This window comes from Ixodes scapularis, unplaced genomic scaffold (genome assembly GCF_016920785.2).
Source record: "Ixodes scapularis isolate PalLabHiFi unplaced genomic scaffold, ASM1692078v2 PGA_scaffold13__105_contigs__length_92229423, whole genome shotgun sequence".
Classification (NCBI taxonomy): Eukaryota; Metazoa; Arthropoda; class Arachnida; order Ixodida; family Ixodidae; genus Ixodes; species Ixodes scapularis.
This window is the reverse complement of record NW_024609839.1, coordinates 61,367,148-61,438,816: the sequence shown is the minus strand read 5'-3', so window position 1 is coordinate 61,438,816 and position 71,669 is coordinate 61,367,148. Positions and strand designations below refer to the sequence as shown.

The following is a 71,669-nucleotide window of genomic DNA, read 5'->3' as shown; positions in this document are numbered from 1 at the left end:
GCATGTGCTGCCCGGTGGATATGGCACCCAACCGCGCAACAAAAATCTCACCCAACCACGAAACAAGTCGAGCACAACAACAAAAACGAAGCGCGCTGAGGCGTTCACTCACAGGCAGTCGACGAGACAGAAATGCTCGCTTTGTGTTTTGTGACGTCAGAGCTCCAATGTTGCCAACGAAAACCGCGTTTACGCTAGAATGCGATTGGAGCAGTATAAATTTAATTACTCACGCAGGGGGCCATATAAAATTCAGATATTGCAATTACGATGCGTCTCGAGGCAATAACAATGATATCCAATTGTTTTCTCGAATACAAAATTTGACCGGACAATCCCTTTAACTGGTCTCATGGAGCGAACCGACATCAGTTTGAAGCGTGAAATGGCACCTTAAGTTCTTTCTCCAAGTAATACCAGCTCCCAGCTATGAAACCACGCGAAAAGCCTAGACACGGCACCTAGTTTCCCCGATCCCAAAGGAGCGAAGTAAAGCTGATGGATTTCGGCTTCGGTCCCATTGGCTGGCGTGCGCCGACGAGGCTCCCATTGGCCGCTTCACGTCAGTTTCAACGATCGTTCACCCGATGGCGCTGCGTGTCCGCGAGGCAGCGGCTCCACCGCTCCACGCCCAAGGTCGGCGCGCCGAACCCCGCAGACAAAAGGGAGCGAAGAGCGGTGAGCGTGCTTTCACATTCACAACTCATAAAAGTGCTTAGGTGTACCTCGAGCCTTCTCTTTTGATGTTTTTCTTAAAAGTATTGTTTATAAGCAAGAAAAAAAACCAACACAACACACAAAAAATAGCTCTTTAGCCTCTTGGCAAAGTCGGATATAATCAGTTTCACCTTTAGATTGCTTTAGATGTTCCACGACCACGGTGGACGAAACACATTTAGGTGATGACTCTTGCCGCTCTTCCCGCGGGGAGCGAGCGACCAGATCGTGTTCAGAGCTAGCCTCAAACCAGGAGTAGTTAGTTCCGCACTGCCACTGAGGGCGCTGAGGTATGAGGTCCCTTCTTGGCAGCCACGGTGTCGGCGGCGTAGCGTGCTCGCCTTTTTCGCGGTATGACGTGGTGGTGTGCTGCCAGTGGCTGGCCTCATGTTTGGCTTTGGTGCAGTGTCGATCACAGGCGCCACCATCATGCACTAAAGTGAGCCTAAACCCGAAGAACAGAACTCAGATTTACGGACTCTGGCAACTTGGGGGCAGCGTGGCGGCGGTGAGGTACAACAAGAAGCGGTGAGCGAAGGAATGCGGGACCACCGCTGGGAGCAACAACCGGAGTTTGCAAGGGATTCCATACTTGGGCGCCATCCATCCCCATGCAAGTGAAGCGCGCTCGGTGCGCCAAACATAATGTTGCCGTCGCATCGGACAGATAGTCATCACCTAAATATGTTTCTTCCACTGTGGGTCAACAAGCGGTGAGCGAGGGAATGCACGACCACCGCTGGGAGCAACAACCGGGGGAGCGGTCGGTTTGCAAGGGATTCCATACCTGGGCGCCATCTATCCCCATGCAAGTGAAGCGCGCTCGGTGCGCCAAACATAATGTCGTCGTCGCATCGGACAGAGAGTCGTCACCTAAATGTGTTTCTTCCACTCTGGGTCAAAAAGTGGTGAGCGAGGGAATGCAGGACCACCGCTGGGAGCAACAACCGGAGGGAGCGGTCGGTTTGCAAGGGATTCCATATTTGGGCGCCATCTATTCCCATGCAAGTGAAGCGCGCTCGGTGCGCCAAACATAATGTTGCCGTCGCGTCGGACAGAGAGTCATCACCTAAATATGTTTCTTCCACTCTGGGTCAACAAGTGGTGAGCGAAGGAATGCACGACCACCGCTGGGAGCAACAACCGGAGGGAGCGGTCGGTTTGCAAGGGATTCCATATTTGGGCGCCATCTATTCCCATGCAAGTGAAGCGCGCTCGGTGCGCCAAACATAATGTTGCCGTCGCGTCGGACAGAGAGTCATCACCTAAATATGGTTCTTCCACTCTGGGTCAACAAGTGGTGAGCGAGGGAATGCAGGACCACCGCTGGGAGCAACAACCGGAGGGAGCGGTCAGTTTGCAAGGGATTCCATACTTGGGCGCCATCTATCCCCATGCAAGTGAAGCGCGCTCGGTGCGCCAAACATAATGTTGCCGTCGCATCGGACAGAGAGTCATCACCTAAATATGTTTCTTCCACTCTGGGTCAACAAGTGGTGAGCGAGGGAATGCAGGACCACCGCTGGGAGCAACAACCGGAGGGAGCGGTCGGTTTGCAAGGGATTCCATACTTGGGCGCCATCTATCCCCATGCAAGTGAAGCGCGCTCGGTGCGCCAAACATAATGTTGCCGTCGCGTCGGACAGAGAGTCATCACCTAAATATGTTTCTTCCACTCTGGGTCAACAAGTGGTGAGCGAGGGAATGCAGGACCACCGCTGGGAGCAACAACCGGAGGGAGCGGTCAGTTTGCAAGGGATTCCATACTTGGGCGCCATCTATCCCCATGCAAGTGAAGCGCGCTCGGTGCGCCAAACATAATGTTGCCGTCGCATCGGACAGAGAGTCATCACCTAAATATGTTTCTTCCACTCTGGGTCAACAAGTGGTGAGCGAGGGAATGCAGGACCACCGCTGGGAGCAACAACCGGAGGGAGCGGTCGGTTTGCAAGGGATTCCATACTTGGGCGCCATCTATTCCCATGCAAGTGAAGCGCGCTCGGTGCGCCAAACATAATGTTGCCGTCGCGTCGGACAGAGAGTCATCACCTAAATATGTTTTTTCCACTCTGTGTCAACAAGTGGTGAGCGAAGGAATGCAGGACCACCGCTGGGAGCAACAACCGGAGGGAGCGGTCAGTTTGCAAGGGATTCCATACTTGGGCGCCATCTATCCCCATGCAAGTGAAGCGCGCTCGGTGCGCCAAACATAATGTTGCCGTCGCGTCGGACAGAGAGTCATCACCTAAATATGTTTCTTCCACTCTGGGTCAACAAGTGGTGAGCGAGGGAATGCAGGACCACCGCTGGGAGCAACAACCGGAGGGAGCGGTCGGTTTGCAAGGGATTCCATACTTGGGCGCCATCTATCCCCATGCAAGTGAAGCGCGCTCGGTGCGCCAAACATAATGTTGTCGTCGCATCGGACAGAGAGTCATCACCTAAATATGTTTCTTCCACTGTGGGTCAACAAGCGGTGAGCGAGGGAATGCAGGACCACCGCTGGGAGCAACAACCGGGGGAGCGGTCGGTTTGCAAGGGATTCCATACCTGGGCGCCATCTATCCCCATGCAAGTGAAGCGCGCTCGGTGCGCCAAACATAATGTTGTCGTCGCATCGGACAGAGAGTCATCACCTAAATATGTTTCTTCCACTCTGGGTCAACAAGTGGTGAGCGAGGGAATGCAGGACCACCGCTGGGAGCAACAACCGGAGGGAGCGGTCGGTTTGCAAGGGATTCCATATTTGGGTGCCATCTATTCCCATGCAAGTGAAGCGCGCTCGGTGCGCCAAACATAATGTTGCCGTCGCGTCGGACAGAGAGTCATCACCTAAATATGTTTCTTCCACTCTGGGTCAACAAGTGGTGAGCGAGGGAATGCAGGACCACCGCTGGGAGCAACAACCGGGGGAGCGGTCGGTTTGCAAGGGATTCCATACCTGGGCGCCATCTATCCCCATGCAAGTGAAGCGCGCTCGGTGCGCCAAACATAATGTTGCCGTCGCGTCGGACAGAGAGTCATCACCTAAATATGTTTCTTCCACTCTGGGTCAACAAGTGGTGAGCGAGGGAATGCAGGACCACCGCTGGGAGCAACAACCGGAGGGAGCGGTCAGTTTGCAAGGGATTCCATACTTGGGCGCCATCTATCCCCATGCAAGTGAAGCGCGCTCGGTGCGCCAAACATAATGTTGCCGTCGCATCGGACAGAGAGTCATCACCTAAATATGTTTCTTCCACTCTGGGTCAACAAGTGGTGAGCGAGGGAATGCAGGACCACCGCTGGGAGCAACAACCGGAGGGAGCGGTCGGTTTGCAAGGGATTCCATACTTGGGCGCCATCTATCCCCATGCAAGTGAAGCGCGCTCGCTGCGCCAAACATAATGTTGTCGTCGCATCGGACAGAGAGTAGTCACCTAAATGTGTTTCTTCCACTGTGGGTCAACAAGTGGTGAGCGAGGGAATGCAGGACTACCGCTGGGAGCAACAACCGGAGGGAGCGGTCGGTTTGCAAGGGATTCCATATTTGGGCGCCATCTATTCCCATGCAAGTGAAGCGCGCTCGGTGCGCCAAACATAATGTTGCCGTCGCATCGGACAGAGAGTCATCACCTAAATATCTTTCTTCCACTCTGGGTCAACAAGTGGTGAGCGAGGGAATGCAGGACCACCGCTGGGAGCAACAACCGGAGGGAGCGGTCAGTTTGCAAGGGATTCCATACTTGGGCGCCATCTATCCCCATGCAAGTGAAGCGCGCTCGGTGCGCCAAACATAATGTTGCCGTCGCATCGGACAGAGAGTCATCACCTAAATATGTTTCTTCCACTCTGGGTCAACAAGTGGTGAGCGAGGGAATGCAGGACCACCGCTGGGAGCAACAACCGGAGGGAGCGGTCGGTTTGCAAGGGATTCCATACTTGGGCGCCATCTATCCCCATGCAAGTGAAGCGTGCTCGGTGCGCCAAACATAATGTTGCCGTCGCGTCGGACAGAGTCATCACCTAAATATGTTTCTTCCACTCTGGGTCAACAAGTGGTGAGCGAGGGAATGCAGGACCACCGCTGGGAGCAACAACCGGAGGGAGCGGTCAGTTTGCAAGGGATTCCATACTTGGGCGCCATCTATCCCCATGCAAGTGAAGCGCGCTCGGTGCGCCAAACATAATGTTGCCGTCGCATCGGACAGAGAGTCATCACCTAAATATCTTTCTTCCACTCTGGGTCAACAAGTGGTGAGCGAGGGAATGCAGGACCACCGCTGGGAGCAACAACCGGAGGGAGCGGTCAGTTTCCTAGGGATTCCATACTTGGGCGCCATCTATCCCCATGCAAGTGAAGCGCGCTCGGTGCGCCAAACATAATGTTGCCGTCGCATCCGACAGAGAGTCATCACCTAAATATGTTTCTTCCACTCTGGGTCAACAAGTGGTGAGCGAGGGAATGCAGGACCACCGCTGGGAGCAACAACCGGAGGGAGCGGTCGGTTTGCAAGGGATTCCATACTTGAGCGCCATCTATCCCCATGCAAGTGAAGCGCGCTCGGTGCGCCAAACATAATGTTGTCGTCGCATCGGACAGAGAGTCATCACCTAAATATGTTTCTTCCACTCTGGGTCAACAAGTGGTGAGCGAGGGAATGCAGGACCACCGCTGGGAGCAACAACCGGAGGGAGCGGTCGGTTTGCAAGGGATTCCATACTTGGGCGCCATCTATCCCCATGCAAGTGAAGCGCGCTCGGTGCGCCAAACATAATGTTGCCGTCGCATCGGACAGAGAGTCATCACCTAAATATGTTTCTTCCACTCTGGGTCAACAAGTGGTGAGCGAGGGAATGCAGGACCACCGCTGAGAGCAACAACCGGAGGGAGCGGTCGGTTTGCAAGGGATTCCATACTTGGGCGCCATCTATCCCCATGCAAGTGAAGCGCGCTCGGTGCGCCAAACATAATGTTGTCGTCGCATCGGACAGAGAGTCATCACCTAAATATGTTTCTTCCACTGTGGGTCAACAAGTGGTGAGCGAGGGAATGCAGGACCACCGCTGGGAGCAACAACCGGGGGAGCGGTCGGTTTGCAAGGGATTCCATACTTGGGCGCCATCTATCCCCATGCAAGTGAAGCGCGCTCGGTGCGCCAAACATAATGTTGTCGTCGCATCGGACGCAATAACACCAAATGAATATATGCAGCTTTCCACACACTTCAAAAGTTCCTTCTGAGGTACGGAATAGTAGAGGTCTTTACCTCAGAAGGAGGAGGAGGAGAGAGATGCAAGGCAGACGTTTGTCCGGAGCAATAAAAACTCGAACTATTAATGTATCGATCAAAAGCAGTTCAACTGTACATAAGGAAGTAGTAGCGCAAGACTACCATACCGCAGCCTGTTTTTTTTTATTTAAAACGCGTTCCATTTTTCTTTTTGGGGAAGTGCTCGTGTGACCGGGAAGGAGGCGGAGAAGTGGAAAGGGGGAAGGGGGTGGATGTAGAGAGGGAGCCGCGAGCCGCACTTTAGCACGGAAAGAGCTGCATGCGACTCGCGAGCCGCAGCTTGGCCACCCCTGTCCTATATATTCTCTACTACAAGACATTTTGAGGAAAGTACACCGTCTCCACGCTTGCGCGCGAGACGATGTATTTTCCTGCGTTTATTTTCTCGCATAGTGCCAGTGGGAAAGCTATTTTAGCCGACGATGGTGCGGTACTGTCCGGTGCATCAGTGAAGACAGAATTCTGTTATCAGCGTAGGGCCTAAATTTAAATAATCGCTTCTGTGGATGCGTCGTCTGCTCTAAGGAGAGGTTGGTAAGCATGGATCACCACAACGGGTGCCTGTTTCTGGTGAATTAGACTACTTATGTTAAATATTTGTTTATTTGAAAAGAGAACGTATCGGTTCACCCGCGAAAAAAAAATTCAACTAAACAAGAGATTCCAACCCAGATACTTATACAATACTTGTACTCTTGGTTGTAGAATCGCAGGTTCTATGCATTTGTTTTTTTTGTAACTTTTAGTTTTTGCAGTAATATCAATATTTTGCGAAGTTAGTACTGTATTGGGATTTACCGTGCTAATCAATTCTACTGCATCCAATCTTTCCCTTTATTGTGCCATGGTGTGGGTAAGTTTTTCGGAGTCTGAACACTTCAACTTGGCTACGAATCCCCCAACTTTTTCGTTGGCAGAACAACTAAAACAAGTCAAACAATTAACACACACTACAGCGCTCTACTGCAAAAGTACACTCATACCGTACACTCACTTCTTACACACGAAAAGAAAGAAAAAATCAAAGGAACCGGGCTTACTCACAACTCATTTTTAAATACTTTGTTTTCTTCTACGTCTGGAACAACCCAATTTCCCGATTCACGCGGTTCGTTTGATTTTTCTTTCTTTTCGAGAGTAAGAATTGAATGCACGGATTGGGTGTACTTTTGAGGTAGAGCGCAGTACTTCGTGTTAATATGAGCAACCAACTCGCCAAAGCCGCTACTTTAACAAGTAAAACAGACTGTTCTAATATATCTTACACGAGTGCAATAAACGAATGCAACCGTGCAACGCAGCAGCGTGCGTGTAATGAGATGCTCTTCTCGATAGTCGGGGCTCACCCGCTTCAGTTTTCTCAGGGACGGCCGCGGAAGTCAAAAGTTCAATATTATAAATTTCTAGCTAAATAATCTGAAATTCAAACATAGTAAACTCTGCAACTCAAACAAACGAACCGGACCACGACACAGACAGCATCGACCGCAGCGCCACTCTTTTACTGTTGAGGGCTGAAAGGACTCTCTCGAGACTTTCCGATCATCCTCTGCCCTAACCTAACGCATATCGGGACTAGGCAGTTCATCGTTTAATCTTGCGATTATACGAGTGATGTTTTAATTGCGAAATTTTATTTCCCGTTTCATCGGAATCTTGAGGGGAAAAAAGCAAAACAAAAAAATGCCTGCTTTAATATTTTTGACGTCTTTGTACCTTTAGGACACAGGCTTGCACCGTAAACACGTAGGGTGCTTGTGATTTTGTGATTGCCATCGAGGGTGATTATCTGGTTTATACAATAATTTAAAATTAGTTTACTTTAAGATGCTTCCCGTGTTCCTATTTCTGTAGGCGTCACACCGTGAATTTTAAGAAGAGGACTGCAATATGCCATTTACGACATGGTGAAAAGAGTAAGAAAATATGTGTAGTTTTGACTTCTTTCGTGCAATATGACTCGATAAAGATCAACCAACGAATTTACCAATGAATTCGTCTATTAAAGGGTGGTGATCAGTCGTGTTAATGTTTTAATCAACCCACAGCTCTTAACAAGGTTTTATGAAAACTATGAATTGTACGAGCGTAGCCTCCTACATACCGACAAAGCCAGGCAGATCGCCACGACAAGCGGCCGCCGAAATGCAAAAAGGTGCAGCTGCTGACAACGGATGAGAGGAGAGCCACGCGACTGGCGCCACGCTGCGGCGAGACGCCGAAACACAATTCTTCCGAGTGAACAAGTGTTTTTCGGGTCCTCGCCGCTGCAAAAGCTGTGCGTTGACGTCCAGGTTCCCCGAGAAATGGCTCTTTGATGCTCTGTGCTACCAGGGCCGGTTTTCTCGAAGCGATGGTAAAGCCATTTTGGTAAACCACGGTGCCTAGGAAGGAAAAAGTACCTAGGTACAGTAATAAACGGCTGAATATAGAACAACAATAATTATTTTTGAGTGGGCAGTAAGATGCGCCATCTATCGGTGAAACAAGCCAGTCATTTTGTTTATCCTCTTTTTCCGGTGGTTGTTATCGATCTAGTATGGTATTTTAAGTCAATATATAGTAATTTTGTACTTAAAGACAAGTTTATTTGCTTTAGATGGTACGAAGAAATTTTAGCTACTGTGCTAGAGTTTGTCGACGAATATTCGAAAATGTAAGAAACATTTCCTTCAATATGTTTCGCCATAAACAACCCATAACTTTCCCGTGTGCCTTCCAGTCTGGCAACGCCAATGCTGTAGTCTCGTTTTTGTTCCTTGCGACGCACGTTTTTGCGATTCCTGCTGATCTCAACTGTTTGCCCTCTCTTCCGTTTGCCCAACCGATCCACCGGTGACGAGAAGCTAAGCTTCTCGTCACCGTTGAATTGCTGGCCGCCGGGGATATGTAGAAACCTCGATGCTGTCGGCATACTGTCGGCGCACTGCGAACAACAAAAAAAAAAAAAACAACAACAACAAAAAAAAAACAGTACAATGTCCCAGCTCTTCACCCGGAACGAAGACTTTATCGAGAATAACCCCCTTTCTCCGCAAAGTAATCGCTGCTCACGAGTTGGCGTGCATAGTGTAACATATTAAACGTGTTAGTGTAAATATATACCAACCCTCGTTCGCAAAACATTTTTTTACTCACCGTAAAAACACTTGTAACGCTTATGTACCGTCATATGTCTTGGATCCCGGACTGCTGAAGAGTGATGCGTTCAAAGAATGCTGCCGTCGGTTAGTTTAGTAGCCTCTCTAAACTACCCCTTTGCTTGACGTGCTAATAGGTTGATGGTGAGTCATTAATATAACAGCTGGATCGAAATTAATGTTCAGCAGAAGCAAGCAGAACAATTAGCCCTCATTAAGCGACGTCGCGGCCATTTTTCCTGTAGGTACTGCTCCTCTCTCGGCGCCCCTGCTCTCCCAGTCACGTGACCTAGAATTCACCCTTCTAGGGACAATAGTTAACTTTAACCCACGGTTCGCGTTCGAGAAAACGGGCCCAGGTCCTCGCGCTCCAAGTCTGCGACGGGGCACTCTATTACTTCTGGGTCTTAACTCACTCTTCGAGCTATGCAAAGGTGCAAGCGAGCTGGACAAGACGGACCTTTTTGATCGCGCACCAGTCACCTTGCTGTTTTTGGAGATTTATGTTTGTCCTTTGTCCCTCTTGTTCCCCTTCTCCAGCTAAGCATCCTAAAAACCCGAAATTATATTCATGCGCGGATCATTTGCATATAAAAAAAAAGTGATCAAAGATTGCGATATTCATCATTGTTGCTGAACGACAGATGGCGCTACCGAACTTTGCTGAATATGGTCGAACGACGGACGGCGCTTGTCAGCCACTCGCGAGCGATGGGTTTCCTGCGTGAAAGAGCGGCTGATCAGTCCCGCTCTTCCATGCGGAAACCCATCGGTCGCGAGTGGCTGACAAGCGCCGTCGATCGACAGTGTTCAGCAAGGTTCGGTAGCGCCACCTGTCGTTCAGCAACAATGATGAATATCGCAATCCTCGATCATTTCTTTTAATATGCAAATGGGCCGCGCATGAATGTAAATTCGTTTTAGAGCGCAGCTCTTAGGGGCCCGTTCCCGGCTTGAGCGGCGTCGCCGTCGCCGTCGGCGTAACCAAGGTCATCCCAAGGTCACGTGACCCTTCCAGGTCACGTGACCCCTCCCAAGGTCATCTCAAGGTCACGTGACCCCAAGACCCCACGTGACCCTTTGAAGGTCACGTGACCCCAAGACCCCACGTGACCCTTTGAAGGTCACGTGACCCCCAAGTCACGTGACCCCTCTGAGGTCACGTGGTCTCCTCCCCAAGGTCACGTGACCCCTCCCAAGGTCACGTGACCCCCGAGGTCACGTGACTCCCCCTCCCCGAAGTCACGTGACACCCCCCCCCCCCCCCCGAGGTCACGTGACCGCCCCCCGGAGCATATTAAAGAATGAGGGGAGGAGGAGGGGTCTACCCTCCCCTCAGTACCCTTCACTCCTCTTCATCAAGAGCTGCGCTCCAATTCGGCGTTACAGGGATTTGTAAACGGCTTTCACTTTTTTTAGGATGCTTAGAGCTCGTACATTGAGTTATGACCGTAAAACGAAGATTTCAAAGAGCAATCTGATGGCCCTTTAACCGCTCATTCACACTGGAAGTGGATCCGCGTTCGCAAAGCGGTTACGAACGCGGTTGTATGAAGATCCAGTACAATTGCACGCGCACGTGATGTCATCGAGTGCGCGTGCAATTGTATTAGAGACGTTATACAACCGCGTTCGTAACCACTTTCCGAACGCGGATCCGCTTCCAGTGAGAATGAGCGGCAAGAGTGCAATGGTCAGCTTGAAGAGCCAGCGACAGCGGCGCCCTATACCAAATTACCAAATGTACAAGTTCCAGGGTTTGGGTCGCTTCAGTACTCCACCAAACAAAGCGATAGAAAACGAAACACTGAGGTTTATGGTTTATTCTGTCGTCGCAGTGCGCAGGGGGAACGAGCGGTAGGTGAAATGTCCTGTTCACTCACTATCGTACACATTGTATACATTCTCTACAACTATTACATTGATGGTCAAAACAAACTGTTTTAAACCAAGTAAGTTGCAGTGCTTCATATATATGGCGACATACAGCAGGGAAAAAACTGTCCTCCTATTGTCTCTGGGAAACGGCCTTTCATGCATGTAAATGGACAGCTATCGGTTAGTGTTAATAAGCAATCTAATTAGCACCGCAATTGCCGTCATCTTGATTCGATGAACTGGCGTCGGAATCGCTGAGGGAATCCTCCGAGAACCTGAGGCTTGTCGCATCCGGGAGCAGAGAACTGTTGGAGCTGCTTTCCTCGAATGAGAAAAAAGCAGACAGTTCACCTTCGTCAACCGTCATAACGTCCATTTTCCGATGTCCGAGAGACGACATCGAGGTCTTTGAGCTGTTTTGCAGACATAGTTCTGATTTAGTCTGCAGGCCCAACTGTGCCACCTGGGCACTGTCCAGAGTGGACTCCGGTGTGGATGACGTGTCTTCGCGGTCTTGCGTCGGCCTTGGATATAGTGCTTTATTCACCAGAACGGCCGGGCTGGCTTCCCGTCGCCTTTCTGCGTCTTCCCTGGGTGCGATAGCTTCATTCGTCTACGAGCGAAGCCCACTCCTCAGAGTAAGCTTTGAACTTGACACCGAAGTGGCACCATCCGGAAGAGCTTCGGTTCTGCAAGTCGTCACTAACTTCATCTGAGTCTGAGCCGTCACTATGGCCGCCGTCTTCCTTTCATCCCAGCCGACTGTTTTGTGAGAAGAGGCGACCAGAGAGTGATATACCTCGAGTACCCCTCGGAGGATTTACGACACCGCCGGCGCCTATGTCGGTAGCGGGATCAGTAGAAATTTGAGGCTGCAGGATTGAATTATATATCGATTCAAAGGAAGGGCCTTCGGGGATCCTTGTCGACAGTCGTCTGCCACTGCTTCTAACAGTACCGACTTTCGCGCTGCCTGTCTGCACACTGTCCTTCCAACTGGGTTCGATGGCAATGCTGCTGCAATCCGCAGCGACGGGGGAACTGCCAGCTACGCTGACTGCAGTCGAACTGTCCGATATGAGAATAAGGCCTTCCGTAGGAGGCCAGCTTATCTCCTCTAAAATGTCTGACGTTTCCTTCGGTGCATATTTACGCAAAGACGACGATATCAAATCAAGCCCCGTGGCAGCTATATTCATTAGGGATGGTGTGGCGTCCCCCGAATGCCAATCTTTAGGCCTCGTAGCCTCCAAAGGACTAACGAAACCAACATTATCTAGGGGCGCCATTTTGGCTGCCGCTAGAAGATCACCGAGATTCTTATCGTCTACGGCGGACGCTATTCCAGTTGTGTCGGCGGAAAGGTGTAGGGAAAGTGTTGACGTGTCCAGATAAATCTCTCGGAGCGTTTTCACAACTGCATCCACGTGCGATGGTGGTGGAGTATTTCGACTGGAGTTTTCAGACGTAGCAAACTGAGACTCTCGCTGCGATCCCTGCACGCCTGCATCTGTATACTGTTCTGACTGTACCGTTAGCCAGCGAAACTGGGGGTACCGCAGGACGACCAGGTCCCTAAGTCGAAGCGGCTGAAGGAAGAGATCGTTCCTGGATGAGTTGTTAGAATCTTGGAAGCACGGCGAGCTCCTGTACAACCCGGTTGTGCTCCTTGTCAGGAACACTTCGGATTTCACCGTGGAGGGTCTCATGGCCCTTGAAGGATCTTCAAGAGTTGCGTCTGCAGACGATGAGGCCAAAGAAGACTTCTTCTGCTGAAAGCCGTATTCCGTTTGGTTCGGGGCTGTCGCTGAATCCAGAGTTGGGGCTCTAGGAAAGGCATATCTTTCACGGAAGTAGTGTTGGGTGCCGATCGCGGCGGCCCAGGAGGGTCCTCTGGGCGACATCGGACAAGCGCTTGTCGCGCTCCAGTCCTGGGCCAAACCGAAGATCCCCTTCGTCTATCACCAACTGATGACTGCTGGGTTCGACCAAAGGCTTGCTGCGAAGTCCTGGTTGCCGCCTCCTCAGTGTGCGTGCCTGCCGACAGCGCCCTTGAAAGTTGGCCAGTTCGCGACCTCCCGTCCCCGGTCTCGTACTTTGGCCTGCGGCAAGGCAGCAGTCCCCGAAGAAGCGCCAGGTCGGTCAATGGATGCATCACGTTGTGGCCCGACTCGGAGGACACGAATGACAGAGACGTGCACGGCGATGGGGCTAGGGGTCCTTCGTCAGAGCCGCAAAATGGTTGGTGATGCACAAGGGAGAGCTTGTATCCTCGGTTGACTGGTTGAGACGTCGTCAAGGAGGGACTGTGGTCTGACTGGCCGCTTCTGGTGACGGCTACCATCTGAGTTTTGAAGACATTCGTTTCCGCTTGGTACACGACAAAGGCATCATCAGGGTGTCGTTCGGTTCCCTCGAGATTCGTTTGCTTGGGGCTCGATTCGAGAATTTTCAAAACGGCGCTGCCCGACGTCGAGAGTTTCTCGTTACCTGCAAGAATTTAAAACACTGCGAGTGAGCCGGTCATGTTCAAAGAGCCCATATAGCTGCTGGACTTGTGAAACAGCTATAGTGAACATGATTCAACCGTTAACTCTTAAGAAGTTTTCGGTGATTAGCTGTCAAGGAACGTCTCCACTCGGTAGAGAGCGGATGATGTTTTTCATTGGCAAAGAAAGGAACATTTTCAATGGCGAAGACACCTAAAAGTAGAGCTCATACCGAATTTCATGTATGGATTGTCGTACAAAACCATAAATGCCGAAAAAGACGCTTTTTCAAAGGCACAGGGAATAAGCAGAAAGCACGATTACTAGAATACATTAATACTAGATTTCCGGGTTACTATCTAAACATTTATTTCAGTCGAGAGAAACGGGCGTCGCAGACTCAAACGGCGATATAACAATCTTATACTCCGTTTCATATGGAGCCCGAGCGCAGCCGATGCTGCGACTCGATGGATCCGATCGAGCCACGCCCAGGGGGCATCGTCGCAACAGTCGTCGTCTTTGTCTGTTATATATATATATATATATATAGCAGTGATTATTTTTATAAAAAAAAAACAATCACGAAAAAGAAAGCGCACGACGACGGCGCGTTTACTTAGCGTGATTTGTTTCAGCCGCTGATAATAGACGCACAAAGACCTGGGACTTGCGCCACTTGTCCTAAGTCTAAAAGAACAAACATTTATGGTTCCTCCCGCCCTTCTAAGCCAACTTTCTTATCCTATATTCTTTGAAAAGCGAGATGGCTATGATTCGAGTGCAAAGCTGCCCACGAAGTGTAACGAGAAACGCCCACCCTATATATAAACCGCTCTTTAGTTTGCACTCCTATATACGCTTTACAGCAGTTGTGCATGGGCGCCGCCATAACTGACCTTCAGTTTTTGTTTCCGCTTATTCCATTTTCTTCACTTCGTCATTACCATAGCAGTCCAGGTTTTTGCCATCTTTGATACCATTGTGTCTTTGTCAGCAGTGGCCTTTCTGGAGGCCCGTCAACACCCGTTCCAGTGCCTCTCCATAAGACAAGAGAAGGTCAGCAATGGCGGCTCTATTCTGGCGAGTGTGTAAAGCCTCTATATACATTATGTTTCGCCAGACTCTGAGCTCGTCCAACCCCATTCTCCTCATTAGGCTCGTTACATTAATCGAAGGCATAGACTCTATAACCGGAATTATGGTTAAGTGTGTGGGTGCGAGCCCCTTCCATGTTTTGTTGAAAAACGGTGAGCGTTTTCCGTGTAAAAGTCTCTGTTCAGCAACAGCTTAGACAACTCATTTCTTTCTTCATTTTAACGACCATTTCGGATACGCTCCGTAATTTTGCGCGCAGATACATGCATACGAACCACGTAGAACGGTTCTACTTGGTTCGTATGCATACTGCGCACAAAAGCACGGAGTGCATCTGAAGTGCATGGTGGCTGAAATGAAGCGAGATATTTTTGTGTAAATGCTCCCAAACTCACACACACGGACATGCGTGCTTCCTAAAGAAGTGATTTAAACACCCAATGCACAATATTCCGTTTTCTTTTTTAGTAGAGTTTTTGAGCAACCCTCCCTTTATATGCAGCTCAACCACAATGAAGTAGCGCACGAAACACAAACTGGCGTAGTAGATAAAATTGCTTACTTTTACTCGCCGAGCTTCCTTTCCTTTCATCCGAAGAGTCCTCCTCCTCTTTAATGATATGCAGCACTTCTGCAAACGGCTTCTCCAGAAAGCTGACGCGACGCTGTCCTTCTGTCGGCGTGTCAGAAGTCGACTTCGCCTTTCGAAAGATACCTCGAGACATGACGCTCGAAGACGTGGGTTCTGGCGTCTGGAACTGATGTTCAAGTTCATCGAGGACGGAGTCAGACACATCCTCGTCAAATACTTGTTCGGCCTCAACCGATTTCTGACCATTTTTTGCTGTAGTTCTGACGTCAAGTATTAAGTGTACGAAAGCATCAGTCGTATCGTGGCATGAACTGGCTGTCGAAGTCGGCTTCACATCTCGGACTATGGCGACTTCTATGTCCTTGCCTGCGGCACTCTTGCGCGATATTTCTTCGCCGTCCGATGTTGCATTACAACTGGAAGAAAGCTCAGTCATTTCGTTCAAACTAGGGCATTGCATCTGGAGATAGAAATCGTCAAAGTTTTGCCCCGAAGCTCCTAGTGATATCTTGGAATGGTTCGTGAAAAGTCCCGCTGTTGTACTGGTCGGTACAACTGCTGGGTGATCGCTGGAGGGTGGCTCTTGACTTGAGGAAAACTTCGACGACCCCGCAGATTTTGTGGACGTGTTCAGCAGCAACGAAGGTTCGGAAATTGTGTCGTGACAAATGGTCGCTACAGCTAAATCACGATCCTTGTGACGCTGTGCCTCTCTGAGGACCAGCTCAGAATTTTCCGTGTTTGTGCCACTCCGTGATGAGGTGCGACTTGACCTTTGAGCCTCTCCGTCCAAAAGCATTGGGACGAAATTTTCAACCATTCGTTTTCTTTTGGGTGTAGCAGTGGTTTCAGTACACTGCCCCATAGTTACCTCGGCGTCCAGTTTCGAAAGATGAACGGATGCGGTATCGAACCAGCCACCTGCGACAAAACAATCGGCGGTAATTTGGGCGTTTATCGTTCTCCATCTTCAACGATGAGAGCGTAATAACCCTGAAGGGTGTAGTAGACTATGTGTTAAACAAAGGATATGCGGGGAAAATATTTTTGCGAGAAAACATGCATGTAAATTTTTTTGTTTTTTAATCTTGAATGACGAAATTTGTTTTGTTTTCAGAAAATGTTATAACAAGATGCATGAGGGCGGTGAAAAAGCAATTAAACCACGAAGAATTGACGTTTGACTTTCTCAAACTCTGTTCCAAGCTGAAATAAAGAGCTGGGTTTGGTTAGGCATCGTTCCAGATTATCTTACACCGTGGCCCGTGTTTATGTATGCCTACTGCCCACAAAGTGCAGCCTAATTAATTTCTTAACATTTGATTGTCTGTGCTCAGTAAGATTAAGATACATTATACAATAAACTCCGTGAAACTATATAAATATATATATATATATATAAATCTGCACACCATTCATGTTAGCTACGTATGTGACACATTCGTAATAAGAGTGCCAGTCAATTTATATGTATTTCTTTCTGTCCGCAATATTGTGTCTGTTTTCGACATTGTGGCCAGGATTCTATATTTGACTCCCGGCGGATAGATGGTAAATATTATCAATATTTTATTTTATTTTAAGTGCAGGTTTATCTCGAAATGGCCACTGCTGGAGCCTTCATGCAAAGACTCCCACAATACGAAGACCCATTCGGCGGTTCAAGTTCTCGCAGTGGCTCAATTTGGCTGGAGGTTCTAATTGTTTCGAAAGGTAGAATAGAAGAAACGTTTATTTATTTCCTTACACAAATACAGTGAACATGCCCAAAGCGAATATAGCACAGCCTCCTCACACTGTCTTGTCGAATGGGTTTTTCATATTGTCGGAGGCTATACTAGACCAAACGTGGTTACCTCGAAAACACAAATAGATGCCACCCTGTTAATATCATCGAATATCTTGCTGGGTCTTGCAGAACGCAAGATCATGTACTGCAAATGCCTCATATGTGGCACTTGCAGTACATGAATGGCCACTGTGCATTGCCGCTAACATTGTTCATTATGGCGCCTACATTACCAACTTTGGGCACCCATTTTAGGGCACCTAAGACAAATCTTCAAGTGCTACACAGACGTGACCAGAAGAGTGACAAAACGGATGTGCCCAAGTTTGGTAAGACGGAGGTGCCTCACCAGTCACGGGAGCCTCAGACACCTGCTGCGAGTCGTCCACCATGGCGGGCTTTTCTAGCTGCACCGCTGCATCCGTGGTGATGATCATTTCCGTCGACGTCGTGCGCTGTCGCCGTAAGCTACGGCGGGGAAACTTTCCCTTTCCCCGGTCGAAGAACCCCTGGAACGGCATCACGCCACTGATCATCTTTAGCCAGAATGACTTGAGAGGTTCGGTGTCCTCTTGGACCCTCGGTGGCTGTCTGGGTTTCTGGCGACTGCTTCGCAGCCTGAAGAGGGAGACAGCAAGAGCATTAGTGTGACGAAATTGCAGTGATATAGTATATGGGGTGTTTCACAAAAGATTGGCCATTAATTATGTGTAAAGACAACGCATTGCACAAAAACGAAAATCTGTACCCTATTAGTGACTGTCCAGGGACCTACTTATTTAAGTGAATACACTTTAGGATAATCGGGTTTCTTATTTGTTTCCATAAGGATATTTTAGTTATAAAAATAAACATATTACTTCAATTAGAAACTTCCTAGGCACATTCAAAAGTCACTGAGTCCCTCAGTTTTGGGAATTTTTAAATCCGTACTTCGTTCTTCTGCATTCCCAACTGTACCTACAATAAACGCGCCCACTCTTTTTTTTTATAACTCACATTTTTATTTTACCAGTTTTGTGCCTGTATCACAATGCCAACTTTCGAACACCGCCACAGATCTCACGCGCTCAAAGTCTTTCAAAATGTTAACCGGTTCAATGTTTCTTGACGACGCTCAATACGTTTTACACTGGAAGGACATATTTTTGTAGTAATTAAACAATTTATTGGAAAACATTAATTATTTGCGGCACTATGTACCTACCCACTAAACTGATCCCTCGGCAGTGAATAATACGGCATCAATTGAGTTCTTTTCTTTTTCCTTTCCATGCGTAGTCATCGCAAGAAATGTTTGGGCGATGTTCGGTAAAACATTCGGTACACGTGAAGTAAAACGGTCTATAAAATTCTGACACAACGCTACACACTCCTTAGATAACGAGTCGGTCCTACGCCGACACAATATCGTCATAGACAATGCGACGCTCTGCTTGAAACACAGCATCCAGAGCAAGCGTTCGGAAGTGTATTGCCGTTTTAGGGTAGTTGAGGGAGACTGTACGGGCCTTGCGTGGAGCTGCACATTGGCCTACAATTTCCGGGCTTTGCTCACCCGGCTGGCGATGGCGCAGAAGACAGTCTCTGTGCCTTCCGGCCGTCGTGGTTAGGCTTATGGGCCTCGATGTAGATTTCGACCTGATCTGACGAGGGTCGAGGGGGTGATTCAGTCTTCTGCTGTGGCAATTGAGTTTGAACAGTCGCGGTTTGTGCCTATTCATCGGGCTTGGCGTGATGCGGCCGTCCGTCTGGAAGAAATAAACGAGCAAAGCCAACAGTCACTGATGAAGTCTTCCTACCTAGGCAGTGCTAAATAAAAGGGGGGAGGCGTGCTAAGGAGGCTGCAGCTTAGGGCCACATCCCTGGCTGTCGGAAAAGTTTTCTGGCTGGGGAAGAGGAAGCAGACGGAAGCTGAAGAGAGAAGCCGGTTTTCCCCTCTCCAGCATTCCGTCTGCTGCCTCTTCCCCTGTCCCCCTTTCCCTCGAAAACTTTCTTAACCTGTATGTCAATAAAAAAAAAGAAAAGCTCTGCTATTGAAACGTAAAGCGACGCGTACGCGCTGCGAGGCCTCGACTTTGGATGCCGCCTATAATTTATATAGTTAACGCAACAGCGTTAAGAAGCTCGGGTCGCAGAAAAGCCGGCGTCGGCGGCGTTGTGACGGGAAAGTCCTCATCGGTCGAAAAGGTCATGGCGTCACAGCCTCATGACCTCGTCCGGGAATTTCAAAGAACCCACAGCGCTCACGTGACATCACGCATGGAATGAAAGGGATTAAAAAGATGAAAGACGTTTACCAATCTCTGGATCAAGAAATTAGAGTGCATTTCTCGAAGAGGAGGAGGGGAGGGGGAGACGGGAGGGTATGCCCCTCCTCCTCTTTTGTACCCTCCCGTCCTCCTCCCTCCTTTCCTCCTAATCCTCCTCTCCTTTTTTCTTTTTTTCATTGCGGCATGCAATTTACTGGAGACTCGACACGATCTTCGAGAAACATAAGCAGATGTGGGTGTTTGCGTTCGTAGTTGTCACCCGCCTAGCATTGTTACTGCACAGACCTTTATGTGCGGTGCCGGCTCTTTACTTGGATGAACAAAATTCTTTACTGTGACCAGGGTGTCGCTCTGAAATTTTTGTCGGTTCGGTTCGGGTTCCGGTTCACGGCTCTCGGTTCAGCTCCGGGGAGCGAAAGAAACGGTTTGAAACGCTAAATTAAGAATATATTTTCCGCGTTGTTTTTGCAATATGCACTATTTCCGCCGTAAGACCAGTAACTAAAGTTTTTTTTTTTTTTTTTTTTATCACTCGTACAATTCATTTTTATTTTCAGGTAACAAAAATATGAAATTGCATTATTTAAGTTTGACGCAACAGTACAAGAAAATATAAAATAGCATACGAAACGTCGTGTTTATATGACTCAACATTCATTTGTTTACCTCACTCGCATGTATTTTACCTGAATCGAAAGGTTGTCAAGAAGTGGTATAGCTAGCCTAAAATACCAGTGATCGGTACAACTTTGCGTCGCAGTATTAAAAGTCAAATCTTAGTTGTGCCCTTGAAGGAATTAATTACAGTGCCTAAAATGATTTTAGGCATTGTAACTCCTTCAAAGGCACAACTCAAAAAAAAAGAAACGATATATGGCGACAAGGTGTCCATTCCATGATTTTAGTGAAATCATGGAATCAACACCTTGTCGCCATATACCGTTTTTTTTTTTAAACTTAACAGATTTGTTTAAGAGAAGCTGTGAAAGTTAAACTTATGCGGTTCGTGCAGGTGAGTTATACGGCCAGGGGGACAGAGTATAGGGGGCTAATCGTAACAATCAGTTGGGTAATTATTTAAAATTTTAGTCAATTAGAAGCTTGCTGAGCGTCATGGAAAACCACTATATCCATAATTTTCAGAAAGACTGAGCGCATGAGAAGCGTAAAGTGCACTAAAGTTATCACTCGTGGAACAGGTACAAGGCTAGCGGTTTCGGTAAGGCACCCGCGCGACTTTTCCGTCTCTTATCTAGCCCCAGGCTTCTACCTGCTCCACGAGCGGAAACTTTAGTACAGTACTACGCTTCTCACGCGCTCATATTCTTTCCAAAAAATACTGATTTAGTGGTTTTTAATGACACTGAGCTAGTTTCTAATTAGAATCATATATCTATTTTCATTAATTAAAAAGTTAATTAACGAATTTTACTTAATTATCCGACTGACCGTTACGATTAGGCCCCTATACTATGTCCCCCTGGCCTTATAACTCACCTGCGCACACCGCATAAGTGTAACTTTCACAGATTTCTTTAAACAAATCTGTTACGTTAAAAAAATCTTATATAATGTGGTATATACTTTACAAAATACGTTGCGCAATATATATGATGACGACGCAACTCAGCTAAATGCAATAATATTTTCAAAATGGCACGGAAGTTTTAAGACAAGCCCTTTTAGTCTACCTTCGATAGAAACACTGCGCGGCAAGCACAACGCTTGTGCTTCTAAACAACAGTTTTTACACTTAGCACCGTGATGTAGGCGAAGAATCACGCAAAAAAGAGTGTTCAAAATTGTTCGCTCTAATCTATACGCACCTTCATACTCCGATCGAATCTTGCTTAAAAATAGCCCGTACCCAAGTGAACATTTTCTCATGCAGGATAAACTGGCATAGCCTGGGTGTTGAGAATTGCTCTTGACAAGATGCCAGTAAATTTAATTTACAAATAGGCATCACCCTTGCTAATTAATGATTTTTTGTTAAAAATAACAAAGAAGTATTTCATGCTCTACTCGACACAGCAGCTACTTAATTCGGCACTTTCTGACGGCCTGTGTGCGCAATCGTCATAGTTCCACCACGCGCCCCTGTGATACTTTGTTTTTGTCCCGCCCGCGGACACATAAACTTGCTCTTCATCACATAAAAGAGGAGGCAATAACAGACTTCAACATGTTTGAGAAGATATATATGTGTCAGGAACACAAAGTTATATAAATCAGCTCTAAGGCTTTCCCAAATCACCTACACACGTGCCTATCGAGGATAAAAACACCGGATGAAATTTGCAGAGCATTTTTTCAGATAATTTAGGAGTGCATTTACTTATGATGTATATTAAGACTATCGGCCCTTTATTTATGTTGCCAAATCTTCAGTCAGTAATTAAATATATTTTAGAGCGCAGCTCTTAGGCGCCCGTTTCCGGCTCGAGCGGCGTCGGCGTAACCGCGCGGTGCATTATGGCTAAATTTACCCTCTAAATTTAGCGGAAAAGTTTCCCTGCTAAATCTAGCGGAAAACATTTCCCCGCTAAATCTAGCGGAAATATTTCTCAGCTAAATCTAGCGGAAAAATTTCCCCGCCAAATCTAGGGGTAAAATTTTCCCGTTAAATTTAGCGGAAAATTTTCCCCTAAAAGGGAGGCGAGCAGGAGTGGAGGAGGGGCATAGCCTCCTCTCCGTACCTTCCCCTCCTCCTCCTCAAAAGCTGCGCTCTGATTCGGCGTTACAGGGAGATGTAAACGATTTTAATTTTTTTTATTATCCTTAATAAATTTTACTCTAAGTTCACATGACCGCTTTAGACCGGCTCGAGAATACGCCCTGTTGAGCCCATATGCGGAAACGTGATTTTTTGTTCGCTGTTTGGCAGTGTGCAACAACGGGTCGCAGGGTATGCCAAAAAGAACTTTGTGCTCGCATGACATATCGGAAGGCAAGTGCACGAAATGCGGAGAAAGATAATATATTAAATGGAGTTCTTCAGAAGAATCTGGTACACGATGCAATACTGCAAGAGGAAACACATAGAGATGCAATCATATTCCTAATTACAAATAAATAGCGCGAGGGACGGACGAATACTTTTTTAATCCTAACATAAATAAATCAGGTTTGGACATCGGCTTGCATGAAGTACTGTCCCGGGAGGCAGTGTTTGGATTTACGTGCACTTGCCTTGGGCTCTCACTTCAAAGCTCTGCTTTATCAGTCATGCGCTCTAACATTGTGTTGTTTGTTGTTGTTTTGTTCTGTTTTGTAACATTGTTTTTTCGAGAGGAAGCATACTAAAGTTGCTAGATCTATAGGGACTTTAGCTAGACCTCTATAGACTTTACAAGAATCGCCTTCTGCGCGCTGACATCTTTGCCTGCTGGGCTGTGGAACGCCTTCTGAGAATGCGCTGTAGCTCTGTTGTGCTGTATATCAGACGCTGCGCATGTGTCCCCAACTCAGTGACTCATCGTTTTCGCCCGGGTGGTAAGCGAAGGGGTTTATAGTAATTGGTGAGAACGGCAGGGGAGAACTTGAGTTCTCCCGTCTCCAGCGCCAGCTTCCTATACTTGGGCAACGCTTCGGCATCTGGTGCACGCACCTCGAATGCGTTCACGCTGCCAAAGCACTGCGGAAGGCATGAAGCGCGTGCTGTAGGCCGAGCGTTTGCGCCTCCTGCCGCTCCCATTCCGATCGGAGGAGGGTACAATGTGATTACTTTGGAATGTTCAACACGCTTCTGGAACGCGAGTTCTGACGTCATCGAGTAAGCGAGGTTTTGAGACGCCACGAAACATTTACTCCGGAGTCGGACCGAGTTTGGAACAAAGCCATTGTTAGTGACTAGTGGAAAAGCGGCAGACGCGCATATATCTCGACGTCGCCAAGCGGGCCGGTATATACTGCAATCCTTGTGACAAGCTACGAACCCGTCGGGGACGCAAACTCTGCATTGCCCTCATTGGCTAAAGCCCCTTGATAAAGTTCAAGCTTGGAACGTGCGAACGTGCAAGACACGTACCACGAACAGGTGCTGCGACGCGCTTCCGAGGGCCGCTCATTTCAGTGCGCCACTTAGGGGGTATTCACTGGGCGCCATATTTAAAGGCCATGTTTAGGGCGCACTCTCAGAACGAGCTTACATTAATAACCTGCTATGGTCGGCAATCTTGATGGCGTGGAATGCACGTGTCTAAAAAACTGTGGAAGCTCGCCGTCAGCACGCGCTCAGCAACCACGCACACAGATATGGCCGCCAGTGAATACTCCCTATTTGCTTCCAAGGGCTGCGCGAGGAGCGGGCATCATGCTTTGGCGCATTTGACGCTATACTTGGAAGGCAAGGACAAACACATCGAGGGGTTTTACTATTGGCGATGTCGGAGAAGTGCTGAGACGGAAGGTGGTATTAGGTGAAAGGAGCAAGTTAATGGTAGATTCGTGGAAGAAAAGCAGAGTAACCGCACGGACGATGCATTGTTTCAGCAGACGACCGCCATTTCTGAATGTATAGACCGACACGCTGCTTACAAACAAGCCCGCGTTTGCCCACACCAGCTGTGGGCACTGCGCGTGCGCACAAACCGAATTCGGGAGTAGTGAAGCGTCTGCGCACGCGCAGTGCCGTCGACAGCGCCACCGCAGCTGCGTGACGTCGGGGCCGCGTGTTGGTCTATTGGGAGTTGAAGAATGTCATCTTGGTTTTAAAAGCGCACAAAAGACGTTGAAGAATGTCCCGATATTTAGGTCTCTGAGAGCCCAATATACACAGGAAGAAACCAATCACCTCAACTTACCTTCGTGCCCCATCTTGCAGTTGTTATTAACGAATGATAAAACGTTTTCAAGTTTTCTTTCGTGTCTCTTAAAGAAGGTTCGGAGAAAGAGAAGATGACTCAACTGGATCCTTTGCCAGAGCCGGCGGCTTCGGCGTCGCGGACGACTTTGACGGGAGCGTCCTCAGCGTCGGGTTGCGGTCCCCTGATCAAACGTTGGCGGGGAGGCGGCACTGGAGAGACCGCTTTGGCCTTCACGTCCGGCACAATGTGCTTTGACGTAGAACTGTCCGAAGTCTGGGGCAAACAGAATTAGTACATGCATATTTATCTGAGGCATTTTCCAAATTCTCGCCGACTCTGACAGGAAGAAACCCGTAAAAACACCGAAGCAGCATGGTTGGCCTGATTCGCACTGTTACAGAGTCCCATAAGTAATTTATACAAATTCAAAACCACACGCACTTCACAGGAGATAAACGCTGAGCTGAGATTAATATAAAATGCATCTCTCCTTGCCTCTTTAGAGGGTTAGAGGCAAGGCGTAACGACACGCTTTCGTCAGTTCTTGCTGCTTCGAGCGGTGTTGCGGAACGAACGCCCCCCATTCTATTCCAACTCCATTCCAGGGAATTCGTTTTCCCGTTTTCCGATAATTCCATCTCCTAGCACTGGAAACACTGGGCTCATTCCCACCCCTGAATGGCTGTACCTTTCCATTCCTCTAAGTCCCCACCGCGAATAAATGGCTATTAACAACTACATTTAAGCGGTACTTAAGAGGATTCTGCGACCGTCTACCTTCTTGGTCATAATTTATTCTACGGACTCTAAGCATCCTAAAATTTTAAAAATTCCAGTCACACGACACCGATTTTCTCATTAGAAACGTGAGGAAAGCCGCGACACACCACTTTCTGAGCCGATTTTTCCGCTCAGGAAATCGCAAGCCGCCTCTGCGAAAAATTCCGCTCAAAACTGATGTGTCCCGACCCTTCATTACGTTTCTAATAAAGAAATCGACGTCGCGTGATTGTAATTTCTGGATTTTTAGGATGCTTAGGGCCCGTAGAATCAGTTGTGACCATGCCTGAACAGACGATCGCAGAATCCTCTTTCGTGCCCCTTTAAGCGGCCGGTAACTAACGTCAGTATAAAGCACAAGTTATCAAACGCAGAGACAACTGCAAAACTATGCAAAACACGTCACGAAACGATTTATTCTACTGGGCCGAGTGGTGGTCACAAATAGCGCTAGTGGCGATTGGTATGGTGGCACTGCAGATATCGATCGCGTGAACAAGCGTAACAAGGCTCGTAAAAGGTGGCAAACTTCAAGCCAAGCATTTTATTCACGAAAGGACCGTGTATATCTTTCCCTTCTAGGGGATACATGGTAAGTGCACGCATCCAAGAAACGCAAGCGGTGGGACATTGTCCTTGCCAGGCGGCCTACGACTGGTGCTGAATCACACATGGCCAAAACAGCCACATTGTCGCGTCTCGCGGCGCCAGGAGCAAGACCTTGCCCGCCTACAACTCTTCCGTTTTAGTTGCTTCACTGGGGCGCCACTTGCATCCCCGAATAACACGAGCCGGTCACATAACCAAGCCGTCAGTACATAAAGTACAATGTCGCTGTTTTAAAAACACCTTTGACCACATCGACACAGTTTACATAAAACAGGGCACATTCCACTGTCTTTTAGGCAAAATGCCACCCAACTCCATACCCCGTACCATTCCTCCCAGTGCTAATGCTATTCCATTCCCATTCCATTGAGGGAGTCGTGGAAGGGCGGAATGATTCTGGGGTCACTCCCAACTCCGGAGAGGCAACTCCCCAACAATGGCTTCTTGATTTGTTTTCGCCCCGGTATATCCGTACTGAAATCACGTGCTGACTACAGGTCATCGTTACAGAAAAAACAAATTGTTTACAACATCTACTTGATCACTGCGTTGTCACAGTCGCTTTATTGTTTTTGTAGAATTAATCTTCAAAATATCAAGAAGACGACGATGCAAAAAAAAATCCTTTAATTTTGTCTCGCTTTTTGACCAAACATACCGGTCTAAATATGTTCTTGAGAAGTACATCCGCAACATCGCAATAATTCGCACAATCATTAAGTGGCCCCACAAAATTATGTTTTTACCTTCCTTCAATACTGCTCAAGATAACTTATTAACGCTTAAAACCTCCCAGTGCATTGGTGTTTCTCTCTTCCCATTATCTGCAGTAGTAGAAAACATTGAAGAAGAACAAGCAGCGGTTGGCAATGCACAATGGCACATGCGGTGGTCAGAACAACGTAAGAGTTGGGCCCTTGTCGATGCTGCAGCGTTTGGACGCAAGAAACACGAACAGCCGCCAGTGCATTAATTGTAGTTGTAACAGAGACAATGCTCATGTCGGCATTACCCTAGGCCCTAGGGTAATTCCATGGACTATGTCATAAATGTTTGTAAAGGAGAGATTAGAAGAAATAGTCCGCTTCTACCCTAGAAATAACACCCTGACAAAAATGTTGAGGATGTCCGTGGCGTTGCGTGTGGGGGTATATTTGCGCCACACTAAACACCAACTCATGTTTACAAACAAACCGGAGCGCCCCGAGCGGACGCCACCGGCGCCGCGCATGCGCGATGGGGGTGTGGGCATAAAGCTCACCGTCGCCCATACACAAACCATTGGAACGCGATGTTGTCGGCGTCGGTGTGAGTCCCCCTGCCCTTTTTCACGTTCGAATTGTTGATTCTACGTCTTCCTGGCGATGTCTGACTACTTGAGTGGCGTCAGCAAAATTGCCGAGGCTCGTTACACCGCAAAACTTCGCGTGAATAATGTGACAGGTGGCGATTTATTCCGCGTGGACGCCGCAGTGTACGTACGCTAAAGCCTGATTTGCATGATGCGATTTCGCTCGCAATTTTCAGTCGCGACGCCGCTCGGGCTGCAAAAACGTGAGCCGTAGCTGAGATAGTCGACATTGATACTGAACATCGCAAGCAGGATCGGACCAAGTGAATTAGGCCTAACAAGTCGGTGATGGTTGCTGGTAACAATGATCAACATCTCCTTGTATCTACTGTTTTATCGAGCCTGCTTACCAACCTTCAAATTTAAGTCTTTCGAGGCCTGCACTCACTTCTTATCGCAAGCACCCCGGCGTCGTCTAAGAGAGCAGACGACAAGCAGAAACGTTTGAAAGAGCAGACGACAGTTCGAACGATAAGGCGGCCGTTTGAACTTGAAGGCGCACTAGAGGTAGTCCGCAGGTGGTCCGCACAACTTGGCGGTTTTCTTGCGTTCATGTTGGAACAAAACAAATAAATCTGGTGACCATAAGTATGCGTGAATTCAACCCAAAGTGCTTCCCGCCCAAGCAATCGTTGTCCGACGTCGTCTGCTTTTCCCTTTTCACGGCACTTATCCAGATTCTCGAACAAACCGAGCACGTAAAAACTGACCTTCAAACCTTTCTCGACACTTTTGGTACGGCCCCAGTCGCGGCGTTTTGACGAGAAGGCAGGTTTTTGTCTGGTTCCTTTCGAAACAACGCAGGAATACACGTCTGGTATGGGGACTTCTGCCCACAGTCCCCGACCGGAAGTGCGACCGATGCGCCACCACCGCGCCGTGACGTAACAGAGATGAGTTCGTGTATATACCTCTTGCGCAAATGCATAACATTCCAATTTCCAATTCAAGATCGCTTCGTGGTCCCTTATACAAGCAGCAATTACAAAATGCTTTCAATTTTCTTCACTATGCCTGTAACCTCGAAGCACACTGTCTTACCTGGAAGGTCGAGTCAAGCAGCTTCGGCCTGATGTAGCGCGGCGGACGTCTGGGACTCAGACCGCGACCCACGCGGGGGTCGTCCTCGAGTCGGCGACAGCGGCTCCTCGCCTCGGCCTTCTTGCTGATTCGGATGTCCGACGACGTCCGACGCGTCGTGGACGAGGACGCCGAGTCTTGGCGGTCCCCTTCGCTGGAACGTCGTCCGCCGCGACTGAACCCTTCGCGGTCTCGGAACGCCCTGGACGCGAAGAGGGAAGACAGTGGGTTTATGGGTCACAGTTGAAAACAGACATGTACAACAAGTCTGTTGTCAAAAATGAAAACAGCTGACAACAGACATAACAAATGTAATGCCAGAGTACTCAAACTATCCAGAGATATTCGTTATTCTTTGCTTACTTATTAACGCTGGGGCTGAACGGAGGAGAGCTTCTTGGTACACGTAGGCGCACGCGCACGCGTGCACATACACACGCACAAACAACTGGATTACGCAAGTGTCAGATTCAGAAACATAATACATTGTTTGCAGTGTTATATGTGAACAAATTTATACGCGTAGCATATAAAAATATTGACTTTCAAATACCTGAAGACTAGGCCAGGTGCTAAGAATATGTTGAACTATATGTCATTATGAAGAGTGTTCCGAAGGGTAAGATTTATTCAGTCTAATTGATAACGACAATAAAACGGATGCGACTCTTTTAGATGAGGCTCCCTAATAACAAGCAGTTAGGTTTGTGTGCTTAGGGTGCAAGGTTTTTAAGGCTTGGTGCATGTTAACTGAGAAATCTTGTATATGTGTTTTTAGTGTGTCCACACACAAAAAGACAATATTTAAGTATAGTAAAACTTGTGTTATGCGTGGTTATTTAAAAAACAAAAAAGAAAGAGCGAGAACACGGATATAGAAAAACCCGCAGGAAGTCATTTCCACGCGGTTGTTTGAGGAACTGTGCCTTGGTGGGGAAGTCGCAGGAATCGACTTGAAAGACTTACATTTAATGGAACATACTCCCCGTTAGCTGTACCACACGATGCCCGGAGAATGTTTTGAGGTACAATTTGATTGCTGAGATAAGGATATTTAAATAGGACATTGAAAAAATCTCCGGTAGACCGAGGTTCCCGCGCGTTTTTTAAGCAACTACGCCTTCCCGGAGAGGTCGTAACAAACGAATTAGAAGACGTACGTTTAATGGAGTATATACACATTTAGCTGCACTATACGGTTTCCGGAAGACGTTTTAAGGTGCAATCTGACTTCCGAGATCAAGATCATTAAATTTGGACAGTTTGACCAAATTTCTATCAGCTATACTCTGTTTCCTACTTAGCGTGCAACGCTGTCAAAGCAACTCGCGCGAGCGCGTGGCTTCATATCTGGTTTTGTTTGCGCAAGAACGCGTGCAAGTGATCAACGATATCAAGCCCCATGCTCGCGCCAGTAGCTTTGACAGCGTTGCACACTTCTGGTATATTCGCCTGGTCGTTTTTCGGCCTCTTGGAGCGCTCTGAAAAGCCGGTGTGCATTCAATGGTCGACGCCAGGCGCTCCAAATATATTCGCCTGGTTCTTTCGGAACGCTCTCGAAGCTCCGACTCTCGCCGGCCTCCGAATCGGAGCGGTTTGAGGCGCTCTGACTGGGAAGTGGGAGCGCGCGAGATCGGGCTGCCGACCGGTCACGTGACTCCAGCCATTCCGCCCTTTTTCTTTTGTGTCGGAAGCCAACGGCGAGAACGCAGCTACTCCGCAAAAAGAGGGATGCGAAAAACAGCCGTCAGTCTCGACGCCGTCACCGTTGTGTTGCGCTCCCCGAATTGAGGTGAAATGTCGTTCAAACGAAGACGTTTAATGTTAGTAGTGGCACCGCCAGTGCTGCTGGCGAAGCTAGCAGACAACGACAACACCAGCAGCTCGAACTACGACGACGAGGACCGTGTTTGCGAAGCGAAGTTTGCCGAGTTGTTTGACGTACCTTGTACCGGGTTTACTACGGTTGATAGAATGCCATTTCGCCGAAGCACGTTTTAGAGAACGGGCACGTTTTATCGAAGCACAGTTTAGAGAAAGCAGAGCCTCAGTTTAGAGAAATGCCGTTTATCGAAAAGGGGACGCTATTGGAAAAAGGGTTTTCTACTTCGCGCGTGTATCACTGGTGCGCGTGTTAACCCAAGCCCCCCGCTGCGCTCCCGCCGCTTCGCGGCGGCAGTCTGCGGCGGCTCATTACAAAAATGTTAACTCACCAGACTTATCCGCACACGCCGCTTCGCGGCGACCGAATTCGCTAAAAGGAGGCTCATCGCCATTTTCTCTAAACTTGGTTTCTCTATAAAGGCATTCGATAAACTGGGGTCGGTAAAACGACGTTCGCTAAAACGAGCTTCTCTAAACCGCATGACTCCGCCTTGTACCTAACGTTGCCTTGTACCAACGTTGCCTTGTACGGTGCCCAAGGTCAAGGCCTATGTTTTTATAGTGCGAACCTACTCGGACAAAGCGGTAAGTACAAAAAGTACGAGATTTTCAACTTGTAATGTTGTCTTTTTTTTATAGTTTCGCAAGAACTTCCGCTTGGCACGGCTGGCTTGCGATGACCTTATCAGCGTCCGCGTTGACGGTTGCCATTTTCAAGGATTTACGGATGGATGGATCACTGAATACTGCTCAACCCTTTGAATCCAAAGAGCAAACGTTCCGCTAGAGGGCGGCTCGCGCCGTCCTCTAGTGGCGCACGCCACCCTCTATCCGCTCAACTTGCCGCTCTGAAAAGTTGAAGAGCGCTCGGCTGGGCGCGCCGATTCTCTCGCTCCGATGCGGAGGCGCGCCGGGATCTGGTAGCTACGACTCGGATGATTGGAGTGCTCGAAAGTGACTAACCGAATATACCATAAGTATGAAACAGAGTATAGAATTATTTTAGCACCTGCGCCTTCGCGGGGAAGTCGTAGAAAGCGACTTAGAAGACTTAAATTAGGGAGTTTTAGTAGACCGCGTTTCCCCCTTCGCTAAAGGTCCATACGCACGTTCGCGTTTGAACGCGTTTGAGTGCGTGGCGGAGTCTTTGCGGCCAGGCGCGGTCACTTGCGGAGCGACGCGCGCCTTCCCGCAACGCTTGGTAGCGCGACGCAAGCGGGTAGAGACTCGCTCAACTTTCCGAAGCGTTGCGGTGCGTTTGGGTGCGTTCGACCAGTCAGAAGCCGAAAGAGGAGGGGGGGTGACGTGTTCGCTCGCCCCACCCGGCCGACTCGGCGAGACATATCCGGTTCGCCTGTCGCAGTGCTTGCTTTTTCGTTTTGGGAAGCGGTGGGGACTGTATTTTCCAAGGCTGCGATGGTTCAAGCTTGACGAAACGTCGGGGAAGCCGGCGAGATTGTCCCAAGATCGAACACTTCGACGCTGTCGCTGTGCGCCGCCATGTTGCCTTGGATTTCGCTTACTATTGGTGAGCCACTAGCGACGATAGTGCGTTCTTATTGGCTCTTGACTGCGGTTGACTGCGTGTCAACACAACTGCGTACAAGTTTGGCGCAAGCGGTCTTCGCAACGCAACGCGTCCGCTTGCCGCTACGGAACGCACCGCGATCAAAAATGTGCGTATGGGCCTTAACCCTCCGCCACAAAGAACGCGCCACTACGCCTGCGCGCCGATGGCCTTGGCTGGAGAGTTCCGAGTAGCAGAGGGGCTTAGCGGAGGGGGAAACACGGTCTCCTAAACTCGCTACTGAATGAAGCATATACCCAATTAGCTGTACTATACGATTTCCGGGGAACTTTTCAAGATGCAACCTGACTGCTGAGACAAGGGTCATTAAAGTAGGACACTGACAAAATTCCTTGCAGACCAAGGTATGTGCGCGTTTTTTTTTTTTTAGCAAATGGGCTTTTGCTGGGAAGCCAAAGCTAGCCACACAGTAGGCTATTACTGAACGTAGTATATACCCAACTAACTGTACTATATGATTACCGGGGAAGTTTGTGTGATAATTACTGAATGTTTCAATCCATAGTCCTTGCCTTCAGTGATGTGGTTGCTGCTTTAAAGGGAAACTACAACGAAGTTTCGGCACTAATTTTTTGGTCTATATGTGTTCAAAAGAGCAGTATCACAGGGAACATACCAATGTCTTGTTAAAAAAGTCTCGTAAAGGAACTTTAAAACAAATTAAACGATTAGCAAAGAGCACCTGGTGGATGTCGCTAGCGCCTCGTTTGTAATGCTCGTCTAGGAACCTTGACAGCTAGTGACGGAGGTTGTCTTGTCTCCGGCCACGACGAGAGAAGGGGGGAAGGAGGAACTCCCCTCTTCCCGAGAATCCCTTTTGTGTGTCGCAGAAGTCGCTGTTGTCCCCCTAGAAGATTTTAGAAGATTAATAACCCGTCACTCAAAATTCATACAAAAGCAGCTGCTTCGGTGGCTGGAACGACTAGGCCATCCTCTCGACGTCAGCCTCGCCGTAGCTTTGCTCGTCTTGAAACGACCTACGCCACGATTGCGTTGGATGTCACGTGCTCTAAGCTGGGCCTTCTCTGAGCGCTTACCAGAGTGGGCCGTTTATAACGAAAAATACAGCCACCAGGATCAAAATACAAACGTGCGATTGTCATTTACAGATATTGTGGATCATATTCAACCTATTTTTGAACACAACGGTAATATTTCAAATTTCGTTGAAGTATCCCTTTAAAGAGCCTTTTACCCTTGTACATTTTGCTAAAATGGGAGGAACTTGTGCCAACATTGTGCCAACGCTTATATTCACTTTATTAATACCGATAATATAATAAATGACGCACCACTACACGGCCAAATCCTTACGGTAGACTTGTGCGAATCTCCGAGACTTTCTATTATCACCTAAAATGACATGATATTCCATTTGATCTCTGTATCAAACATTGACAGTTTTGGAAGTTTGGCAATATTTCTCACGCCTGTCTGTTTTGGCTAGATAGCTAGCATTATTGAGTGCTCTTGTCATTGCGCAGTTGTGAACTGCAGTAAAGCGACAGCTGTTTAGTAGGCGTCGCAAGTATGTATACCATGCTTCGCCGCGGCGCACCCGTGTGCTGAGGGAAAAGCACTCCTCCAGAGTGGGACGTTATACACGGTGTCTCAGTAAAACTGCACATAGTATAGACATGTGATAGACTGCAATATTCTGATAATATATTTTCACATTGGAGGTTCATCGAGGATGCTCGAATCTTGCGAGAAGTTTTATTTTTCATGTCAACTCTAGTTTAGTGATTACCTTTATATAGGTTCCATCCTTTCGACGGCACAATGAATGCAGTAAATTTTAACTAAATTGGCTGAAGCAGCAAATGCAAGCCTGGAAAGACCCTGAACGAGTTTGGTGGGTTTTTTTTTTTTTTTTAATTGTATCGTTTACATGTTAATTTTTGTTATCATGAGAGTTTGCTTATGAAATGTAATAAACCCTTATCAAAAGTCCATCAAGCAATACTGATGGTCGTCATTTCTTCGGCACGAAGCGTGTGATTGAATCTGAGTCCTCGCTGAACGCTGATGCGGCACTCGTTTTCAGTACAAACTAAGACAAGTTTATGCTGAATGCTGACGCAGCCCTCGTGTCCACCAGATGCTGAGAGTATCTGATTAAGCAATGGCAGACCGGAAATGGCACTGACTTTTGAAAAGGGTCTTTTGATGTTCATCAGTGGCGTAGGAACAGGGGGGTGGGGCAAAGAGGAGCCTTTTAACCCCCCCCCCCCCCCTCTCATCTCCCGAATAGTTTCGTCACATCTGATGTGCATAATCAAGTGGCAAAAGCTTTATTTTCTTTCTAAACTGCGTTTATTTTTTATTACAACATTTAGAGTTTAAAGAAGACATCAATTTGGGTACTCAAAATGATTATATTCTGACATTAATTCAGTGAAATATACTATTTGGTTTACATTTGATTTCATACTTAAAATAACCATGCATAGAAGTTTGTACTGCTCTTTGTCAATCAGCATCTTGTTATTGTGCCTTACGCTTCTATGCGCAATTAACCTGCTAGCTACGGGATCAAACATGCCACATTCTTAATGCCATTAAAAAGGTTGCACAGAAGCAGGAAGGCAAAGTAGACATAAACACATAAATCTCAATTTGATATTCGAACTGGTATGAATAAAAATTAAATGTGTGCTATGCTCCAAAAGTACTCTTTGCTGCCCCAAAAGGGACTTTTGGCTGCTCCGAGAGATGCTCCAAAATGACTCGGACCAATCACATCACTGCACCCTTGTTAAAACTGAAGGCACCAGCTACTGCCCGTTAAATAGGGTACATCCATCCATCTATGGCAAGCACAGCTTCCCCGCTTGGGTAATAGAACTTGTTATCAGCTGATTACAAGAAGTTTGGTGGTGTAAAATAAGTGCTACAGAAACTCACACATGCTGAGCAGCACGACAAATGTGCAGCACCCTCCGTTTTCTAGACTGCCCGTTGTTGCGTCACACCCCCGGAAAGTGCAAAGAAATTGGATTCTTAGTTTTGGCATCACCTCCATTTGCCATTTTTGCAATAGCTACTCTAAATTTATAGTTTTTAAATAGCATGTTGGAAAGAGTGGAGCCTGGGTACCCGGGAAATGTAGTTAGTTTGGATAGCTGAAAGAAAAATGAGTGTACCCCTCCAACTGTTTAGAAGAGACCATGCTACGAGACATGGCACATTCCTATCGAGAATTTCCCGAAGTGGCAACAGATGGCGTTGCAGGATCCGGCGTGTCACGTTGTCGGATGTCACGATGTAGTGGTTGGCCGTAGAAGTCCGGGCAAAAAGTAGGAGCGAATGCAAGTGTCGCTGTCGTCACGACGCTCCAGCTCTTGGCTGCTCAAGATTCCGTGGACCGCCAAGCCAGAGAGTGACTTGCAGTAGAACAGGCGTCTGCTGCATCCGCATTTGCTGCTGTGCCACTGTTAGGATCTCTGCAGGCAACAGCGGGACACTCTTAACGGTGTCATTTTGAGGAAATGGGGAGACTGCATTTGGGTACATGGTAAAGTCAGAGAAACGTTTTAGGCACCAAGGCATTACCAAGCTTCCCGCCAGCTTGAAAGCGAATTTTCGGTATAAACGTCTAGATGGCGGGTGCCTTGAGAGGGCTTCTAACCTCTGCCGTTCCCCTCTCCGAGTTAGTGAGGTTGAAAAGTCGTCTGTAACCAAGGTGGCCACAGCTCGGATATTTAAGACAGAATGGACCGCTCTTGCTGCCTTTTTGGCGTGGTTTCCACCCTGAGAAGCCTTTCTGAGGAAACGTGGGCTTAAGTGGCTCATATCTGTAACAGTTGGCTTAGACATCGTACATCATGTTCCAAGGGTACAGTCTGGCTCCCCTTTTATTTCTGTGTCGCACCTGTCTTGTGTGTTTGCTCGTTGGTGCATCTGTGTGCGGGCGATCTGTCCTAGAAACGTTGGTTAGTTGTCTCAGTCGAGCGTCCGTCGACACTTCACGAAGCAGCAGACGAGGCTGCCAGACAAGCAATGCTAGGGCAGTATACGCAAGAACGTCTCTCTCGCATTGCTGGGGCCAGTTTCATGGCCTCTTATCTCATCTAGGAGGGCACCTAGGCTCTCAGGAGCACTGTGCCAGGTTTTGCTTTCCATTTGCACGCACTGGTACCTCGCAGGCAGTGCCCCATAGGACTAACGTGGCCTTTGTTGCTCCCTTCCCTCCCTCCCCCGACTCCCTGGAGCTAGATTTCCCCAGCTATAGTTCCAGTCGCAGCAGACACGGTGAGTTTCTGCCAGCTTGCACAGTCCTCCTTCCCGTGGTGTCGCTTTCCGAGGTCTCATACCTTTGGTGACGGGTCGTGTGCATGCTGCTTGCATCCTGTGTCGGCTGACCAGATTGGCAGGCGGAGTTTAGTTGGTGTCATCAGCCTCGTCTCAACACTTGCGTGACTATGTGGACAGCGCGTGAACCATGCACAGTCTCGGCGGCGGGACGCGGGGGTGTTTGCAGGGCTTTTTGGAAACACCGTTGGGGAAATCATGCCGTTCACACTTGTTTGGCCAAAACCTTGCATGGGTCTTCGGTGGTCTGCAGCTTTTGCTTGTCACAGGAGAGTTGGACGAGGTACTAACAGAACACATAAGCCCCGGATACTCCCATTAAAGGAATTGTCTGGAAACAAAATCTGCCCAACTTTTATTTAATAGGTTTTTTTTTGTGGGGGGGGGGGGGTGGGTACAGTACATAGTTTGTTGGAACTGTTAGCCATCTCGGGCTGCACGGCTCAAAAATGGTGGCACGTCTGTGGTGTTGCGGTTTCCTTAAAAGAGGTGTGCAACGATTTTAACGTTGAAAGAATTGGCACCTTCTACTTTTGACATTGTTTATCTTGTCACAAAGGACAGAAAGCTCACTTCCTCCTTTCAAAAATGTTGCGATTCCGCCGCGTAATCGCGAGGCAAAAATTGGAATATTCCCCGACCTGCAGCCGCGAGCGGCGGCCATGAGAAGCACGTGGTATGACGTCAATGGGGGTCTTCTAGAAAGATAGCAAGTTGTGCAAATACCTGCTCGATAAAAGGTAAGTTTTCTATAAATCTTGTCGTTCCAATATAAATATAAATGCGTCAGAAACCGGGTTTCATCGACAAAACTTTAATTATACGGAGTTTTAGTGGCGCTATCTACCTAGGTCCACAAAACCGTCAGCTCTATCTGCTACCACGAACAGCCGCCAGAAGCCGGAGGGGGCCGGGGGACAGAGCTGGACGGGAGTGGCCGGACCCGGATGAGACTTTCCTCCTTTCACCATATTGTTCGCGCTGCGCCAGCACGCGGTCGTGATTGGATGAGTTCTCGTTGCTCACTGATGGTTCTAGAGAGAAAGCTTCACCGGAACCCCGCGCGACCCCCATTGACGTCACAGCACACGTGACTTGTAAGATGGTGAAGGAGTTGAGAGGCGCCGAAAACCTCAATCTTTGTCCATTTTGAAAATAAAAACTAGGACATGCAGGCAAAAGCGGTTTTTTGTTCTTTATTTCACCAACTCCCAAATTATTTAAGCAAAGCACTGAAATTGTTGCACAGCTCCTTTAAGCGTCGGATTGATGGTGTGAAAGAAAAGGGGACACATGCAAAAGAACCTAGTGTGCGCTCGAGCTGCTTATCTCCCACCATGGACACTCTTTGTTGCTAAAATTACTCTCGAGCCTGAGACGTGCCACCATCCTTGAGGACTGTTGCCTCAGATTTTCGACGGATGGTGCCAAAATGACTGAGGTTTATTACTGCCGAGCTCACCATTTGGTAAGTATTTCGGCAAAAGATGCGTCAGTATTTTGCTACCGTGAACTATATTCGAGCGTGGAACAAGCGCATTTTGTGGCTAAGGTGTTTCCCCTCCAGCCTTTGGGAGACGGTGGGTGTCCACTCACTATGCCTCACCTTCTCTTGCATGCTGTCGGCATCGCCTGGACACCCGTGTTGCCTGGACACGCCCACAGTCGTGAGTGTTGTTTTTTCCCTCTTCGCTGTCCGCTTCCTTGGCTTATTCTTTTGACACATTGGTATGCGGAGAGCAAGTTGTCTGCTTCTTGCGCGAGAGTTGTGGTGACATCAGAAAGACGCTGAGCTTTGATTGGCTCTGATTGAAGGATAGTGGGTAGACCTCAAAGCAAGCTGCCTTGAGGTCTACCCACTATCTTTCATTCAGAACCAATTGGAGCTCGGCGTTCTGACGTCACCACAACCCCTGCAAACGAAGCAGACAAACTTGCACTCCGCAAAATGCAGTGAGCATGGTCACCCGATACGTTCAATGCTCTGGATGGGATGGCTGGTAACATCCTCTATCGTTCATTGTAAGGCAATACGGAGTTTAGATTAAATCCTTATGTTGCCAAAAAAAAAAGTTAAATTCAAATTATGATCTAAAAACAAGGAGAAAATTAGCCATCTGCGTTTAACCCCTATTTGAAGCTCTTTTTATTTACGTTCCACCCATTGAAAAGCACAGTGAAATAGCCCATGCATTTGCCTGAACTCACCACACCACCGTTTCTCTACACGATAAAATCCGTCTGCTATGGTCCCCACCGAGAGCCGGAAGCGGTTGCCTGATGGACCAATGGCCGTTCCGACGAGGCTTGCTGCAAGCTGGAAACCGAAATTCGATTCTACTTTTTTTAAAGTGGAGCAGATCAAAGCGAGCGGTGACTACATACAACGCAGCCTGTTTGGAATCCTAGCGTATTGTCTAAGGACTGTCCCCAACAAGACAGCAAATGCCGTGCACAACAGAAAAAAGCGAGTGCGCTTCTCAAAAAGCTTTGTGGTGTGCACGTATGTTTTCAGTGAGGACATTAACCATGCAAACAGCAAGGCTTTCCTCTTCACCTCCTTGCTGTCGTCTTTTCGCCTTGTCTTTGGGCGGTTGGGGTCTGACAGCAACAGCTGAGGCCTTGACGACAGCCAATAGAACGTGCGGGTGACCGTCCGGACCCACGTGATAAGCATGCTCCAATCCTCTGTCTGAGGACGGAAGCAGAGGGTAGCTTTCATCCAGGTAAAAAGAATGTCTCAAAACAGACTGGAACCGGAGGGAAACCTACATTTTCGGTACAGCAAATGCTGTGAACTGCAGAAAATGTGTCCTGCTGGGACAGCTGTTCGCCGAGTCTGGAGGAACCAGGAGCAGATTTATGGGGGAGGGGGGGGGAGGGTATGCAAGGGAGCTACCCCCCCAGTCAACTTTTTTTAGTGAAAAAATTGACATATACCATCTTTTTTAGGAAGATAGGTTTAGTTTTGATGACATAGGAAATATTAGGTCAACAAAATAGATCTGGGCAATGTTTCACCCATGACACATTATCTGCCCCTCTTTCATCCATTTGGCAGATGCTTCATTGCCGCAGCAAGTGTGTGGCAAAGCACTGACCCAAGCTCTTCCCACACTTCCCAACGAGGGCCGCGCGTGTCGTCTCCTCTCTCGCAGCCGCTCTCTTCCAAGCGGGAGATGTTCTTCTGCGAGGGTCCCCCGGTGCCCGGCACGGTTCCGGCAGCTGCGCCTCCGCCGGGCTCGGCACCGAGAGAGGGTGGCACCTCGCCGTACGCCAGCAACGGGCGCCACGAGGCAGAGGGCTACGTCGGCTTCGCCAGCCTGCCAAACCAGGTGTACCGGAAGGCCGTTAAGAAAGGCTTCGAGTTCACTCTCATGGTGGTCGGTAAGGCTCAAACGTTCTCGAGGACGACTCTGTTAGGAAACCCGCTTTCGAAACGAGGAACCCTCGCGTCCGTGGGAGCCAAACCGTGGCGAGCCAGATTCGATGACAGTGGTGCCCTACGATGGTCAGTCCAAACTCGTGAGATGTCACACTTGATATGAGCTCGAACGGTCCGTCACGCGTTAACAAAACTTAAGAGACAGTAGAGGCTGTGAGAACTGAAAAAAAAAAAAAAGGAAGGATCGACTGTTTCAGGTCATATTGATTGTGATGGTACATAATCAGTTTTGAGTTCAGGGTTATAGCTTACACCACGATGTCAGCTTAGGAGTTATAGCTCAGCGCCGAAATCGGGAATCGGATCCAGTTCTCCGGTGCAGGCTCCGCAGCAGTTTCCCAACAGAGTCGGCGCGGTAACCTCGATAAGGCTGGTTTGGCGTCCCTCGTGTTGAGACGCGCGTTCCCCGGGGCCGCAGGGGAGTCCGGCAAGTCGACGCTGCTCAACTCGATGTTCCTGACGGACGTGTACTCGAACGAGTACCCGGGGCCCTCCTAGCGGGTCAAGAAGACGGTGCAGGTGGAGACGACGCGGGTGGTGCTGCGCGAGGGCAGCGTGCACCTCTGCCTGACGGTGGTGGACACGCCGGGTTTCGGGGACGCCGTGGACAACAGCCAGTGCTGGCAGCCCGTGGCGGACTACGTCGAGGCCCAGTTTGCCCGCTACCTGGACGCCGAGTCCCGGGTGCACCGCTCGGCGCTCTCCGACGGACGGGTGCACTGCTGCCTCTACTTCATCGCCCCCTCGGGTCACGGGTGAGCCCCGGGCCCTGGAACTACGACTCTTTTCACCGTGACTTTGTGAAGAGCGAATGCTTCGGCCCCCTCGAACCAGTCGTAGCGATGGAGGCGAAGCATGTGGCAAACCTTACCAAAGCGTAAACTGAAACACTGGATCTGAACTCTTGCTGCGCCCACAGTTTCCACTTTTCGTTCCCTCGTGTGTTTTCGCTGAAGCTTCTTTAAAAAAATGTGTCGCAAATTTCCCTGCAGTTATGTGACTACGTGAAACATTCTTGGGATAGTGCTAGTGGTGCTAAACCACTAGTGCTAAACCAAGTTTTTAGTGGTGAGTTAGTATCAGTTAGAGTTTTCTAGTGTTAGAGTAAGTTTGTGCTAGTCAGTAAGTGGTGTAAACACCACTTTTCGCATGCCAATTTTCCCGTGAAATCTAGCGGGAAAACTGAATTGGCGTATAGGTCACGTGGCATCAATTTTTCCACTAAATTTAGGGGGGAACCTGAATTTCTGTAAAGGACACGTGACACAAAGTCATGTGGCATAATTTTTCCTGTTAAGTTTAGCAGGGAAACTGAATTTGTGTTTAAGTCATGTGACATCAATTTTCCCACTAAATGGGGAAACTGAATTTACGTATAGGTCTTGGGACTTGAAGCCATGTGACATTATTTTCCCCGCTAAATTTAGCGGAGAAATTTGCAGTTACGCTCCTTGTCACTTCATTTCATCTGTAAACCTAGCCTATAAATGTTTCATGCAAGAAACAGCCTAGAGGGTTGTTTCAACTCGTATTGCTCGCGGTAGTATGGGAGCGAGAGCGTAACCCAAGCAGTTGGGAAAGAGGTGAAGGAGGAACTTTCCACTTGCCCAGGCCCTCTTTTATGTGTCCCAGACAATTGTTTCGTCCTCCTCAGAGATTAGCCCGTCGCTCAAAATTCGTACAAAAGCAGCTTTCCTCTCTCTTATGCGTACAACTAGTGAGATAGACTATAGTCACATGTCTGCCCCTGGCACGCTGATTGGCCAAGTGGAATCTTAGCATTCGCCGTTTGCCAAGTTACGGTGAGACGGAGTATAGGGAAATTGCAAACCTCCAAACGTTTGCTAAAATTTTACGAAATTCGTTTTGAACTGTGTTTGCCCGACTTCTGCACAAAAAGTTTTTAATACAAATTACTTTATAAGATTGCTGTCGCAAACCTCCAAACTTTTGGCAAAATTAGACAAAATTCATCTTTACCTCTGTTACTTGACCTCTACACAAATATCTCAAGTTTCGAGAACAGTCTTTTATATCGCATAGTGTTCTACATTTGAAAGAATAATTACCCATGTCTTTCCAATAAAAAACAAATATATCAACTTCTGTAATAGAGTTAGTTTCTCAAAAGCTGCACCCCTCTTGCACTCACAATGTCAGCTCTTTTTCAGTTTATGCATTGTCTGTTTGTGTTTACCACATCCTCGTTCGTGTTCCCTCAATTTCTGCTCAACAATGTTGCACGTGCGTCGATCCGTTATGTGCTACACTCCCGACGGTGGCACAGCAACAGACACGGCACTCCCATGTCTGCTGCTGCTGCAAAACGGTTGTTGCAGACGCCCGTTTTGCCGTGTGTCACACTCCAGCGCAACAGTTCACGAAGGTTCGATCAACCAGGAGTTTGGACGCCGGGAACGACTGCGCCATTTGCACTCGTCCGTCTTTTTCGCCGGCGCTACGACCAACTGCCCGGATTGTAGCATCCGACAGCCCCACACATTGACTCCCGTGGCGTAAATTGGCGGCACCTTGGGGAAAACAAAAAGATTTGACATTCGTGTTTAGACGGCGTAAGGTCGGTCTGCCTTTGAGGTATGGCGACGCTGGTCCCCGCTAGATGTGAGGAATTCAGTTAGTGCATTACTACTGCTAGCTTGGGGTCTCTAACATGACCCCAAGCTGTTACACGACAGCATGCCGTTGGAGTGTCCATCAAGATCAAAATGGGCAAGAATGTGGACCGAACCCCGGGCTCTATGGCAGGAGGTTTCGCTCAAAGTGCTCCGAGTCGCAGTGCGCTAGAAAGCTTGGCCGCCGATCCCTCTACTTTGGGCCTTCCGACGCGCAGGCGGCATAGGATACCAAACACGTCAGTCGAGGACGCGTTCGAGGGACAGCGTCCCCGGAGTCTGGGATCGGGTTCTGAGCCCCGTGGTGCTCTTTGCGCAGGCTCAAGCCCCTGGACGTGGAGTTCATGAAGCGCCTGCACGACAAGGTGAACATCATTCCCGTGGTGGCCAAGGCCGACACCATGACACCCGAGGAGTGCAGCCTCTTCAAGAGGACCGTGAGTGTCGGGCCGAAAACTTGCGCTTCGTGTCGCGTCGACAGCGAGCGAAGCACGAGCTGCGACAGCGGGTACCGCGCTTTGGTCGAGCGTACTGGGCGTGTACGCTCGCGCAGTGAATGGGTCATTCGGGGCAAGACAGTCACACCTGCGGTTTTGACTTTGCCTGCACGTACGATGCCAAAGGATGGCCTGAAAGTTAAATCAATAGCGGTATGCCAGAAGCTTTATTTGCGACTTTAGCAACACAAATTCCAAATTTGAACATAGTCAAATTTATCGTCATATTTTCAACCTAATGTGAACTTTTTTAACCTTTCAAATCTCCCGGTTTGATCGTCCAACCTCGGGTTTGAAAAGTCGGCGGCATCTACGTCCTGCGCCTCTGCTTTCGACGTGCCTGTACGCGAGACCTGGTGACCATTTTTAACGCCGAGTTTGTTTTAACAGATGAATTCTATGAGAAATCTATCATGAAGGACGGTGACATTATCACGTTATGATACACCGTGATGTCACATGACACCATGTGCAACCATGGTGTCATGTGATGCCATGACATTGTGTGACGTGACACACATACACTTGGGTTGCACGGACGTCACTTTTGACCACCATGTAAGGGTAGGAAAGGGAAGTTGTTTTTGTAAGAATTTTGAGTGAGGGGTTAGTCTTCTATAATCTTCTGGGAGGAGAATAGCGACGTCTGCGCAAATCCGGAAGTTACAAAAGAGGATCCTGATGAGAGGGGAGCTCCCTCTTCCCCTCTTCTCTGGTGGTCATCACAACGCTCTTTGAATGACGTCACGTGCAACCCATGTATAGCATGCGCCCAGCTCATTCTCGACACATTCTTTGTCAAGATGACCAAGCTTGTAAAATAAACAAGTGATTACAAGTTATTCCGGCTAATACATGGTGGCAGTTTTGGTTTTGAAGGGGTACTCCGGCGATTTTTTGAGCTTCCTCAACTAACTGTATTTTCTGACTCCCCGGCCTTTACCTTTTCCGGTATGCTATTTAGTATTGCGAAATTCATAATAGTTATTGCGAAATCGGCAAATGAAAATTATGCAAAAACCAACATTCAAATATACCCGCACTTTTCAATGCCGTGACGTCAGTGGCAGTCAGGCTTGCCAGTCGAGCGAGCAGTCTAAAAAATATAATATGGCAGTCATTTGTTTCGTGCTGGAGCGCGGGGACTGGAGCGAGCTTCCAAAGCATTCATTTGACACCATGAAACTGCTTCGAATCAGTTGGGAACAAATTCTACAGTCCAAAAAGTGAACTTCCACTGACGTCACTTTTTCGTTGTTGCCAGTAGAGACATTCAGTTTGAAAAGCACAGTGAGGACCAAAATTGCAAATTCAATAACTTGGGAAAAAAAATTATTTTGACCTAATATTTGGGATACTATTTTGGCGATGTTGTTTGGCGAGTTTAGCAAAATTTCAAGCAAATCGGGGACCATGAAGAAATCGCCGGAGTACCCCTCTAGGTGTTCCCGGCTGTGCCTGGTGTTTTAATAAGGCATTTTTTCATCTACTTTTTTATATTCAAGCTTCATTTAATGAAAACTTCTTTAGCACCCTCTCAAAACTTAATTTGGCGAGCTTTTACCATTTTTATAGGTTGAATTCCTCGAAAACTTGAATACTCTGAAAGGAAAAGTCGAACAGAATGTTTCGGTCGACTGATATTCGATTGAAATTCGAAACCGAAAACATTTGCAGATGCCTGTCAAGAACTGCTTGTCGCGCCGCTCATTGCAGATTCTTAACGAGATGACCCAGCACAAAATCCGACTCTACGAGTTTCCCGACTGCGATGACGAGGAGGAGAACAAGCGCCAGAAGCCCCTCAGGGTGAGTGTTGGCACAGACAAATCTCGGCATGCACCGTGGGCCAGTATGTGTTTGATTACTCTTCCATTCCATGTTTGGAAAGGTGTAAGGTACGGGGCGATTTGTTTTATTTTCTCAGTAAAGCAGAACCCATTTTGACAGAAGCGAAGTAAAGGTTCTTGTTCCTCGCCTCTTGGCGTCGTGCAACCTGATGCCACGTTACAGAACGTGGCATCGCAAGGAATTGCGACTCGACACCGTGATGTCACGTAACAACGTGACACGTTGCGTGGCCCAGATGTGCATAGATATTGCTAATGCATTCTACAGATGAGAAGTTTGGGTGCCAGGTCAAAGGAGTGCCCTAAACCCTGTTGTTTTATTTTTCTTGTTTGACTGTAGCTTTGTTTGTTCTACTATGGTGCGTGGAATGTATCTCTGACCGGTGTTCCCCCGCGTCCCAAAAAGTGGTCCCTCGATTTCCTCCCGACGACGTCGTAAAAGTGTCGTGTTGTTGCCAGCCGCGATCCCGGCGACGTCACAGCGGCGACGGTGGTTGTGGCCGACCCCCGTTCTGCTGCCAATCACTTTCCAGCTTGACAGCTCGCGGAAGCTTTGGCAATGAGTAGTTGGGACGCTGCGACGGTGACGACACTCTTATATGCTCTTACTTTTTTGGCGGACGGCGATGTCCGAGGCCATGACACTCCGGGCTTTTGCGATGTTGTCTGTTGCCACTTCGGGACCGCTTTCGACGCGTAGTGTGGGACGGGACGCCATAAGTGCCGGTCGGAGAGGCGTTGCAGGCACCGTGGTCGTACGGCAGTTTTGTGGTGGCCTGAGAGAGTCGGGGCACGTGGCCCTTGTGGGGCCTGTTCCCAGGAGCGGGTGCCCTTTGCGGTGGTGGGCAGCAACACGGTGGTGGAGGTGAACGGCAAGCGGGTGCGCGGCCGCAAGTACCCCTGGGGGGTTGCAGAGGGTGGGTGACCGCCGCCCGTCCCCGCTCGCCCCCGGCGCTCACCCCACCGTTTCCCTTGCAGTGGAGAACATGGAGCACTGTGACTACCTCGCCCTGCGCAACATGCTGCTCAGGTGCGTGAGGCACCCTAATAAAAGCTTCTCAAATATTTTTTTTTTATAGCAATAGTTGTTATGGGTTATTTCCCCCACTGGAAATGACGTCCCTTGTTGATGCTGTAGTATAGTAGTTGGTGATCCTCGAAAAAGATTGCTAGCCGCCTACGGGAATCACCTTGGACCCGCTGCATGTGAAGCGGAGGCGTTACCATTGAGCTACACCACAGCATTAAGAACCTGCTCCATACCTAGGGTTTTTGTAGTATCCAACGCCTAGTTTGTGTGTGGTCCGGAAAAAAAGAGATAGCCGATAACAAAATGCTCTTGTAGCAGGCACGTAGCAAGGATTTTGCTTTGGGGGGTGCCCACCCATGACAAAATGCTGTATGAGGGGGAGGGGGGAGAGGAGGCCCCAGCAAAATTACATATTTCGGGGGGGGGGGGGGGGGGGGGCCGGGCCTCCTCCTCCCGCCCCCCTGGCTACGCGTCTATCTTGTAGCACCGTCAATGCCAAGAGCTTGCGCCGGGAGACGCGCTTTCACGGGCTCTGGAACAAAGAAGAAACAAAAGTGCTCTGAACAAAATGGTCAGATGTCTATTTTGTTTTGAGCGCTCTCGTTCACGCACCTTGGGGTCCGTTGATGGCGACGCCGATGTCCGACTACTTCGCAGTGACTTGTCACAGCTATCGCTTAAACTGTACTGTGGACTAACATGGGACTAAGAAGCCTGACAAGGCACTGGTCCCGTACAGTTTACATAAATACCCGAATAAATGGACAGAAAAAATGCATTCGGCTAAACTTAACCAAACTGGAACATAGCCATCTACATCTTCTCAATCGCGTAGAAATATAGAAATAACAAGAAAAGAAACAGTACGAAGTACACAAGATGCACAAACGATTCAATATATGAATGTAAACAGATGATGCAAGACCCCTCACAACATGAAGAAGGGAAACCTCGTAAGCACAAAATCTTCATACATACCTGCCTCGAACGGCAGTTGGGAAGCCCCTCCCAGCCTAGGCATTGACGAAATAAAACGGCGCAGAAGCCCGCAGACCTTACAAACGGTAATAAACATACCAAGGAGTGTTTGGCTTATAGTTATGCACCAATGGGCAACTAATGTTACGCGCTAATGGGTGACCCTACAGTAGTCGTCCAGTGGCGCGCCTCTCTCATCAGGAAGGGAGGCCGTGTAACAGAGGTTTTGCTTGTCCTCCCCCAGGACCCACATGCAAGACCTAAAGGACATCACCAACAGCGTGCACTACGAGAACTACCGGTGCCGCAAGCTGGCCGGGGGCGCGGCAGACCCCGGCCGGTCCAACAAGTGAGTTTCCTCGGCGCCCCCTTCTCTCCCGGCTGCGCGGTGCCCTTTCCCTCGTCCGCCGCCCCCTCTTCTCAGTCGTAGGGCCGCCGCAGCCATTTAGTTTCTGCTGCCGAGAGCACCTTGCCGTCCGCTTTCAGTTGCGTAGCAATGCCCGGAGCGAGCCTCTGACCGGTGTGTTTGCCACATCCTCAAATGCCTCTTTCAATTTCCGCCCAACAAAGTCGTAAAAGTTTTGTGCCCGTCGCGTCACATGCGTGCGGCAGATGCCTCTTCTGCTGCGAGTCGCTCCGCAGCCAGACGGTCGACGGAAGCCAGAGCAGAATGAGGCGGGACGCCACTTCGGCGGCGATCCTTGCATCCTTTTTACTGGCATTCCAACAACTACCCACCGGGATCGCGACAGCCAATGGCTTGACATGCCAACTCGTGGAACGTAACTTTACTGTAGAACGTTTTTGGCTAGGTGTTTGGCATTTCGTGAAGCCCAAAAGCGAAGTCTGGATAAAAGCGTGGCCACAGGGCTCGACGTCGACCGGTTAATGGGGAGGTCGCGTGACCGGGCGGGAAGTGAGGAGGGGACGTAAGCGAGGTGGGAGAGGAGGAGTGGGTTAGAAGGTTCTGGAAGATCACCGGGTTTATCATATCAAGTGTATGCATGCCACGCGTTAAACTATCCGACGACGAGGGCTGTGAATGTAGGCGTCCTGTCGAATAGGCTAGACGTGCTGCCATGCTACAACTTACGCAGTGCTGGAACGATTCACAAACGCGATGCGATTGCCTAGAAATTTTCCGCATATTTTTTTCCCCTTGGGACCTTTTTGGGAGCACGAGCGAGACGGGACGGCAGAGGCGCCGGTCGGAGGAGGCGCGTTGCGGGCATTGTAGTTGCGGAAGGGACTGTTGTTAATTGGTGCACACTGCTTGTTTGCTAGTGGTTGCCCACAAAGGATACTGAACACTCATATGGTGTTCTGGTAAGTTTCACCTTTTGAGCTTGGAGTCTTCCCCTCTTGTGTCCCTGAGGCGTCCTTCTTCTCTGTTGTCTTCGTCTTGTCGTCTGGCGTTCTGGTTTGTTTTGCTGGGCTTGCCTGCGCCCGCATCCCAGTTGCGTTGCCTGTGACGCGTCTCTAACTGGCGTGCATACCGCGTCCTCGTTTGTGGTCCCGCTGGTGCCCGCCTCGATCCTAGCAGCGGTACGGCGGCGGAAGGGTTCGCGACGGGCGTCCGTTTTGCATGCTCAGAAAACGTTTAGCACGTGCTTCTCGTCACCGAGGTAGCGCAGAGTCTGTGGTGCGTCGCTGCCACTGTCGGCACCGAGTCGATGCACTGTTAGCGCCGCATTGTGTGTGTATGTCAAAAAAGGCAGGTTGTCGTGCGGCGAAATGCCGATACGGCGCCGATATAGTGCAATGTTGGCACTGAGTCTGTAACGCCGAGCTCAGGGAGTAAAGACTGGAGCAGAGTGCAGCAAATCCTGAGCTCCAACATCGATGGTTTTGAGAGAAAGAGCAAAAGAGCGACAAAAGAGCGGACAAAAAAAGCAGACAGAAAGTTACGCGCATTCGTTTTGCCGCGACGAGCTGGAATCGCTCGAGCGCTCGTCAACTTTATTTAGTTTCATACAATGCACGATTCCGGTGTTTTCCCGCAAAGTAAGGTAGAAAACGGGCCCATCAGGACCGCCGATATCCGCGTCTATGCGCCGCCGTTTCCAAGCGACCCCAATGCATATGACCCCTCCCTCTAGGTTATTATATTAACTCTGTGGCTGAGTTAGCTTAGTTGTCCATGTTTGACCGAGCCTGTGACACGCCAGTTGAAGACGCGTTCTCGGCACCGTAGCGGCTTGTCAATCGCAGCTTGTGCCGTGCTCTGCGGAGACTAGCATGGTGTGCATGACTGCCTGGGGGGTATGGGCGGCCGGCGGAAGTGCAGGCTTTGGCATGCTGGCGTCTTTCCCGAATTGTTTTTGCAGTCGGATGGCACCGGGGGTGCCTAGGGCCATTGAATAAGCTACACTTCAGACTCACCCAACTTTGGCCGTCTTCGGGCTCAAAATTGGTGTTTTCAATTGTCCGAAAGTTGGTCCAAAATGGCAGGAGAAGCGCCTTTTCGATTTCTAGGAATATCCGAAATGCCGTCTCGGCATTTCGGCAGTCCGAGACTGATTAAGATGATATCTCCTGAGCTTCGTGACTAATCATAGCTCGTTTAGTGGCTCTAGGGACTCCCAGTAGTAGCCTCTGATTCCTTGGTCGTGAAAACTCCGCACCTTGATAAAAACTGGTTTAGGCGATACAATAGTACCTCATTGAACTCCCATAGGTATTTGTGTATCGTTTTCCCGTTCGTTGCGTGTATCGATTCCCCATTCGTTGCATTTGCCTTGCTGGTTGTTACTTTCGAAAACCACCATCCAACGCAACGTTCGTGGCTGCACTTCTTTTTTTTCCCCTTTGCCCTTTTTTGTTTTTGCTTCCGCGGCGGGCTTTTTGTGACTTTCTTGCCCGGGCAGGTATGACCTTGAACAAGGTTGGCTCGGAAGGAATTGAGGCTTTTGCAATGGCCCGTTAGTCTTTCGGTCTCCTTCTCTGGCTCGGGCCGTGCCTGGTAACTTGGCTTCCTCGGTTTTCTGCTGGGTTCAATTTGTGGGGAGTGTGGAGTTCGTAATTGTGCACCGTGGGTTCGTCGTCGTTTGTGTCGGCGCGCTCATTGAGATCGGCGTACTAGAGTTGCCTACAAGGCTAGAACGGTAGGGAGATTCCTTGGTTACCCCGCGTCTACGCCAAGCTTCCTACCTTGATGACGCTTTGGCTTCCCGTGAACTTCGAGCGTGCGCTCACAGCCAAAGCGGGGCTGTAGGCAACAAGCACACGCCGGAGCCAGTGCATTCGGAAGAGGCGCCCTAGCCGTTCTCGTCTTGGCAGTCACTAGGAGGATCATCTGGGTTAGCTCGACGGACTCGGAAGTGTCGCTCACTCTTGTAGATCAACCTTCTTCCGTTATGATTGTAGATCGACACCCAATTTTAAATAGCAGCTCTGTAAAAAAGAAGAAACGATTTGTCAAAAGATTAACCTAGTCTGAAATTAGTCAAATGAAAGAATTTTTGAAGATGCTGTACGTTTCCCCACGCACAAACTCCAGAGATGTTTGGAACTCACCCCAGCAATACTTCCGTATTGTTTGGCAATGCTTGCAGTGCTAAAAATTTATGAGATGTCACATGTTTTAAAATGCGAGCGGTGTATTTGGCTGCAATATGACGTAAGTGGAATTGGCGCAATCGAAACCGAAGCTTAGTGACCAACCGATATCCAAGATGCATTGTGCGATACCTCGCTGCTAGGGCTGCTTCGATTCTGGAAGAAGTCTATTATTTTGTGTTTCGGTTGGCTTTGTATTTGTATTTTATTTGTTTTTTAGGCGCTTGATCTCTGTTATATGAACGTCATTTAGGTGCTCTTGACCCATTTACCTCGGGTATTCCCTCGGATCCTCAGGAAAGGAATGCGATTCTAATTTTATGCAGTGTTAAAGATCGGGGACTAGGGCAGGAAAATGGAATTCTAAAGTGGTAGGAAGTAGCAAAGGGTGGGTAGAGAACATCTCAAACTCCGCCACCATATTTATTCAGTCGCTTTTCTTATATACCCGCAAACAGCTGCCTGTGTATGCCAGTGTTGCGCATGCTGCAATGTCCAGGCGCAGGGGAAAGTTGTCGCATTTGAAGCGGGCCTTAGACGGCTCGTGGCGTCCTTCCTGGCTCATCGTCGGATGAGGCGGGCCTTAGCCTCCTTGGCGTGTTAGGGGAGGGATGTGGGTGAGCCAGCCTGCTGCAAGGCCCCCCCGTGCGTGCTTGCGGGTGTGTCCCGGCAGGAACCCCCTGGCCCAGATGGAGGAGGAGAAGAAGGAGCACGAGGCCAAGATGCAGCGCATGGAGAAGGAGATGGAGCAGGTCTTCGAGATGAAGGTGCGCGAGAAGATGCACAAGCTCAAGGAGTCCGAGGCCGACGTGAGTTGCCCCTGCCGGCTCGTTTCTTTATCTATTGATTTGCGTTCCCTTAAAGGGATGCTGAACCGATATCTCAAATCTCATTATTATTGCCTGAGCGGGCTTCACGGGATGGTACTGTACCTAAAAACGATATTCAATCAGACGGATGGGGCCCGAATTATTATATTTCTTTGAATTAAGAGCGAATCCTCGGCCGGAAGCTGCCGGCGAGAGCGAGTCCTTCTGAGAGCAGGCGGAACTGACGTGTGCATTCTCGGAGCCCCCAGCGCCCCTGGTGCCTCTGCGCATTCTCCTCGTTCGTTGGGGCTTGCCTTAATTCTTCGCTCGGCGGCTGTTCTCAAAGTGGCTGGTACTAACTACAGTACTAACAATAACAAACGCCACCCGGCTTAACGCCTGGCTTGGCTCCGTCTGTCTTTTGAGGCGAATGAGAATGCGCATGTCACGGAGCGAGCTTTCCACGACGCTCACCAGGGGTCGCGTAAAATTGTATTTTTCGTGTTTATTCAATTTTATACGCATTCTCGCTCAAAACAACGTCATTTAGAAGTAAAGGACATGCTATGTATGCCATTGCGACCAAGAATTTCCACCCAAAATTTCGGTTCAGCATCCCTTTAAAGGGGCACGAAACCACTTTCTGCGATAGTTCATTTATGGTCATAACTCAATCTACAGGCTCTAAGCATCCTAAAAAACAAAACTTTACGTTCATGCAGGGCCGATTTCTCTACTAAAATTGTTATCAAATATCCATTACCTCAGAACTATAGCTGACACCAGATGGCGCCACCGGACGAGGAGAAGGGCTTCTCCTCTGGTTCTCGTGGTGTCGGCAATAGTTCCGAGGTAATCAATCCTTGATACCGATTTTGATAGAGAAATCGGCCACGGACGAATGTAATGTTGTTTTTTTTTCTTTTTAGAATGAGTAATGACCACAAATAGGCTACATGTTGTACGCTCCGTCTCACTCTTCAATTTGACTGCAGCTAACAGTACCATTCGGTGGAGCCATTCAAGCAGCGCCAAAGGTGCATTGTCACGGCACTTGTGGTCCGCGACTGTGGTACAGTGTAGACCGCATATAACGTATGTCGCGGGAGTCGCGAAAATCCGCACTATAAGTGGTACTGCGCTATAACCAAAACATCAATTTTTCAGGCCAAAATACACACCATGAGACAACTTACCTTCGTAAAACAATTTATTTTATGTTACATGAAAAATAAAGCTTAGTTTGAGGAAAGTCTTTATTTCACCAGACTAGTACACTTCTCTCTCAAGTGTGTCACATTTTGAAAAAAATAGGCGACTTTTGCCTGGCACAGCCTTTTCACGGCGTCACGGGTTGCGGACGGACGTTGCGAGCGTTCAGGATTGCTAACCCTAATCACTTTTCTCCGGCGATGAAAACGCGCGAAAATTCGTATCCTTTATATGGTACACGCCAGTGATACCTTCAACTTTAGCACAGGCATGAAATGCTCCAAACAAGAAATCCGGGCGATGTTCGAAAACACAAATGCTTAGAAAGCACCACCGTAGTCAAAGTAAACAAACACGACGACACGGGCGTTTCTGCCGTCTTGAGAGTGCCGCCACGACATCGCCGCATGAGTAGGTGGATCTTCCCTTCTAGTACGTGCTGGGTTATCATAGCGACACACAACGAAAATTCACAGTCAAGGATAGCGCTTTTACGCGGAACGATGAGCTTCCACCATGCCGTCTACGTCGACGATCAGAAACAACGCCATGTTTGCGGATAGAAGAAGCCGGCCTGCGACCGGCATGCAACGCGTGCGAACACTTTTCCTCGACCTGCGATTGGTCTGTCGTTGGGTTGTTTCCAGCTATAGAGTTGGTCGTGGTTTCCAGCACGTTTCGAGCGCAGCGGGAACGACATGTGCATGTGTCCCTCCGCCGTTATGGCAACTGAAGCCTCTCTCTTCGCTTCTCCCCGCTTCTTCGAGCAACCTCCTTGCCCCGCGAGGGCCGCTTGCGGCTAGCGCCGTTACCTAGTCGGCGCGCTCGGCGGGCTGTTCCAGAAACTGCACTATAACCGGTATTTCCCTTTGCGCGCCTGCATTTTAAGCGGTATGTAATTACATGGAGTTCTATGGGAGGCGAACCGGTGGTTTAAAAAAGCCGCGTTATACCCGGTCCTGCACTATAAGCGGCTACGTCGTAAGTGGTCTATACTGTCTTGCTGGCCAAACCAAATGCGCACAAAAAAACCGCAAGATCGCGGCACATCCATCGTGCATCTGGGCTTGATCGCTGATAGCAAATGCATTTTTGGCGCTACTTGATTCTCGCCGTCAAATTGTTGTTTCAGCTGTGGGGTATAGTTGTGGTTTGCCACTAATGGGTAAAATTTTATGTGATGCCATTGAAGGCATTTGAAAAGAAAACTCTCATTAGTGATATTTCACCTAGGAATCTAAGGATTGTGGTCAACGACTTTTAAATTGCACCTCTCGCAGATTATCATGAGTCCGGCCAGAACTAGCGGCACTGAATAAGCTGCGCTGTGAATCAACCGCTCTTCAGCCTCCTTGGGGCTGTTTGGTCATAACACTGGTACTGCACTGGCTAAATTTCTCATCTACAGTGGGGTAAACCCGACGCCCACTGGGCACAACGCAATTTTTACGTTATATGGGAGATGTTACTCCTAGCGTTCGCCCTGCTAAAGCTTGTCCGGCAATTCCTAACTCGCAACGGACGAGACTGCCGTTGACCGGCCCGCGTTCTCATTCTTTGGGGCGGTGCGGTTGCAGCTGCAACGGAGGCACGAGCAGATGAAGAAGAGCCTGGAGCAGCAGAAGCTGGAGCTGGAGGAGAAGCGGAGGAACTTCGAGAAGGAGAAGGCAGCCTTCGACCTGGCCCACCGCGACATGGACGACGTCTTCCGCAAGATGGCCGTCGACAGCAACTCAAAAGAGTGAGTGTGCCGAGGGGGGGATGGCGCCTGGAACGCGTCTCCAACAGGCGCGTTTACCGCGTCCTCGGAGGTGGTCTCTCAATTTCAGCCGCTATCTTGGTGGTGACACGGCAGTGCAGGTCGATGCGGCAGGCACCTGTTCTGGTGCAAGAGTCTCTGCAGCTTAACAGTGCCATATTTTCCAGACTATGCGAACCGCAAGTTCGTCTGCTTCTTGCATAGGAGTTGCAAGAATGTCGGAATGCCAAGCTCTTGTTGTCTGATTGAAAACAAATTAAAGACGTTTGCAAATCTCTGTAATCCGAAACTAGAGTGCAGCTCTTGAGTAGGAGGAGGGGAGGGTATGCACCTCCTCCTCCATACCCTTCCCTTCTCTCCTCCTCGTCCTCCTCCCCTCCTGCTCCTTCTGTCGCTGAATTTGTAATGGGTGACGCGACATGCAGTCGTGACGTCATTTTCCCCGCTAAATGTAGCGGGGAAACCGAATTAGTGTTGAGGTCACGTGACATCAATTTCCCCACTAAATTTAGCGGGGAAAGTTAACCCGCTAAGTTTAGCAGAAGAATTATACGGGGAAACGTCCCATGATGCAACGCACGTGGTTACGCTGACGCCGCTCAACCCGGAAATGGGCACTTAAGAGCTGCGCTCTAAAAAGTAGTGGGTTGACCTCGAGGCATCTGGCATTGAGACCTACCCACTATCCTTTCAGTCAAAGCCAGTCATAGCTTGGCGTCGTTCTGACGTCAATGCAACTCTTGCGCAAGAGTTAAACAACTTGATGCATGGTCTGCAAAAGCAAATATCAGATGGAAAAGGAAAAGAAAAAGTTTTTTCTTCGTTAGGTTACACAAAAAATTTTCATGCAACACATCTTGACATATGTCTTCTTTATTAGCTCACAAAGGGGCCTGTTTCAACATAAATAATTAATAAGATACTTTCTCATTCACAAAATTCATTGTGTCTCGACATAGGAGCGATCTACAAAATGGCAAATCCTAGTGATCGCTCTTTCTCATGTGGGTTGAAACATGGTGGCACCAGTGTGCGAAGAGCCCCCAACGACTTCCGGTTCTGGACTAGACGGCGGGGTTCACAGTATTTGCGCAGTCAAATATACACGCTATCTTCTGGGGATGGCCACTTATAGCACTGTCAGACTTAATTCACTCTCGTGATAAAAGAATGATGAGTAAAAAAATGGGAACCGGAAGTGTGCCGAGGCTACCCAATAGACCTTGCCACATAGTTTGTTGCCAAACAAAAAAGGGCGAACAGTCTGCTGCGGAAAATTTTAACTTTTAAATATGTGTAGGCTATTTCACTTGGGTGAAAGGAGAGGGAAAGGGAACCACGACGTTTGGGCTGTTCCCGCGGTACAGCCCCCTGTAATCGCCCAAACGTTGAGAACGGCCCAATCTTTTCATCTGCCATGAGGGTTGGATGCATACCCTTTCCCTCTTTGCAGAATCCATTGAAATGCCCATGTGTGTGTGGATGGCATTTCAGTCAAACAAAATGGCCCCATCCAGAGCCCATAGTGGAATGGTCTATATTACGACAAATATGCTAGACACATGCTTAAAGAGAGAGGAGTTGGGATGCCACGACGGGGGCTCCTTGCGGGGCCTTTGGCAAGTGACCGCCAGGATCGCAACATCCAACAGTGTGACAAGCCAGCTCCTGCGACGTCATTTGTTGCCACTTCAGGACCACTTTCGATGCACGGGCAGTACGAGATGCTAAACACACCAGTTGGAGACGCATCCCAGGCACTAAAGACAGCAGGCCGCTTGGGGGGGGGACGCAGCATCCGCGGGGGGACGGCGGACGTTTGCATTTTGCACCCTCGGTCGTGCCTGTGCCCTGGGGGGAGGGGAGACAGCGTCAGACAGCGTCAGCTACAGCGGGGCTCTTCTTGTTTCAGATTGCGAAGGTCTGTGTCCGAAGACCACTTGGGTAGACGCAAATGCACGCAGTACGCCGAGCCGCTCAAAAAAAACTGCAAGCAGATGTAGGGGCTCATGGACAACGCCCTTCGCCGTCCGTCAAGTCCAAAGGCTGCGTCGGAGCGTCCCCTCTCGGCGTGTTCTGGCCCGCTCTTCCGTTTCTTTTTGGTTTTTGTTTTGCCTTCGTTTGCTGCTTCTCGTTTTTTTTCCCCCTTCTTCGAGCACCTTTCTGTTATCTTCCTTTTTTTTTTTGAGGAAGCTTTTGTTATAGGTTCGGCATGTTGCTTGGCCGCCTTCTTACTTGTTGTTGTTTATATAAATATCTCGGTATTCATTTAACATCTGACCTTTCATGGACGTCTCACATCAGCAATATAGTAGCTAGCGCAAACCGTACCCTCGGTTTTTTGCGCCGAAACCTGAAACCCGCAACAGCAGAGATAAAACAATTAGCATACTCAACTTTGGTTCGGTCTAAGCTTGAATTCGCTTCTTCTGTGTGGTGCCCTTGGCAATCTTACCTATCTAACAAACTTGAATCCATCCAAAACAGGGCTCTTCGTTTTATTTTTTCTGATTACTCACCATTCACGAGCATATCTGGATTGCGCGAAGCAGCTAACCTTCACACGCTTTCATTGAGGCGCCGAGTGTCCCGTCTCTCTCTCCTTCACCGAATCTTTCACTATAACATGCCTCTTCGTGAATCTCTGCTTTTACCCCCGTGGCAGATTTTCCCCCGCTTTGACCACTCCTGCAAGTTGCGGCCCATTTTTTCGTCAACTACTTCATACAGTAATTCAACTTTACCTTTGGCAATAAACGATTGGAACATACTACCAAATGACATTGTTACCATAACTGACACACATAAATTTGCCACCTCTGTAACCACTTTCATCTCTTCATTATCCGACTAGTTCTCTCTTCTATTGTGTTAAAATTGCGTGCGGAAGTGTTCGATTAAGAAAAATAATAACAAATGTACCACTCCCTTGTGTAATGCCCGTAAGGGCCTTCAAGGATAATAAATGACGATGATGATGATGACCTTTTGGTATGCAGAAAATGCATGTACATACAAGCCTTCTCAAAGTTATTTTGTTTTAACTGCACAGCTGAAGCTGAAGTGTTGAAATCTGCTCTAGTCACCTCTCTTTGTTGCCCCTTATATTCCAAAGCTTTTTTATGTATCGAACAAAAAAGCCAAACCCAGCAAAATATATATATATATTTTGTTTTACAAACCTGGTGTGCACAGACAGTCATGTGCTACCTTGCAAAGGGCATTCTACGTCGGAAGCCTGGGGATTCAACGGGCAAGTGCTTGGATGGGGGCTGAATGTGTTCAAACAGGTTTAATGGTGGCGCTTGCTCTGCCACCAAGCTGGAACCATGCAACTAGACACTAAAGAACGGGGCGTTAGTTTGGTGCAGAGTGGGCAGTGGAAGTCGGTTGATAGCTAGTGAGTTACTGGAGGAGAATTGTTTCGTTAACTGAGCTTTGATCATTGATAATCGGCCGATTATTGTTGTTTCATGGCCCAACTTGTTTGCCTCTTTGCAACATTGTCACACGCTTTGCATCCGTTGCTGGAGCTTTCCGAGGCCTCGCTGCTTGTGTCTCGCGAGTGCCCTGTCATGTGCGATGGTATGCAGCATGTTGTGATGTTTACCAAGTGAATTGTGTCTGGCATCCTGACCTTGCCAGCTCTCCTGACCTTTTTCTCTCAAGCTTTGAAGCACCTCTAAGTGTGACCTCTGAGATGCGACTGCAGTGGAAATAGACAACTTTGGTGCAGGCACGTCTCTTCCAGCATGGTTGTCCCGCTGTAATTAGCGACGAGTGCAGTTTTGTCGTAATCTAGTTGATTGGGTGAACCCTCCACTTGGATGCGCTGGTTTTTGAGGCGGTCTTTTAGCGGGCCGGGAAACAAGAAACCTTCCCGTCCCTTTGAGAAACCTTCTCGGAGAGACGGGGAATCTTCTTGGTTCAAAGGGGAGAAAAACCCTGTTTTTTCGTGCTGGGGGCCTGTGCATGTTTTGAAGCCATTGAAATCCAAGGTGTGTGTTCGCCGAGGCCCATCTGTTTCTGGAAGCCCTTGCGTGGTTGAAAGGAGCAGCTTGTCTGCCACGGAGCAGCCTACTGGCCCGGAGAGGCACCCCCCTAAACACAGCCCAACTATTTTTGCAGACAACTGGACGGGAAGGAAAAGCGTAAGGAAAAGAAGAAAGGGCTCTTTTAGAGGGTTGAGGTCTCGCCAAGCATTGCTGCTGCCGCGCCCGCAGCAAGAGGACCCGTGGTCGGGTGAACCGACGTCTCCCTCTTCGCCTCTGCTCTTCCCATGCGGGTGTGCTGACGAGCGGCGGCTCCGATAGACCGGCCGGGTTGAGAGCGTATCTCCAGGAAGGGGAACAAGTGGAGGGTTTGCTCGCGTGCAAGCCGGACAAAGCGCTCAAAGGACCCTCGTTTATTCGGTGCAGGATGTGTTCGTTAACTGTGTAGTGCTTTTCAAAAATGCCATCTCGTGTAATTGTGCCAGTAATGTGTCGTTTTTATGCCGGTTGCCTCGACTCTCCGACGATCGAGGTGGGATTTTCTAAAGTCCGTCGTTTGCCACGGCCGAGGAATCTGAAAGTTCAAGGCTCGCTCACACATACACCTGAGCGCTACTTCAGCGCTAAAAGTGGGCACTGGAAACAGCACTGACCCTGCTTATGTGGCACTGACTTTTTACGTTATATATGATAGAGCGCCGCACTAGTGTGGACCGGCCTTAAGGCTGGTTCACACACGTATCTCGGGGCTGCATCAGCGCTGCATTCTGTGTGTATGCAAGAGAAGGCAGCATGACACGCGTCTGAGCGCCGATACAGAGCTAACATAGTGCAAAGTTTGCACTTTTGCTAGTGTGCCGAATTAGTGCTATGGTGCATCTGTGAACAGGCCTTTACTGCAACGGTCACAGTGTGGTCACAAACAAACCGAAGAACTTCTTTCAGCTCTGTATTGGGACTTGACTGGTGCCATAGCTATCTCAGTCTGACCTACCTGCGCTTCACATTGCAATCAGTACGCCCGTCAGACAACATTCCTACGAGCACACGTAGCAGGGCTCTGCTGAGGTGCTTTTTTTTTTCACTGTGTGAATGGTGTTTAGGAGCAATTTAAATGCGCCGAGAAGAGTCGTGTTTGTGCAGCGGCGCCATTGAAACCTCGATGCAAAGATATAAGGCGGATAATTTCTCTCGCACGGCCAAAGAATACCGCTTGTGTTTTGCTGTTTCTTGTGTCTTTCAGTTTATATTTATGTATAGGTATGCATTTTTGGCTATTTATTTGTGCTGGCTCAGCCCACCGCTCAAGTAGATGCCATTGGAAAAAAAAAGAAATTGTTTTCATTCCTTCGTATAAATTTTGTTCAGTGTTTTTTTGTACAAAGGTAGTATGAATAAACATTTTAAGCTATGGAAGTGTGAAAAGCTTGTTATTTATTGGCTCAAGCTGCTCCGTAGGAGCCGTGATGGCTCTTTTGCAGGTCTTGGCGCAACGCAGCTGGAGCTCTATACTCGGCGTCGGCTATTTTGTAGTGCAGTGTCGAGGCTAGCATGTCTTCCACAGTGCTGTAGCCTCACGCTGCTGCAAGAGCACGTAGCTTCGTCTTGCATCTCATTCGCTCGAGCAAGTAGCTTTGACAGCGGTTGAGCACTACGGGAACTAAGCTATACTTGGCAATGTAGTAGTTGACGCAAAATGTGGAGCCATTGGGCACAAACATTGCAAAGGTGTTAGGGATGTGTGGGCAGTAAGGAAGAATGCTGTCACAGCTCAATGAAGACACATTCTGTAGGGAACTGCAAACTCCTTGAATGGATGAAAGACCAAATGCTATCTTGACAAGTCCTGCCGTTTTGCCATGGGATTCAGCGGGCCTGCTAATTGGTTCATTGGACAAAGAGTGCTACATATCTGCTCTGCTTCGCTGCAGACTATATTGAAATGCAATTATGTTTTTTTTTAGGGACGAAGCTCCTTAGGGACTAGCCTTGTCCGTCCGGCGTCCGTGCTCACATCGATCTTGCTGGTGCTCGTGATCGTGATCGCGCTCGTGATCTCACGTGCTCGTGTAGGGCAAAAAAAAAATGATGAAAAAGAAATGTTTGCGCAGTCGACAGGATTCGAACCTGTGCGGTGAGACCCCATTGGATTTCTAGTCAATAGCTTTAACCACTCGGCCATGACTGCGGGACGAGTACGGGGCTTTGAGATGTGGTAGTAACTCAAGAGCTGGGGGTGTCATGGATGAAACGTTGCATGTAGCCGCTCAACGTCTATACAGGAGAGGGCGCTGCGGTCAAATGCGTATATAATCGCGTTAAACTTTGCATGCATTGGCTCAACGTTTATAGACGAGAGAGTGCTGCGGTCAAATGCTCAAATGCGTATATAACCACGTTCCATACCACACATTCTCTTTCTGACATGGATGAAAACGAACGAAAGGCTCAGCATGCGGCGGCTCAGCGTCTACGCAGACAAGCACCACCAGAGCTTCGCCCCAATCAACACCATTCACCATGTGGAGATGCGGTCATTTTTTTTAGAAAGCTATATTTTGTCTAAGGTGAGAGGAACCCTTGGCGGATAACTAAGCATCAAACGTCTGCACGTTTTCATTGAGGAAAGATGTTTTTTCTTACTTTACCTGCTAGTGTCGGCTGCAACATAAGAAAGACAGTACGAGGGGGGAAACTGAACACACGACGAAAACCGTTGTAGAAAGGTGGTCGCTCCTCTCCACTTCAGCTTCCCTGGTTTCCGCCCTTTTCCCCCTTGCACCGTCTTTCTTATGTTGTATCTGTAGCCGTAGCGATAGCTTACGCCTTGCCCAGACTTGTACCCATTACTTGGAAAAGGTAATTAATTATAATCAATTATTTGGCTAAAATATTAGATTACGGTTACAAATTACTGACTGCAAATAATTACTTCACTGTGTTCAATTGCTTCAAGAAAGACATGCAAAAACGTGATTTGCACTTAGTATCCTTGTATGTGCCAATCAAATAACATTTGCTATTTGTAAGTAGCAACTAGTAATTTGTTTTCCCCACAGCTGAAGTGAACCAATAGGGGCGTGACAGTATGATCTATCCACAACATTTGTTCTTCGATTTCCGCCACGGCGGTACTTGTCCCTAAACGCGAACCCAAATATTCGGTGATAAATTGATTGTTACTGAGCGCAGTCTATGTGACTCATGCTCGTATCGAATTCAAGATTTGATTTTGTTTTACGTGCGGGGACACTGCGGATCATAGAATGAGATTATGTGATCGGCGAATCGGCTCGCCTGTCTATGAGCCTTTTGCGCGTTCAGGTTCGTTCACACAGTTGCGACTTTTTAGAGCTGATCGCCTTAGACTCTCTTACGATGGAGTAGAGTTCCTGTATATAGCTACCTACGGTAGCAGAGTTGTGCATTCAGCCTCGGCGGGTGGCCGTAGCGCCGGCTTTCCTGCACGCCCTGGATGCTTTGCTCCTCACGCGACTAAATTTGGCGAATAGCGGCGCCGCGCGCGCCGCCGCCGCGCATGGAAAACAAGAGAGGAGGAGAAGGAGGCGAAAGCAGGGGAACATATGCCGCGAGCAACGTCGGCGGAGCGACCGTGGCTTTCTTGCACGGCGCCGGATGCTTTGCTCCTCACGTGATGGATCTCGGCGAATAGCGGCGTGGCGGCGTTGGGAAAACAAATGCGCAACTCTGTTCCCCCTTCGGGGGAGCATATCGAGGAAATCTACGACGGAGCAGAGCCGTATATCGGGAGAGTTTGGCCAGTGAGTGTGGCGAACAAGGCGCCGGAGAAAAGTAAATGAAAGGGAGGAGAGCGCCGAAGGAGCGAGAGAATTGAGCAGAGAGGAGACGACCGCCATTTTTTCGCAACGCTGTCGGAGAAGAACACTGCTGAGGCTACGCGTCGTGTGCTACGGGCCGACTTCTTTTTCGCCTGAATAAAAGTTTGTGGCCATACGCCGAAAAATCTTCATTTATTGGCTTTTTAACCCACGGAGGAAAAACATTATGTCATTTTCTTGCCAGAGCGAGCGATATAAAAGGAAATACCTCTGCGCCGCGTGCTGATTGGCTCACTTGGGAAGAGAGCGTTACGGCGGCGAGATCATAGACTAACCAAACTTTCCCCATATACGGCTCTGCGATGGGGAACACGCTGGCGCCATCTATGCGGTGACCCTGGAAGTGCATTTTACGAGAGCGGAGGTGTGGCGGTATTTGCGAGGCCAAATGTATGTTCTACTGATGAGAAATGTTTGTTTATAACATTGACAAATTTTTCAAGCCAAAAAAGAATGAATGATGCGCGAAAGAAATTTAAAATGTGCGGCACCGCTCACTGTTCCACCGCTACCCGATAGGTAGTGCCAGTGTGTCCTCTCGTAAGAGAGAGAGAGAGAGTCGGAAAAGGAAAAACGGAGGTTAACCTAGGTTAAAGTCCTGGCTGGCTACTCTGTATTGGAGAGGGGGTAATGGGGAATTAAAAGAGGAAGGAAAGTATAGGAGGACATAAAACAATAAACACGTCTAAAAAAAAGAAGTATAAATCACACTAAAAATAATGCATGTGTGCGAGAGACCGCAGAAGTTCTCCGCCGACCCGCTGACCCCCTTCTCCAGTCACGCATGTGCGCGCCCGTTGGCTGGGAGCAGACCCTACTGGAACAAGGGGAACGGATCGGATTCACTGATCACTGTGCGATTCCAGTGCGTTGCGTCTCACTGGATCCGACTGGTTACACCCCGAATCGCGCTGATCGGAACTGTCCACAAGTTTAGAACCTCGCGGATCTGAATTGGAACCGCTCCGATCTGACATTTTCGTACGGGCACCCTCACAGCTACACTCACCCTCAGCACCTCACTCACCCTCATTCTCACAGTCACACTCGCCTTCAGCCCTTCACTCACCCTCACTGAACCTCACGCCCCTCACGCACTCGCTGCCCTCACGGCCCTCACGACCCTCACGACCCTCGCCGCCCTCACGCACTCATGGCCCTCACGCCCCTCACTCACTCATGGCCCTCGCGCCCCTCACTCACTCGCCCTCGCGCCCCTCACCACCCTCATACCCCTCACGCACTGATGGCCCTCACGCCACTCACCGCCCTCACGCCCCTCACTCTCTCATGGCCCTCACGCACTCATACCCCTCACGCCCCTCATGCACCCATGGCCCCCAAGCCACTGAGGCCCGCTTCAGATGGGGCAATTTTGTCCAGAAACTTGACGTCGCAACACCAGCAACACGGGCCGCCCGCGTTCACACGCAGCAATCAATTGCTGCAAGTTGCCATCATCATCATGCAATTTTATTTTTCTTGCACTATTTAGACACACAATTACGCGCTATAACATGTTTTTAGGCATCTAAATCTCGTTGAGAATACTAATGCATCTTTCTGAAACAGTTTACTTACAAAAACGATCAATTTCAAACCAGAACCAAGTTTTTTGTTGCCATCATCACCGACATCAGGTATCACGTGAAAATATCGCATCCCTGATTGGATGCAGCCGCTTCAAACGTCTTCGAATTTTACCATTTGTTAGCCGGACCTGATCGCAGCATTTGGTGTCGATCTAGGGAAAGCTAGGGAACAACCCGCCAGCAACACCAAAATTGCTGAGGAAGTTGCTCCGTCTGAAGGGGTCCTCACGCACTCACCGCCCTCACGCCTCTCACGCGCTCATGGCCCTCACACCCCTCACGCACTAATGCCACTCACACACTCGCCGCCCTCACGCCCCTGACGCACTCAGGTCCCTCACACCCCTCACGCACTCACCGCTCTCATACCCCTCACGCACTCACGGCCCTCACGCCACGCACCGCCCTCACGCCCCTCGCGCACTCATACCCCTCACTCCACTCACGCACTCACGGCCCTCATGCACTCACGGTCCTCACAGCCCTCACGGCCCTCACAGCCCTCACGGCCCTCACTCATCCTCACACTTATGAATTTTCCTGGCTCAGACTCACTCACCCTCACCTCACCTGTGAAGATGAGGGTGTGTGAGGGCCCTCATGAGTGAGGTTTGCCGAGGTATGGTGCCTTCTATCGTTCTGCAGTTTGTTGATTTAGTGTTTTTCGATGATGCTGAGCAATTTTCTAATTAAAACCATGCCCTGAAACGCAATATTAAAAAAAAGTTAATTACGCAAAAATAGTTAACGACTTAATTACCCTGGACTTCAATGATTTTCCTAAATGGGCCCCTGGCCCAGGACCAAAACGACACAAGCCTTTTTTCGTTGCGATGAGTAGTTTTCGCAGGAGCGTTTTGGCCTGCGTTCTCTGAAACACCTTGTATATACAGGGTGTCATGAAAAAAATTTACAGGTTTTTTTTTACCGCAAAAATAAACTAGGCATCGCCGAACGCTCATTTTCCGCCCAATGGTAGCGCTAGAGCTCACAACCAGATGCCAAAGTTTCAGCCCGATCCGATACCTTATTCAAAAGTTATAAGTGTTTTTCTGAAAATTTCAATGGGAAAATGGCGGCCGACAGAGTTTCGAATACATGGGGAACTAGGGATGCCGGGAACTTTTTTCGAATCGAAGTTTCGATGATCGATTCAACCGGGTCGAAAGATTTCGGATTTTCGAACTTTTCATATCGAGGAATTCGACGGAAGTCGAATTTTTCACCTTATTAAACTAAGAAGTTCGACGCTTTTTAAATTTTCGAACTTATTATGCTGCAAAATTCTATGCGTGTCGAACTTTTGAACTTGATAGACCAAAAAAATCGATGATTTTAGAACTTTCGAACATCTTGCACTAAAAAGGTCGAAGCTTTTCGAACTTTCTACGCTAAGAAATTCGATAATTTTCTAACTTTCGAACTTATTAATCCGAAGAATTCGAAAATTGTTGAACTCTCGATTCCTGAAAAGTCAAAAGTTTGACGAACTTCGAACTTTTAGGGTAAAAGTTTGAAGTTCGTCGAACTTCGAAAGACCGGCGGGCGGTTTCATTTGGATTCAAGCAGTAAGGTATATTCGTAATTTTTTTTTGCAATTTTACATGGGGTGCCGCATTCCTTGCGAAAGACAATGCCGTTTATTTCAGTCATCTGGCATGCTTTGTTTTTAGAAAAATAGATTCCCGAAGGAGCGAGGAAGGACGACGGGTTTTTGACAATTGTCGTTTGTGCCATATATTTGAAACGAGCTATAGCCGAAGCTATTTATGGTAGAGATGTTGAACTTTTTAAGAAGTATCTATGTATAGCCTAGGTGAGTGTCGTCTTAAGATTATTGTTGTTCAAGACGAGTTTCGAATAAACATCCAAACATGTACTTACGAACAATTATGCCCTAAACTTGGTAATTCTTTTTTTGCCTACATTGGTTTGGGTATTGCATTTAAATTAACACCAGAAACAGTACATATCATTACCATCTGCAGAATACAAAATAATGTATTTATTGTTTTTTTCACGTTGAGGAATAAATTAACTCATGGGGGAAGATTTCTAAAATTGTTCAAGTTCAGCGCTTCATGAAAAAAAAATGTTTTTTTTTTATTTTACGTTTTAGGGACGTGTTTCTTTTGGCCTGTACACATTTGGGTAGGAGAAACTTGTTTTATAGTTCTGGGCCTCTGAATATGCAAGTATACAACACTTCCGGCGGGTTCTTGATAGTTTTTTTTTTTTTCTCTCCAGCTTTTCATTTTTGCATTTATTGTTATGTTTATTTATTGATTATTTTTTTACCAGTGGCACAGTTATTTAGGTCGAAAAGACATAGCTTTGAACTTTCGAGCCACCGAGCTAGCATGTGACGGGTAGTGCCTCCTGATAACGAGTTTCTAAAGGCCTGTTCACACATGCAGCGGAGCGCTACAAGCATAGCGCTGACCTCGTGCTATGCACGTGCCGACGGGAGCGTTCACCAGCTTTGTATCGCGCCGTCAAAACTGTTGCTCATGCAGGGGCGGATCCAGACCTCCATTTTAGGGGGGGCGGTTCCTCGGTGTAAAACGGCGGGGGGGGGGGGGGGGGAGGGGGAGTGTTTATATTTTTTGTGGAGTTATCGTTTTTACTAAACTCTGATAACATAATATATATCTTGAGAGCTTTTGTATCGGTTTACCTGTCGGGGATGAACTCTTTGAATTAAAACCTTTCGGGTGACCACGCTAGAGGTAAGTATCTCGAAAATTGTGGTGACACTATCCTTTCTGAAATTTGGGTTTCAGACCCAAACGTGAGCAGACGTGAGCAGTCGATTTAGGTGAGCAGACGTGAGCAGTCGATTTAGGGCAGCTTAAAGACATTGCCTTGGCAGACATTCTGGTTGGAGCTAGTGCTCAACTGCGGCGGCAACGGGAAGTGCGGCTTAAATCAGCGGAGCGAGTACAGCGCAAACAAGCGACAAAAATGCCCCGGCGGCTTCGACGCTGCTCGCGGCGTCAAACACTGTTGACGCAGCGAGCGAAACGAACGCTGCCAGGCAAGTTCGTTGGTTGTTCGCCCGATATTTGGAATGTCCAGAGCGCAGCACATGCGGCATTGCCAACCCAAACTCGTGTTTTTACGTGTTCTGGATGCAACTCGAGAGAACGAAAGCGAATAATTGTTGAATATTTTTGAAAGCATGTTGCAGTTCGGCAACTATAACTTTTAAACTTATACAAGACCTTAAACCACCAATGGATCCTTCCAAATTATACTCAATTGCACTTTGTCTGGATATTTTCTGTGTGAAAGGAACACTTACTTGTTTCTGGGTATTTAGCTCATTCGTCAGGGTCGAGAGGACAGGTGCAGAGATATGATAGGGCAGAGCGGTTGTAGGGTCGGTGAATCTCAACTGGGCTAAAGACCGATCACGTCTGCAGCATGGATGTTTGGGAGTCGGTGTTCACTCGAACGGGCACAGGCACTGTCTATTTAATTTATGTATAGCCGCATCTTTGAAAGGGCTCGTTTTCCCCAAGTCCGTTCGACACACACATATTCGCTCCTGCAAAGCCGCGCGAAAGCTCTGCCGTCAATCCACAGAAGCCGCGTTTAACTGGAAAAGACAGCGCCAAGGGGAGACAAGGGGTAGCGGGCGCCTTTCCTAAAATATGTCCCGCCACCCTAAGTTGAAACGGCATTGTATACAAATAAATGCCTATGGCGTCGGCTTGAGGACCCCGTGTAAGCAGCCTCCAGCCTTTAGAGTGCTCGTACGTTTATCTTTCTTTTATTAGCTTCCCGCCACGAGAAGTCGTACCGCAGGCAGTATGAAGCACATTAGAGGAAACATCTCCCCCTTCTGGCGCTCGTCGGCTTCTTTCTGTATTCCGCGCTGCGGCGCTGATCCTCAGTGAGGGATGGAGGCGAGGACGAAAGCGGGCTTATGTTTAAGCCAAGGTCGTGGGGAAGTCCGGAGCGTCTTCAGGAGAAGCTCAGACCCAGACTACACTGTACCCAAAGTATTTGCTTCCTCTCTCAGTTGAGAAGAAAAGCAATTTGTCACTTGGTTGTACAAGCTGCATCCCCCCCCCCCCCCCTTGGAACGTCTCCTCCCGGTACGTCCCCTCCGCACTTCCCTCGGCAATGAGGACACCGTGCCAATAAGATACCTTTAGTGAGCCCGTGGGCGACAGCATCTCAAAGCAAGCCAAAAAAGACATGCCAAAAGACAAACCCAGAACCACGAAGAAACCATCAAACGAAAAGTGATGAAAAGGCGGCCGCTAGAGAGGAAGGATAATCCGCTACCCTTGAGGAAGGCTGCTTGACGTCTGCGTTTGGGAGCTTTCAGGGCACAAATTTTTCGCAGACAACCCCCAAAGAGAGAGAGGAAGAGAGAGAGAGAGAGAGAGAGAAAGGGGACTAGATATGTTAAAGGTATTTTCTCCTCGTGCTCGACGTGCTGGCCTTGTTTGGAAGTGTGCCTGCAGTCGAGCACCCTGATATTTGGTGCGCCTCCCCACTGTCTCTCCACTTCGAAACTCCTGGCGCCGTCCATGTCGGGAAGACGTACCGTGACCTTGACGGAGATAAACCCCCCTTTGGAAGCGCCCAGCAGGCGCGTCCACCCACCGCTGTTTTAATCTTTTGTTTCTCGCGTCGATTGCTTACGTTTTTTCTTCGAGCTGACGAAGAACCCCGGGGGGGGGGGGGGGGGGTTGCCTGGCGAGGCGTTTGGAGGGGGGGGGGGCGATGGCCCACACCGCCCCCCCCCCTTGAATCTGCCACTGTGCTCATGGCATACGATAAGTAAATGACGGCACATGAGCAGCGTTACATCAGCACTTCGATGCATGCGAGAACCGGCCTTAACAATGACCATCTACGCGATCTTTTATGCAGTGAAGAGTGACAGTAGATATACATATGCATAAATAATTTAAGATTAAAATAAGCTCGACCATACCCTATTTCCCCCTATTGTTTTCTTTAACAGTCCAAAATATCTGGGAGGGGGGGAGAGACTGGAGCTCCCCCCCTTGCCCCCCCCCCCCCCGTTTTTCCTCTTCCGACGCCACTGGTATGGTAGAACGCTCCTCGACCTCAAGTTGCGTCAGCTTCTGTGCTTTTTGCTCGGCGTTTCTTCTGCCCCAGAAAATAAACCTCCAAAGCAATTACAAACAAAAAAATTGTCAAGGTGCAGGCGAGCTGATGTATGTTGATCACGATGCAAAATCTCGAGACTGGGAATGAAATTCGCAAGAAATAGTGTAAGAAGAAAGAAAAAAAGGGGACAAGACAACGTCTCAAACTCAGCTGAGTTGAATTTGAGACGTTGTCCTGAGCTGAGTTTTCAGCTGAGTTGAGTTTGAGACGTTGTCCTGTCCCCTTTTTTCTGTCTTCTTACACTTTTGCTTTAAAATTCCATTCCCAGTCTCAGGATTTCGCATCATGTACAAACTAAACTTACTATATGCCAGCGTAACTCGGGCGACGTTCGATCGGATTACTACCAGCGTGCAAGGGGGTAGGGAGGCAGTTTGCCAGATCGCTTCAAGATTTTTCTGAACCTCAACCACCTGCCTGCCCCTGGCCGTTTCGAACTGGATGAGTATCGTTAAACAGTGCGTTCGTAGGATTACTACTTCGTGATGCACGTTAATGACCACCCCGGGCTGGCGGTCACAATTACTGATCTATTGTCACACGTCACTCTGCACTGGCAAATATTCCAGCACATCCCGGACACTCGTCGTCTCATTTAATTGCCTGACCTAGGGTGCCTCAATGTCCTTCTCTTAAGGGTGATGCCACCCTTTGTAGTACCCGATGCCGACAGCACGCGCTCACGGGTAAAATACAAAGAAATTGACGAAAACAAAATGTCGCCGTGGCACAGTCAGCGCCACGAGCGCGTGCAGGGACACGTTCTTTCACGCCCTTCGGAACAAAAAATAAAAATAAAAGTGTGAGACAAAATGGCCAGATGTCTCCACCCTAAGCAAAGCGCACAAGAAGGCACCCTATAGCCTGACCAACTTCGCGCAGTCTAAATATCACACCCGAACTTTTCTAAACCTGATTTCGCGATTTCTAACCTGATTTCGTGCCACCGGTCTTCAAACAACACGGCGCCGTTTCGCACAGGAGACAACAGATGGCGCAACGAACGCTGCAAACGAACGAGCATACGGCGCCGAGAGCCGGCGTCTTTAGCATACGATCTTGTTGACTCAAAAGCGGAGCGCGTTCCGCAGGCGGCGACAGTCGCAGAAACAAAAACCGGCGCAGTAACAAAGGAACTGCAGGTCCTTGTCTGCTAAAGACGCTGGCTCTCGGCGTCGTCTGCTGGTTTCGAAGGCGGCAGTTGGCGTCGCGACCGCTCGCGCTATCTCTTGTCTCCCGTGGGAAACGGCGCCGTGTTGTTTGAAGACCGGTGGCGTCGCTGCGTTTCCATAGGAGCTAAGCCTTTTTCTTTCTTTAATTTTTCCTCAGGTAAGTTCGCTCCTTGCAAATTTTACAAAGAAAAAAAAATGCACCATCTGTGGGCAACGCTGCACAAAGTCATAGCGCGATAGGTTAAAGGGATTGTCCGGTCGAAACCGGAAGTACTTAAGTTTTTGCGCTCGTTACATCCAGGGTGCCTTCATGTAGACAAACAACATTTTTATTTTAATATATGATCTCCTGTTATTAACTAAACTTTTCATGAGCGTATGTACGACACTGAACCCCGAATTTCGCCAGTGTCAATGGCTGACACCCGTAGCTGCTGCGTGACGTCACAAAACGCAAAGACAGCCACACCCGAAGTCCTCGCGATGATGATAGTGCCACACGTGCCACACCCATGGTCGGTGGCGATGATGATGATAGTCCTGCAGCGCCGACACATCACTAGTTTGTTATTGTGAAGTGTTGTTGCAAAAAAGCATAACAGTTGAGTTTTCCCTGCATACCCGCACTGCGTACAATCAAGGTACGACACATTCCACTTGAATGACTAGCAACATGTTTGCTGATATTTTATTGTGTAACAAAAATCTACACTAATTGTGATAAAAGAGGTGAATAAGTAATCTCGCACTTAGGGCTCCACTTACATGCGAGGCACTGGGAACTTTGAACAAACGAGTTTAAAAGGTCTGGCATGCCACGTGACCTACGTCGCGGGAGGCATGCGGAAAGTCACTGCCCCCTCGCTCGCACATAGTATTGTCGACCCAAGCTGGTGAACTGACTGGGAATTCACTGGTATGCTCCTTGCTCAATGCTACCACTGTACTCCGTTCCCCCCTAAGCTGAGTGCGGTGGAAACTACACACTTGCCAGACAAATCAACCGACTAGTTTTTATCACCCGTCCTATCACGTCTGTCTTTTGCCACGTGATTGCCACTGAGCGATTGAACATGAGCACTGCGCCACAGTTCGGAAAGGAGCTCGACATTCAAGCTCGAGATCGGGTCCAATTGTTGCGACTGCATGCCATCTTAGAGTTGAAAAAAGTACCCATAAGATGGCGCCACCTGTTAAACCAAACTTCACTGCCCGGTGGGTATACCGGCCAACCAGGCACGTAGCCAGGGGGGAGGCCCATGGGGCCCGGGCCGCCCCCCCCCCCCCCCCCCGAAATCTTCCATTTTGCATGGGTCCTCCCCTCCCCCTCCCCCTCATACAGCATTTTGTCACGGGTGAGCCCCCCCCGAAACAAAATCCTGGCTACGTGTCTGTGGCCAATACTTCCCAGTTAAGAAGGCAGTAGTAGTGAATTTATGGCATCCCCTGCATCACGGTCGGCACTGCATGCACTGCAGTCAGCACCGTTGATGACTTGCCAAAACTCCCTAGTGTCAGTGGCGCTTCACGCGGCTTCGTCTCTTGGGTGTCTCCAGATTTTGCTACTGTGGAACAAACACGCCAACAACTGTCAACTTTTTAATGCGAAAGCATTAACTGGTCTCATGGAGCGAGCCGACATCAGTTTGAAGCGTGAAATGGCACCTTAAGTTCTTTCTCCAAGTAATACCAGCTCCCAGCTATGAAACCACGCGAAAAGCCTAGACACGGCACCTAGTTTCCCCGATCCCAAAGGAGCGAAGTAAAGCTGATGGATTTCGGCTTCGGTCCCATTGGCTGGCGTGCGCCGACGAGGCTCCCATTGGCCGCTTCACGTCAGTTTCAACGATCGTTCACCAGATGGCGCTGCGTGTCCGCGAGGCAGCGGCTCCACCGCTCCACGCCCAAGGTCAGCGCGCCGTACCCCGCAGACAAAAGGGAGCGAAGAGCGGTGAGCGTGCTTTCACATTCACAACTCATAAAAGTGCTTAGGTGTACCTCGAGCCTTCTCTTTTGATGTTTTTCTTAAAAGTATTGTTTCTAAGCAAGAAAAAAAACCAACACAACACACAAAGAATAGCTCTTTAGCCTCTTGGCAAAGTCGGATATAATCAGTTTCACCTTTAGATTGCTTTAGACGTTCCACGACCACGGTGGACGAAACACATTTAGGTGATGACTCTTGCCGCTCTTCCCGCGGGGAGCGAGCGACCAGATCGTGTTCGGAGCTAGCCTCAAACCAGGAGTAGTTAGTTCCGCTCTGCCACTGAGGGCGCTGAGGTATGAGGTCCCTTCTTGGCAGCCACGGTGTCGGCGGCGTAGCGTGCTCGCCTTTTTCGCGGTATGACGTGGTGGTGTGCTGCCAGTGGCTGGCCTCATGTTTGGCTTTGGTGCAGTGTCGATCACAGGCGCCACCATCATGCACTAAAGTGAGCCTAATCCCGAAGAACAGAACTCAGATTTAC

General features: G+C 48.8%; 2 protein-coding genes across 2 annotated transcripts; one reads left to right on the top strand and one right to left on the bottom strand.

Annotated features, from left to right (window-relative positions):
* Positions 1 to 12,366: 12,366 nt before the first annotated feature.
* Positions 12,367 to 15,337, bottom strand: LOC120840917. The gene is made up of 2 exons (XM_040211699.2): positions 15,158 to 15,337; positions 12,367 to 13,498 (listed from the first exon to the last, which is right to left on the bottom strand). Exons 1-2 carry the CDS (start codon positions 15,318 to 15,320, stop codon positions 12,714 to 12,716), a joined length of 948 nt encoding a protein of 315 aa, XP_040067633.2. The 5' UTR covers positions 15,321 to 15,337; the 3' UTR covers positions 12,367 to 12,713.
* Positions 15,338 to 35,524: 20,187 nt separating this feature from the next.
* On the top strand, positions 35,525 to 58,842 carry LOC115320387 (septin-7). Its single transcript, XM_040211690.3, is given in 12 exon segments — positions 35,525 to 35,603; positions 37,329 to 37,330; positions 38,822 to 39,050; positions 39,527 to 39,863; positions 42,061 to 42,178; positions 43,955 to 44,047; positions 44,909 to 45,005; positions 45,067 to 45,118; positions 46,341 to 46,445; positions 50,328 to 50,463; positions 53,253 to 53,416; positions 57,563 to 58,842. Coding segments are annotated over 10 exon segments (1,362 nt in total). The 5' UTR covers positions 35,525 to 35,603; positions 37,329 to 37,330; positions 38,822 to 38,842; the 3' UTR covers positions 57,615 to 58,842.
* Positions 58,843 to 71,669: the final 12,827 nt, after the last annotated feature.

What these genes read in the sequence shown, in the direction of transcription:
- LOC120840917 (XM_040211699.2), bottom strand. Translation starts at nt 15,320, where the DNA reads ATGTCTCGAGGTATCTTTCGAAAGGCGAAGTCGACTTCTGACACGCCG. An exon ending in AGGAAGCTCGGCGAGTAAAA is followed by an intron (nt 13,499 to 15,157) that starts GTAAGCAATTTT and finishes AAATTCTTGCAG; the next exon opens with GTAACGAGAAACTCTCGACG.